General features: G+C 42.0%; 2 protein-coding genes across 3 annotated transcripts; both read right to left on the reverse strand.

The window, feature by feature from the left end:
- Positions 1–39,428: 39,428 nt before the first annotated feature.
- LOC139367337 (transmembrane protein 26-like) lies at positions 39,429–42,670 on the reverse strand. The gene is made up of 3 exons (XM_071105543.1): positions 42,477–42,670; positions 40,801–40,948; positions 39,429–40,340 (listed from the first exon to the last, which is right to left on the reverse strand). The coding sequence occupies exons 1-3, from the start codon at positions 42,668–42,670 to the stop codon at positions 39,429–39,431; spliced, it is 1,254 nt and encodes a 417-aa protein (XP_070961644.1).
- Positions 42,671–44,223: 1,553 nt separating this feature from the next.
- Positions 44,224–60,365, reverse strand: LOC139368641 (gamma-aminobutyric acid receptor subunit delta-like). 2 transcript variants are annotated; one of them, XM_071107763.1, is made up of 9 exons: positions 60,071–60,365; positions 54,625–54,740; positions 53,148–53,215; positions 52,408–52,628; positions 51,991–52,073; positions 50,081–50,218; positions 49,436–49,591; positions 48,331–48,542; positions 44,224–48,031 (listed from the first exon to the last, which is right to left on the reverse strand). In XM_071107763.1, the coding sequence occupies exons 1-9, from the start codon at positions 60,136–60,138 to the stop codon at positions 47,705–47,707; spliced, it is 1,389 nt and encodes a 462-aa protein (XP_070963864.1). In that variant the 5' UTR covers positions 60,139–60,365; the 3' UTR covers positions 44,224–47,704. The 2 variants fall into 2 exon arrangements, with proteins under 2 accessions (XP_070963864.1, XP_070963865.1); XM_071107764.1 differs by lacking the exon at positions 54,625–54,740 and having other exon boundaries at positions 46,867–48,031; positions 60,071–60,181.
- Positions 60,366–60,948: the final 583 nt, after the last annotated feature.

Consider the following 60,948-nt stretch of genomic DNA (forward strand, 5'->3'; position numbering starts at 1 on the left):
TTCAGCTGTCTGAGACAATTGTTGTTTCTGGGCCTTTACCGAGAACAAAATTAATTTAACTTTGCTCCCCAAGTAAAACACCTCCTTGTAAAATCAGTTTATATGGTGATATAAACAGTGCACTGCGAATTTTAGCACAAATTGAACATTTGGAACTAACAGTTACATTTTGGTTTCCTAGAGAAGATGCATTTATCCAGCTGGGGAAAGCAGCCACACTTCCGTTACCTATTGTGAGCCTCTGGTCAGAGAGTCTATGGCCGGGTTCTAGAGCATCAATTGTGCTCACTCACTGATTGATCTACAACTAATAATGAGCTGTACGATGCACAGCAATGTACTTTGTTTGGGTTATGTATATATTGCATATACAGTAAGGCCCATAATTAGTGGCACCCTTGATAAATATGAGCAAAAAATACTGTATAAAATATATAATACAAATACTGAGTTAAAGTGCATTTGGAAAGTATTCAGACCCCTTTACTTTTTCAAAATGTACCCACACACAATACCCCACAATGACAAAGCGAAAACAGATTATTAGAAATACCTTATTTAAATAAGTATTCAGACCCAGGATTTTTTATTTTTATTTAATCCATTTTAGAATAAGACTGTAACGTAACAAAATGTGGAAAAGGGGAAGGGGTCTGAATGCTTTCCGAATGCACTGTATATGGCTGGTGTGTGAGAGTGAGTGGTCAATAGTGACTTAATTGAACTGACAGGCTTAGCTGAGCAAAATGCTCATCGATTTATTGACACTGGTTGTGAAGAAAAGACTGAGTAATGTATAGAGGGGTGGCGTACCTCAAGGTAAACGTGTCTGAGTATAGTATATCGGATGGGCACACTGTAATCAGTTTTGATTAACTGAGCTGGCCAGACAATGACACAAGTAGTAGAAAAGTGACCGATACAAGCATCCCAGTGGAGGAAGACATAGTCCATACTCATTATTGACGTATGCATACTACACAATGAATAGGAGGACGGGTTGTTAAACTGGGCTATTATTCTGGATTTCAGTCAGCTGACTCCAATCTAGTAATGGCACTTGATAGGAAGCGTTAAAACTAGTGAGCTGTGAGACATCTATATGAATGTGGTATAAAAGTGTTTACAAAGGAAATAATAATTTTCAATATGCTGATGAATTAAAGTAAAATGTCAAACAAAATGTGCCAGTTTCTCTGTTTTGTCTTAAAGGAATTGTTAGAGATTTTGGCAATAAGGCCCTTTATCTACTACTCAGAGGATCTTGTGGATACTATTTTTATGTCTCTGTGTCTAGTGTGAAGGAAGTTAGAGGTAGTTTTGCAAGCCAATGCTAACAAGTGTTAGCACAATGACTGCTATTAGATACCCATAGTCATTGTGCTAAAAATGGTATCAAATAAGTTCATCTGACTCTGGGGAAGAAGATAAAGGGCCTCATTCCCATAGTCCCGAAGTATCCATTTAAATAAGGACAGTCCTTGCTTCATTTTACTTTCTTGGAAGAGAAAATGACTACTGAGCAACTCTGTCACGCCCTGACCTTAGATATCTCTGTTTTTCTATATATTTTGGTTAGGTCAGGGTGTGACTAGGGTGGGTACTCTAGTTTTTGTATGTCTAGGGTTTTTGTATGTCTAGGGGTTTTTGTATGTCTATGTTGGCCTGATATTGTTCCCAATCAGAGACAGCTGTTTATCGTTGTCTCTGATTGGGGATCATATTCAGGTTGCCATTTTCCTCATTTGTGTTGTGGGATCTTGACTATGTTTAGTTGCCTGTCTGCACAAATTTGTATAGCTTCACGTTTCGTGCGTTGGTTTTGTTGTTTTGTTAAGTGTTTCATTCATTAAAAGGAGAATGTATGCATACCCCGCTGCGCCTTGGTCTCAGTCATACCACGATCAGGAAGATCCCACCACCAATGGACCAAGTAGCGTGTTCAAGAGAAGCAGGGATCCCGGGCCCGGGAGAAAAGTGAGTGGAGGACATCCTGGACCTGGGAGGAGGCAATGGCAGGGGACAAGACCCTGCCATGGAAGCCGGCGGAGGCAGCCAAAGAGGAACGGCGATGATACGAGGGGACACGGCTAGCAGGGAAGCCCGAGAGGCAGCTCCAATAAAAAAATTGGGGGTGGCACACGGGGAGATTGGCGGAGGTAGGGTTCAGACCTTAGCCAACTCCCCATGCTTACCGTCGGGAGCGTGTGACTGGTCAGGCACCGTGTTATGCAGTGATGCGCACGGTGTCTCCAGTGCGCATTCATAGCCCGGTGCGCTCTATTCCAGCTCCCCGCATTTGCCACGCTAGAGTGGGCATTCAGCCAGGACTGGTTGTGCCGGCTCAGCGCTCCTGGTCTCCAGTACACCTCTTCGGACCAGGATATCCTGCGCCGGCTCTACGTACTGTATCGCCAGTACGCCTTCACAGCCCAGTGCCTCCTCCCCGCACTCGCCCTAAGGTGCGTGTCATCAGCCCGGTGCCACCTGTACCGGTCCCACGCATCAGGTCTCCAGTGCGCCTCCACAGTCCAGTAAGTCCTGTGCCTCCTCTCCGCACTCGCCCTGAGGTGCTTGTCGTCGGCCGGTGCCACCTGACCCGGTCCCACACATCAGGTCTCTAGTGTGCATCCACAGTCCAGTACGTCCTGTGCCTCTTCCCCGCACTCACCCTGAGGTGCGTGTCATCAGCCCGGTGCCACCTGTACCGGTCCCACGCATCAGACCTCCAGTGCGCCTCCACAGTCCAGAGCTTCCGGCGACAGTTCCCAATCCAGAGCTTCTGGCGACAGTTTCCAGTCCGGAACCTCCAACGACGGTCCACAGTCCGGAACCTCCAGCGACAGTCCACAGTCCGGAACCTCCAGCGACGGTCCACAGTCCGGAGCCTCCAGTGACGGTCCCCAGTCCGGAGCCTCCAGCGACGGTCTCCAGTCCGGAGCCTCCAGCGACGGTCCGTAGTCCGGGGTCTCCAGCGATGGTCCCCAGTCCGGGGTCTTCAGCGACGGTCCCCAGTCCGGGGCCTCCAGCGATGATCCACGGTCCGGTTCCACAAAAGCGGAGCGATTAGCTTAAGGGGGGGGGACTGCGTCCAGACCCGGAGCCGCCACCGAGGGTAGATGCCCACCCGGACCCCCCCCCTATAGGTTCAGGTTTGCGGCCAGGTTTGCGGCCGCACCTTTGGGGGGGGGGGGGGGGGGGGGGTACTGTCACGCCCTGACCGAGAAAATGACTACTGAGCAACTCTGTCACGCCCTGACCTTAGATATCTCTGTTTTTCTATATATTTTGGTTAGGTCAGGGTGTGACTAGGGTGGGTACTCTAGTTTTTGTATTTCTAGGGGTATTTCTAGGGGTTTTGTATGTCTATGTTGGTCTGATATGGTTCTCAATCAAAGACAGCTGTTTATCGTTGTCTCTGATTGGGGATTATATTTGGGTAGCCATTTGCCTCATTTGTGTTGTGGGGATCTTGACTTTGTTTAGTTGCCTGTCTGCACAAATTTGTATAGCTTCACGTTTCGTGCGTTGGTTTTGTTGTTTTGTTAAGTGTTTCATTCATTAAAAGGAGAATGTATGCATACCCCGCTGCGCCTTGGTCTCACTCATACGACGATCATGACAAACTCATGTAATGTCACGATAGAACATTGGACTGTTTGAGATATTATAAATATTGAGTTGTCAAATTGGTTTTGCCATCGGTGATGAAACATGTATTTTTCTGTTTTGATAAGATAAGATAAAAACATTATGTGAAGGAAGTGAAGGAACGTTATCAATTAATCAGATACAATCAAATTTCACCAAGCACATTTGCCCCTAAGAAATATTTTTGAAACAAAACTTGCATCTCCAGTCACTTTTACATCCCTACATTTCAGAAAAATGATTTCCTTTCAAGAATAAGACACAAAGTATTACCACTGAATCCTTACATTTCCACAGCAAATAACACCAACAGCATCCTCGCCATACACTTCAGCTGCTCTCAGATCTGCATTTGCAATTAGTTTCAATCTCAATTGTCAACTATCAATTGTATGTGGTGTGCAGGATTTTTTTTGCTTTTGGTTTACATAATTACATTATGTAGGACACAGGCAGCCAGAAGCAATTTTTCTCTTTGGAACACTTGAGAGAGTGAATGGAGCAGATCTATTTAAAGAAGTGGGTTAATGGTGAGGGGAAGAGGCTTGATTCAGATAATAAACACATTTTTTACACATTAGGATGTTGGTTATTTCGCCATGATGCCCCCAGAGTCTCTGTTTAGTAGATTGCTGGAGCATCCCTACTGTGAGGCATACAGTACAACAACATAAAGGGCCTTTCCACTTCACAGAAATGTCTCATTGTAATAATACGAATGCATAGTGTATGCGTATCTTTCTATATAATGAAAGGGTGCATGGAAACTTCTGTTGCTTGTGGCAGTTTTTTTTGCCCAAAAGGTTACAATTGTGTTTTTCCTAGGTACTCAGTCCAATTTGTAAAAAATGTCCAGTTCTCACTCTGATCTTGGGATATCAATAGCTGTTTTGCACAAAGATTCAACATCAATGAGCAATTCTAAAGTACAAAAAAAAAATGTAAACTTCAAGCTAATTTGCCTAACCAGACCCAGCAACCATCAAAGCCATTAACACCAGTCTCAATAGTGCTGCAAGAAAGGTTGGAATATACTTATCAAAACAGTCTGAAACAGTCTTACAGTCTGAAACAAACTGCGCTGCATATTGATATTTAACCATGCTTTCTCGCTCTGGTGCAAGAATATTATTTTGGAATTGTCCCTGAAACCTAGATACTGCTTTGGATTGAATGCAACCTACTTCTACACACCTCTCAAAGCACTTCCATGGATTTACTGTAGGAGCTGATTTCCATTTCTATTGGCAGATAAAAGAAAATCTCAAATAAACCAAAATGACACGCTAATGGTTGTGCAGACTCAAGTGCTATTTGTACCGATTTCTTAGCATGACATGAAAGTGGTTAAATACGGTTTACTTTTAACCAGTTGAGGTACTACTGTACTGCTGCACTGGTTAAGTAAAATTAGTATATGCTCCCAAATTATAATTGATAGATTCACTTTGAAGTACCTTGGCACAGGTATGTGGCAAAAAAATCCTTTGAAGGCAGATTCTCCAACATTCCTCCTGTGTGAGCTTGCCAAAAATAGAAGTCAGAAAAATGAAGGAACTGTGAGAGGTACTGATAAAGTAGTTCCAAGTTGTCCAAGACGTACAGCTAGATAGAGGATACACATGGTATACACCTTTCAACGAAATGCTTACTTGCAGGTTCCTTCTCGACAATGCAACAACAATAAGAAATAATACAAGATAAAAACAGGAACATAAAGTAAATGGCTCAGTAGAATAGAATAAACATTTTAGCATACTGTAAGTATAATAGAGGAAGACACAATTTACAGTCCAATATTTACATGTATTTTTGGGAAGGGTTTATTGGGGGGCAAGGATTTAAATTGTGCAGTATTTAAATCAATTATTTTCCACCATAATTTGCAAATAAATTCATTTACAAATCCTACAATGTGATTTTCTGGATTGTTTTTCTCATTTTGTCTGTCATAGTTGAAGTGTACCTATGATGAAAATTACAGGCCTCTCTCATCTTTTTAAGTGGAAGAACTTGCACAATTGGTGGCTGACTAAATACTTTTTTGCCCCACTGTATCTAGCTGATGTTATTGAGGCTGTAGCGAAATGTTTGTGTTCCTAGCTCCAACAGTATCTAACAATTCACAACAATACACACAAATCTCAAAGTAAAATAATGGAATTAGGAAATATATAAATATTAGGACAAGCAATGTCGGAGTAGAATACAGCATATACAGTCCCATAGGAAAGTATTCAGACCTCTTTACCTTTTCCACATTTTTGTTAGGTTACAGCCTTATTCTAAAATTGGAAATATCACATGTACATACGTTTTCAGACCCTTTACTCAGTACTTTGCTGAAGCACCTTTGGAAGTGATTACAGCCTCGAGTATTCTTGGGTATGACGCTACAAGCTTGGCACACCTGTATTTGGGGAGTTTCTCCCATTCTTCTCTGCAAATCCTCTCAGGTTCTGTGAGGTTGGATGCAGAGCGTTGCTGGACAGCTTTTTTCAGGTCTCTCCAGAGATGTTCCATCGGGTTCAAGTCCGGGCTCTGGCTGGGCCACTCAAGGACATTTAGAGACATGTCCCAAAGCCACTCCTGCATTGTCTTGGCTGTGTGCTTAGGGTCGCTGTCCTGTTGGAAGGTGACGCTTCACCCCAGTCTGATGTCCTGAGCGCTCTGGAGCAGGTTTTCATCAAGTGTCTGGTGTCTGGTTAGACTGTAAACTCTCCTTCCAGACTCACATTAAACATCTCCAATCCAAAATTAAATCTAGAATTGGCTTCCTATTTCGCAACAAAGCATCCTTCACTCATGCTGCCAAACATACCCTCGTAAAACGGACCATCCTACCGATCCTCGACTTCGGCGATGTCATTTACAAAATAGCCTCCAATACCCTACTCAATAAATTGGATGCAGTCTATCACAGTGCTGTCAGTTTTGTCACCAAAGCCCCATATACTACCCACCACTCTGACCTGTACACTCTCGTTGGCTGGCCCTCGCTTCATACTCGTCGCCAAACCCACTGGCTCCAGGTCATCTACAAGACTCTGCTAGGTAAAGTCCCCCCTTATCTCAGCTCGCTGGTCACCATAGCAACACCCACCTGTAGCATGAGCTCCAGCTGGTACAGTGCCTTGCGAAAGTATTCGGCCCCCTTGAACTTTGCGACCTTTTGCCACATTTCAGGCTTCAAACATAAAGATATAAAACTGTATTTTTTTGTGAAGAATCAACAACAAGTGGGACACAATCATGAAGTGGAACGACATTTATTGGATATTTCAAACTTTTTTAACAAATCAAAAACTGAAAAATTGGGCGTGCAAAATTATTCAGCCCCCTTAAGTTAATACTTTGTAGCGCCACCTTTTGCTGCGATTACAGCTGTAAGTCACTTGGGGTATGTCTCTATCAGTTTTGCACATCGAGAGACTGACATTTTTTCCCATTCCTCCTTGCAAAACAGCTCGAGCTCAGTGAGGTTGGATGGAGAGCATTTGTGAACAGCAGTTTTCAGTTCTTTCCACAGATTCTCGATTGGATTCAGGTCTGGACTTTGACTTGGCCATTCTAACACCTGGATATGTTTATTTTTGAACCATTCCATTGTAGATTTTGCTTTATGTTTTGGATCATTGTCTTGTTGGAAGACAAATCTCCATCCCAGTCTCAGGTCTTTTGCAGACTCCATCAGGTTTTCTTCCAGAATGGTCCTGTATTTGGCTCCATCCATCTTCCCATCAATTTTAACCATCTTCCCTGTCCCTGCTGAAGAAAAGCAGGCCCAAACCATGATGCTGCCACCACCATGTTTGACAGTGGGGATGGTGTGTTCAGGGTGTTGCTTTTACGCCAAACATAACGTTTTGCATTGTTGCCAAAAAGTTCAATTTTGGTTTCATCTGACCAGAGCACCTTCTTCCACATGTTTGGTGTGTCTCCCAGGTGGCTTGTGGCAAACTTTAAACTACACTTTTTATGGATATCTTTAAGAAATGGCTTTCTTCTTGCCACTCTTCCATAAAGGCCAGATTTGTGCAATATACGACTGATTGTTGTCCTATGGACAGAGTCTCCCACCTCAGCTGTAGATCTCTGCAGTTCATCCAGAGTGATCATGGGCCTCTTGGCTGCATCTCTGATCAGTCTTCTCCTTGTATGAGCTGAAAGTTTAGAGGGACGGCCAGGTCTTGGTAGATTTGCAGTGGTCTGATACTCCTTCCATTTCAATATTATCGCTTGCACAGTGCTCCTTGGGATGTTTAAAGCTTGGGAAATATTTTTGTATCCAAATCCGGCTTTAAACTTCTTCACAACAGTATCTTGGACCTGCCTGGTGTGTTCCTTGTTCTTCATGATGCTCTCTGCGCTTTTAACGGACCTCTGAGACTATCACAGTGCAGGTGCATTTATACAGAGACTGGATTACACACAGGTGGATTGTATTTATCATCATTAGTCATTTAGGTCAACATTGGATCATTCAGAGATCCTCACTGAACTTCTGGAGAGAGTTTGCTGCACTGAAAGTAAAGGGGCTTAATAATTTTGCACGCCCAATTTTTCAGTTTTTGATTTGTTAAAAAAGTTTGAAATATCCAATAAATGTCGTTCCACTTCATGATTGTGTCCCACTTGTTGTTGATTCTTCACAAAAAAATACAGTTTTATATCTTTATGTTTGAAGCCTGAAATGTGGCAAAAGGTCGCAAAGTTCAAGGGGGCCGAATACTTTCGCAAGGCACTGTATATCTCTCTGGTCACCCCCAAAACCAATTCCTCTTTGGTTGCCAATGACTGGAACGAACTACAAAAATCTCTGAAACTGGAAACACTTATCTCCCTCACTAGCTTTAAGCACCAGCTGTCAGAGCAGCTCACAGATTACTGCACCTGTACATAGCCCATCTATAATTTAGCCCAAACAACTACCTCTTCCCCTACTGTATTTATTTATTTATTTTGCTCCTTTGCACCCCATTATTTCTACTTTGCACATTCTTCCACTGCAAATCTACCTTTCCAGTGTTTTACTTGCTATATTGTATTTACTTCTCCACCATGGCCTTTTTTTTGTTGCCTTTACCTCCCTTATCTCACCTCATTTGCTCACATTGTATATATACTTATTTTTCTATTGTATAATTGACTGTATGTTTGTTTTACTCCATGTGTAACTCTGTGTTGTTGTATGTGTCGAACTGCTTTGCTTTATCTTGGCCAGGTCGCAATTGTAAATGAGAACTTGTTCTCAACTTGTCTACCTGGTTAAATAAAGGATGGAGGATGGAGGATGGAATGAAGGATGGAGGCCATTGTGTTCTTGGGAATCTTCAACTGCAGACATGTTTTGGTACTCTTCCCCAGATCTGTGCCTTGACACAATCCTGTCTCAGAGCTCTACGGACAATTCCTTTTACCTCATGGCTTGGTTTTTGCTCTGACATGCACTAACAATTGTGGGACCTTATATAGACAGGTGTGTGACTTTCCAAATAATGTCCAATCAATTGTATTTACCACAGGTGGACTCCAATCAAGTTGTAGAAACATCTCAAGGATTCTCACCTGAGCTCAATTTCGAGTCTCATAGCAAAGGGACTGATTACTTATGTAAATAAGGTTTTTTGTTTTTTTGTTTTTTTATACATTTGCAAAAATGTCAAAAAAACTGTTTTTGCCTTGTCATTATGAGGTATTCTGTGTAGATTGAAACAAACTATTTAATCCATTTCAGAATAAGGCTATAACCTAATAAAACGTGGAAAACTCAAGGGGTATTCGACGGCACTGTACATAGGAAATTAATAAAACAGTATGTAAACATTATTAAAGTGACAAGTGATTCCCATGTCTATGTACATAGGGCAGCATTCTCTAAGGTACAGGGTTGAGTAACCGGGTGGTTGCCGGCTAGTGATAGGGACTAAGTTCAGGGCAGGGTACTGGGTGGAGGCCATCTAATGATGGTTATTTAACAGTCTGATGGCCTTGAGATAGAAGCTGTTTATCAGTCTCTCGGTCCCAGCTTTGATGCACCTGTACTGACCTCGCCTTCACCGGGGTGAACAGGCTGTGACTCGAGTGGTTGATGTCCTTGATGATATTTTTGGCCTTCCTGTGACATCGGGTGCTGTAGGTGTTCTGAAGAGCAGGCAGTGTGCCCCCAGTGATGCGTTGGGCACATTCCAGGGGGTCCTGCGGTTGTGAGCAGTGCAGTTGACATACCAGGCGGTGATACAGCCCGATAGGATGCTCTCAATGGTGCATCTGTAAAAATGTGTTAAGGTCTTAGGGGGCAAGCCAAATTTCTTCAGCCTCCTGAGGTTGAAGAGGCGCTGATGCGCCTTCTTCAGCACACTGTCTGTGTGGGTGGACCATTTCAGATCGTCAGTGATATGTACGCAGAGGAACTTGAAGCTTTTCATCTTCTCCACTGCAGTCTCATCTATGTGGATGGGGGCGTGCTCCCTCTCCTGAAGTCCACGATCAGCTCCTTCGTTTTGTTGACGTTGAGCAATATGTATGCAGTATGCCATGCAGAAGGGTCCATCCCCTCTTCAGCCCTCAGCTGATCCTGGTTCAGCTTCCATCTGTCACTGTCAGCACTGGCCCAGGGGAATCCAATATGGACACTAACCCCAGGGACAGTCAATGCACTTTGCTCAAGCACTTTGAGTTGCATCATGGCCCCGTTTGTTGTACATTTCTGTCCACACATTTTAGTACAGTTTATAAGTGTACATGCATATATTCATCGGGATATTTAGATTAGAATATAGTTGTATAGCAGGGCCATGATCTAATGGAATACTTGTGTTTGACTACACATGCACATATTTCCTTGTAGGAGGTGGTAACATATTTGTCCATGAGCATAACTGACATATTGCTTGATCAATAACAGGATCATTTTTGCTGAGCTTTTGTTTTGAACAAATAATGTTTTTTTTCCGCTCACGCCTTAGGGATAGAGGGAGAAGAGAAGATGGAAAAGGAGGGAAACATTAATACAAATGCAGAACAAACGGATAAATCAATATCATTGGTGGTGTTTGTTTTTGCTCACTCAGATGTTCAATCAATAGTCACCATGGAAGGAAAGGAAAAAGGAGTTCATCAAGATTAACAGTAGCAGTCCAGTTAATTGAATCTGTTTTTAACAGAAGAGAATAGGAAAACCCACTGCTGAACTATCAGTAACAAGCAGCTATAGAATTTAATGTATAGAGTATTTTGTAGTGCGTAGTGCGTACACAGTGCATAAGTGAAACAGGGAGTTTTGTCATTCATTTGATGTAAAGGCATCAGACTTCAGACACGAACATGATGTTACAGGTAAATTCCATGACAAAGTGAGTGATTGGACCAAGAGTTTTGGCAGGTTTCAAGACAGCATTATGGTGCCATACAGATACACCGTAAGATGTAGCGACGTAAAAAAAAATAAGAGCCACACAAGGTGCCGTGCAGGAAACTGGGTTAGTTACGGTTGATTATACAATTTATTATTATCCCACTGGGCACAGACGTCATTTCAAAGTCTAGTTTTGATTTACATTTGATTGAGTTGTAAAATAACTTTAATTCAATGTGAAATCAACAACAAAAAATTCACCATGTCATTGGATTTAGGTTAAACATTGGATGAAAAGAATACAAAATTCCCTTACATTGATGACTTTTTGCAAATCCAATCTGTTTTCCACGTTGATTCACGCCATCACATTAATTGTTATTGTGGAAATGACGTGGTAACAATGTTGATTCAGCCAGATTTTCCCAGTGGGATGTAATGCTGTGCATTATTCATGTTACACCTTTAAAATTAAAAGGCATCCTAGACCTCTACTGTCACTGAGGAAATGTCATATAATGAAGCGATGAACACCACTTCAGAAACATCATACATTTAGAGGTGATTGCCACGTGTAGGGCAGCTTTTGAGGCCTGATTTGGAGAGGCAGGATTTGTTGAGCGAGGAGAGACATCAATGTTTGATGAGAGATTTGTTTCCAACATGCTTTTCACATCACCTAGTTTCTCGTCGCTCCAGTGAGCTCGTCTGCTCCCTTGGTATCCGATCCACTGAAAGTGTGGAAGTCGGCCACTGGTTTTATAACCACATTCATCATTGTCCTTTCCTCCTGTCGAAGTATACTCTTCTCTGCCCACTTTTAGGAGGAGCTGGTGGTTCCTCTTGTCAATGCGTACATTTGAGACGAGGCCACAGGCATGTCCCCATTCTATTGAATGACTTCCTTTCCTCGTCTATTTTCCTTCATCTCCACTAATGTGAATGGAAGTGATTTGTTGTCACAATATTGTAAATCATCCTTTCCTCGATTTAAAATCCTCAAAAGATCAGTGCTAATGAAGGAAAGGGAAGTTAAGGAAGTAATCTTACATGCTGTCCAGACCGGACACGTCGCGTGTGCGTCGTGTTGCAAAATAAATGTACACATACATGTTATTCAATCATTGGACCCACACTGCTCGCGCGTTTTAGCTAGCGTCTGCTTAGCCAGGCGCTAAAATAGAACTTGTGGACTTGTGACACACGACGCCTGCAAGTCCTTCCTCTTCCATCTCCTAATAGGTTTTAGGAGCATATACCCACGTGGGTGATTGAAAGATGAACTGAGGTCCACACTGTGGTTATATACCTAAAAGTATATTAAAGTCATATACAGTCCAAAGAAGAAGAAGAAGCCTGATGGAAGGAGGAGGGATGACTAGAAACAAATTCGGTTTAATGTTTTATCTGTGGATTAATTGTAGGAGTAGAGGACCTTTCAGGTAAAATAACAACCCAATGTTAAGATCCCAGGATAAATTAGCTAGCAACAGCAAGCTATCTAGCTAAATTGCCATAAATGCTTAATGCTTTTCGACCTGCGTGTCCTGATCATGTCTGGTGTGGGGGGTGATAGTGCACCAGACTCACATGCGCATGCGGTCTGGTCAGCATGTTAGACTACTAGGAAAAACATTCATCCTCAGGGAGTTTCCTGTAAGTCCTTACACTCTCGTGGACATCTCTTTCCTGGAACCCTTTTCCCAGAGGAGTTGTACGTTCCACAGACCCTGGAAGAGATAGCTGTGTCTCCATGCAGACAGCCCTGGAGGAAGAGGGGGAGGGGGAAAGAGCGTAAAGACCAGAGTTCAATGGCAATGGCTCTGACAGGCCTGAGAGTGCAGCACACAGATAACACTTTTCTCTTCCTCTCTCTTTCTTTCTTTTTGTCTCTCTCTCACTATCTCATTCTGTCTTCTTCTTTTTCCCTCTCGCTCTCTCTGTCTCTCTCTCTGTTTCTTTCTCTGTTGGAGCAGAACCAGAGACATCCCGCGTGGGACAACCCAAAGTGGATCTGTTGTTGCTCCTACAATGCAAAGAGTGAAGTGAATCCCACAACCACGACAAGACAGCTCTTCTCTCACAAGACACACCGAGATAGGAGACAGAGGGATGTGTCTGCGACTGGAGCTCTGACTACCATCGTCCTGACTGACACCTCATTTATTCTGCCTATTAAGGGGAGGTGGCTCGTGGGGAACAGGGAGCGAGAGCCGCTCTGATATGGATCCAATGTGACATGGCTGCCTCATTCCTCACTCTGCAGTGTTGTTAGAGGCTGCCAGTCCCCCAGCTTTGTGAACCGCCCAGAGATGATCTTGAAATGAAGGGGAATTAAGTCAATCAAAAGTTACCGCTGCGTTCTAGTTGGACGGAGTTCCTTATTCAAAAAATTCGCTCTGCCCTTCTTTTGTTGTGGGTGCTAAGCTCCTTTAAACTGGGTCAAATAGTGGGCTAAATTAAGCAAATTTATTGGGACGTCAAGTTTGCAAAGGCAGGGTAGTCAAAATGTTAAAACGCTTGCTATCTAGAGTGAAATGTACTTCACGGCCCAGTTACAATTATGATAAGGCTCTGTGGCACATTTTATCACTCCCAGTCAGTTAGAGCCAATTATATGCATGTCCAATGACTGATTTGATACACAAAACCAACAGGTTAATATTGATGTATGATGGATTCCACCAACCCTATAGCAACAACACTTCACTAACATTTTTGCATGATTACTTTGCAAATCATTGTCTCAAGAGAATGCACTTATCACATTGTCCAATCAGCCAGACCATTTTAATCAGGAAATCCAAACCACATGCACACCTGGGAGAATCCATGCTAAGTAAAGAGAGCTTGATTTGATTTACAAAACAAATCACATCCACACCAGTCACAAACATTAATTCATATGTTGGCTAATAGTATGGAGAGAAAGTCACCCTTCAGAAGAGTGACTTTCAAAACAAGTAATAAAGAAAGACTACAAAAAGTTCAAAACACGAATACAAACAAATACAGTACAACATGCCTGAAAAAAGAGAGAGGATGCAGTGAAATGACATGGGAGGCTTATAGTAACGTAGTTCCTTTGTGGATGAAAATGGGAAGTCTCAATATTGCCATTATATTGGAAAACTCAACTCATGAAGCACACAGACTGTCTCCTACCACCAAGTAACTGTTACCAATTAGAGAGAAACTTATCACTGGGCAAAGACTAGTTCAATCAACTTTGTTTCCATGTCATTTCAACCCAAAATATCTATGTGATGAAGTAATCAACGTAAGGGCATTTAGTATTTTTTTCACCCAACTTGACGCACACACTGCTGGAGAACTATCCACTGTAGAGCTAAACAGCTGCTATGATACATCCACACACACACACACACACACACGCTCTCTCTCTCTCTCTCTCTTGCTCTCTCATAGGAGGGAGAAGAGGTCCGAGTGCAGTCCCAATCACTCACTCAGGGATCCCACCTTGCAGTCCCCGGCGTCTACGTCCCCGAGAGGATCCAAGCTTACCCAAGTCCCTTCAAGAGCCTCCGGGGACTGCCGATTCACCTCTTCCCGAGCCGATGCAGCTCGGCAGGGCTAGAATGTCTAGCCGAACATGTATGCAGACTTGAGACCCAGAGTTGTCTGTATTACAGTACTGCCGGTCATTTTGTGTCTACCTGTCCCTTCAAGAGAGCTAGCTCAGTTGTTGGAGTGAGTGCACTGGTGGGTCTGAAAGATAATTGTTCTTCTCTCCTTACTCGCCCCCCTCTCCATGCCACCATGCTGTGGGGCGACCAGTCCAAGTCTCTCCAGGTACTCATCGACTCAGGGGCCGATGTGAGTCTCATGGACATTAACCTGGCGTCCGAGCTGGGCATCCCCACTCCACCCCTCTCCATTCCCATGGGTGTTAGAGCGCTGGACGGGCGCTCTATAGGCCGGTGTGTTGGGGAACCACAGTGAAACTATCCAATTCCTGCTGGTTGAGTCTCTGCAGGTTCCCGCGGTATTGGGATTCTCTTGGCTCTAGCGTCACAATCCCTCCATTGTCTGGGCTACTGGTGCCATCGTGGGCTGGAGCCCGTCCTGCCACACTCATTGCCTGAAGTCAGCTCTGCCTGCCCTGGGACATCTTCCTGGGCTTGGAAATTGCCCCTGACCTCTCCGCCAGCTCCACAGAGTACCAGGACCTCAGAGAGGGGTTCAGTAAGGCCTGGGTCACTTCGCTTCCGCAGCACCGACCGGCATCCAAGAAGGTTAAGCCTGAGGCGCTGGCACGTAGCTATAGGGCTGCGGCTACACCCCCGGAAGCCGAGACCTGTCCCCCCCGCTCCAAGATTATTAGCCCCTCTGCTGTTCATCCTCTGTTGCCCCGTACCCTCTGTATTTTTCCTACCATTACCATGTCTGACTGCCCCTTGTCTTCTGTTTCTAGGCCCATCCCTCCCCGTGTCATCAATGGCCAGCCAGCGTACAAAGTGAGACCTCCTGAGGGTTCAACCACAGGGCAGGGTTTTTCCAGTATCTGGTTGACTGGGAGGGTTATGGGACAGAGGAGAGGTGCTGGGTTCCCGCTAAAGACATCTTGGACCTGGCCCTCATCGCCGACTTTCACCATCTGCATCCCAGTCTCCCAGGTATCCGTCCAGGTGGAATGCCAGGTGGGGTCCCTAGAGGGGGTGGGGGGTACTGTCACGCCCTGATCTGTTTCTTCTGCCCTTGTGCTTTTCTCCAACCCCCTCCAGGTTTCACCCATCTTCCAAATGATCCCCTGTGTATTTATACCTGTTTTCTCTGTCTGTTTATTGCCAGTTCGTCTTGTTTGTTCAAGCTTACCAACGTTTTTGCTGTCAGCTCCTATCCTTTTCCTTTCGTTCTCGTCCTCCTTGTTTTTGACCTTTGCCTGTCCTGACCCTGTACCCACCCACCTGACCTCTCTGCCTGTCCCTGAGCCTGCTTGCCATCCTGTACCTTTGCTCCACCTCAGGATTACTGTACTCTGCCTGTCCCTGACCCTGAGTCTGCCTGCAGTCCTGTACCGTTGCCTTACCCTGGATTATCGACCCCTGCCTGCCTTGACCTGTCTTTGCCTGCCCCTGTTGCTACAATAAATATTGTTACTTTGACAGTCTGCATCTGGGTCTTACCTTGATTCCTGATGGAGCAGAATACTACAGGTGTAGATCTTACAGTAAAATGCTTACTTACAAGCCCTTAACCAACAGTTCTAAGAAAATACCCCCAAAAAAGATAAGAGATAAGAATAAAACATAATTAAAGAGCAGCAATAAATAACAATAGCGGGGCTATATACAGGGGGTACCGGTGTCGAGGTAATTGAAGTAATATGTACATGTAGTTAGAGTTATTAAAGTAACTATGCATAGATAATAACCTAGAGTAGCAGCAGGATAGAAGTGGGGCAGTGCAAATAGTCTGGGTAGCCATTTGATTAGCTGTTCAGGAGTCTTATGGCTTCGGGGTAGAAGCTGTTTAGAAGCCTCTATGACCTAGACTTGGCGCTCCGGTACCGCTGGCTGGAGACTTTGATAAATTTTAGGGCTTTGACACCGCCTGGTATAGAGGTCCTGGATGACAGGAAGCTTGGCCCGTTGATGTACTGGGCCGTACGCACCGTCCTCTGTAATGCCTTGCGGTCCGAGGCCGAGCAGTTGCCATACCAGGCAGGGATGCAACCCATCAGAAGGCTCTCGATGGTGCAGCTTTAAAACATTTTGAGGATCTGAGGACCCATGCCAAATCCTGAAGGGGAATAGGTTTTGTCGTGCCCTCTTCACGACTGTCTTGGCGTGCTTGGACCATGTTAGTTTGTTGGTGTTGTGGACACCAAGGAACTTGAGGCTCTCAACCTGCTCTACTACAGCCCCGTCGATGAGAATGGGGGCATGCTCGGTCCTCCTTTTCCTGTAGTCCACAATCATCTCCATTGAGGGAGAGGTTGTTGTCCTTGCACCACACGGTCTGTTCTCTGACATCCTCCCTATATGCTGTCTCATCGTTGTTGGTGATCAGACCTACCACTGTTGTGTCATCAACTAACTTAATGATGGTGTTGGAGTCGTATCTGGCCATGCAGTCATGAGTGAACAGGGAATACAGGAGGGGACTGAGTACGCAACCCTGAAGTTTGAGAAATTGAGAATCAGCGTGGCGGATGTGTTGTTACCTACCCTTACCACCTGGGGGCGGCCTGTCAGCTAGTTCAGGATCCAGTTGCAGAGGGAGGTGTTTAGTCACAGGGTCCTAAGCTTAGTGATGAGCTTTGAGGGTGGTGTTGAACACCATGGTGTTGAACGCTGAGCTGTAGTCAATGAATAGCATTCTCACATACACTACCGTTCAAAGGTTTGGGGTCACTTAGAAATGCTCCTTTTTTGTCCATTAAAATAACATCAAATTGATCAGAAATACAGTGTCGACATTGTTAATGTTGTAAATGACTACTGTAGCTGGAAACGGCAGATTTTTTATGGAATATCTACATAGGCGTACAGAGGCCCATTATCAGCAACCATCACTCCTGTGTTTCAATGGCACGTTGTGTTAGCTAATCCAAGTTTACCATTTTAAGATACCAATGGATCATTGGAACTTTTGCAATTATGTTAGCACAGCTGAAAACTGTTGTTCTGATTAAAGAAGCAATAAAACTTCTTTAGACTATCTGGAGTATCTGGAGCGTCAGCATTTTTGGGTTCAATTACAGGTTAAAAATGGCCACAACTTTCTTATTAAACTTGTCAGTCTATTTTTGTTCTAAGAAAAGAAGGTTATTCCATGCGAGAAATTGCCAAGAAACTGAAGATCTTGTACAACGCTGTGTACTACTCCCTTCACAGAACAGCACAAACTGGATCTAACCAGAATAGAAAGAGGAGTGGGAGGCCCCGGTGCACAACTGAGCAACAGGACAAGTACATTAGAGAGTCTAGTTTGAGAAACAGTCCTCAACTGGCAGCTTCATTAAATAGTACCTGCAAAACACCAGTCGCAACGTCAACAATGAAGAGGCGACTCCGGGATGCTGGCCTTCTGTAGTTTAGCATCTGCTTCATCTAGTCACTAGTGCTTCCTCCTTTAATTTTTGCTTGTAAGCAGGAATCAGGAGGATGGAGTTATGATCAGACTTGCCAAATGGAGGGTGAGGGAGAGCTTTGTACGCGTCTCTGTGTGTGGATTAAATGTGGTATAGAATGTTTTTTCCTCTAGTTGCACATTTAACGTGCTAGTAATTAGAAATTAGGTCAAACTGATTTAAGTTTATCTGTATTAAAGTCCCAGGCCACTAGGAGCTCCACCTCTGGATGAACGTTTTCCTGTTTGCTCATAGTGGAATAAATCTCATTGAGTGCCAGCCTCTGTCTGTGGTGGTATGTAGACAGCTATGAAAAATACAGATGAAAACTCTCTAGGTAGATAGTGTGGTCTACAGCTTATCATGAGATACTCTACCTCAAGCAGGCAAAACCTTGAGACTTCCTTAGATATCGTGCACCAGCTATTGTTTAGAAATATGAATCGGCCCCCGCCCCGTGTCTTACAAGAGGCTGCTGTTCTGTCCTGCCGATAGTGTATAGCCCGCCAGTTGTATGTTCTTAATGTCGTCGTTCAGCCACTACCCTGTGAAATATTAGATATTACAGCTTTTAATGTCCTGTTGGTAGGATATACATGCTTTCAGTTTGTCCCATTTATTTTCCAGCGATTGAACGTTAGCGAGCAGGATGGAAGGCAAGGGCAGATTTGCCACTTGTCCTGATCCTCACAAGGCACCATGATCTCTTTCCGTGAAACCATTTCCTTTTCCAGCGAATCACAGAGATCTGGGCCTGGTCGGGTGTCTGTAGTAGTATATCCCTCCCGTCCGACTCATTGAAGAAGAACTCTTCGTCCAATTTGAGGTGAGTAATCTCAGTTCTGATGTCCAGAAGCTCTTTTTGGTCATAAGGTACGGTAGCAGCAACATCATGTACAAAACAAGTTACGAACAACGCGAAAAAACAAACAAAATAGCATGGTTGGTTGAGAGCGGATAAAAAGGCAGCCCTCCCCTCCGGCGTCATGTTAAAATGAACAGGGAGTTTATGGGAGTTTATCAAAATTGGATTTGTTTTCGATTTCTTTGTTGGTCTGTGTAATCTGAGGGAAATATGTGTCTCTATGGTCATACATTTTACAGGAGGTTAGGAAGTGCAGCTCAGTCTCCACCTCATTTTGTGGGCAGTGTGCACATAGCCTGTCTTCTCTTGAAAGCCAGGTCTGCCTTCGGCGGACTTTCTCAATAGTAAGGCTATGCTTACTGAGTCTGTACATAGTCAAACATTTCTTTAATTTTGGGTCAATCACAGTGGTCAAGTATTCTGCCATTGTGTACTCTCTGTTATGAGGCCAAATAGCATTCTAGTTTTCTCTGGGTTTTTAAAAATTATTTCCAATGTGTCAAGTAATTATCTTTTTATTTTCTCATGATTTGTTTGGGTCTAATTGTGTTGCTGTCTTGGGGCTCTGTGGGGTCTGTTTGGGTTTGTGAACAGAGCCCCAAGGACCAGTGTAACGCTCTGTGCGAAGTAAGGCGCAGGAAGCAGAGAGTACAGGATAGTGCTTTTAATTGCACACACGGCGAACATAAGCCACCCCACGAAACACAGGGTGCACACAAAACAAATGCCTGAAACACGGGGACACATACAGTCCGGAGAAAAGCCCACGAACGAAAACACGTCAACCTCAAAGGTGCACAGTAGCAACACAAAACAATCCCGCACAAAGAGCAGGTGGGCCTACTGGCTAACATAGCCCGACTAATCAGCCTACATACAAAACAGGTGAAACCAATAAACAGAAAGGGGAAAAGGGATCAGTGGCAGCTAGTAGGCCGGTGACGACGACCGCCGAGCGCCACCCGAACAGGAAGGGGACCACCTTCGGTAGGAGTTGTGACAACCAGCTTGCTTGGGTGGCTCTTCTCCAGGTTAATTTCTCTGTAGGTGATGTGTTTGTTATGGAAGGTTTAAGGAATCGCTTCCTTTTAGGTGGTTGTAGAATTTATCAGCTATTTTCTGGATTTTTATAATTAGCGGGTATCAGCCTAATTCTGCTCTTGGTGTTTTACGTTGTACATTGAGGATATTTTTTTATAATTCTGCGTGCATAGTCTCAATTTGGTGTTTATCCCATTTAGTGAATTCTCGGTTGGTGAGCGGACCCCAGGCCTCACAACCATAAAGGGCAATGGGTTCTATAACTGATTCCAGTATTTTTAGCCAGATCCTAATTGGTATATCAAATTTTATGTTCCTTTTGATAGCATAGAAGGCCCTTCTTGCCTTGTCTCTCAGATCGTTTACTGCTTTGTGGAAGTTACCTATAGCGCTGATGTTTTGTCAGAGGAATGTATAGTTTTTTGTGTGCTCTAGGGCAACAGTGACTAGATGTAATTTGTATTCGTGGTCCTGACAACTAAACCTTTTTTGGAAAACGATAATATTTGGCTTACTGAGGTTGACTGTCAGCGTCCAGAACTGACATAATCTATGCAGAAGATCTAGGTGCTGCTGTAGGTCCTCCTTAGTTGGGGACAGGAGAACCAGATCATCAGCATACAATAGACATTTGACTTCAGATTCTAGTAGGATGAGGCCGGGTGCTGCAGACTGTTCTATTTGTTCTATTGCCCTCGCCAATTCGTTGATATATATGTTGAGGAGGGTGGGGCTTAAACTGCATCCCTGTCTCACCCCCTGTGGAAAGAAATGTATATGTATATATCTGTCTCTCTTTCTCTCCCTCTCTCTCTCTGCCCGAGAGCACAATACAGAGCTCTTATTACATGTTCCTTTGTCAGAAGTCACATTCATCAGAATAGATGTTAACTCAGCAAGTTCACAACTTCTCCCATAATCGTGATTCATCCCTTTACATTAGACTACAATCCGAAGTCACTCCCATATTATTTGGTAGCCTAGAGTTTAAGAGCAATGGGCCAGTAACCCACGAGCTGACTAGATTAAACATCTGTTGATGTGCCCTAGAGCAAGGCACTTAACCCTAATTGCTCCTGTAATTCACTCTGGATAAGAACGTCTGCTAAATGACTCAAATGTAAACAATTTGTTGCGTCCCAAATGGTACCCTATTCCTAATATAGTGCACTACTTTTGACCAGAGCCCTATGGGAAATAGGGTGCCATCTGGGATGCAGCTATAGTCTCTCAGTGAAACTGCATTACCTACAGTGTGGTAAACACCTGACACCTCCACTGATGACTTTCATTGGTGTGACGTTCAATTGAAGTCTTTTCCAGGTTTCATCCTTTGAGCGCTGAAGCATGCTCAATTTGTCATCAAGAGGGTTAGAGAGTCCCTTTCAAGCATTGCAATGTTCCATTATGTTTTTTAGTGAAGTAGAGTGGAATGGATGCAGAACTGTAAAAGAAAAGTCGAAAAATGTTAAAACGGTATGTGCCGAAGCTGAATGCAAACAGTGGCACAACATGCAGTGGCACTCGGAATGTATTCCATTGAAGTGATAAGCACAATGTGGCTTCATATAGGCAACTTCTAAATACCAACAGCCAGCAGATAAACTGTCTATAGGCCTGTGAAGTGCAAACATGCTATTTGCTTTACAGGTTAGTTGGTGCCTGAGGTGGTTCTGTTTCTAAAGCTGGTTCATGCGATCAGTGATTTGAGAAGTGCTACAGTGTGTTTTTTTTACTATTTAAGAGTTAAAAAGCTTTCTGAGAGTTCATGGTTTGTGTTCAAATTACTTCCCCCTTTCATCCTCTCTGTGTAATTTCAATTTGGTGGGTTTCTCGCTCGCATGGTGCACAAACACACAATTTATGTATTTATTCACTTCCTCCACAGCTTGTTCAAAGAATTTCAAGCATCACCCTTTCTGACGAGTGAAGCTGAGGTTTTTAATTATTAATTGTGGCATATCTAAAGGATATTTTTTTAATCACTTTTATGTTTCCAACCCTGCACTCTACTCCGAGTAGAGCCTGAAATATTAGTTTATGTAGTTATATTTGAGCGATCGAATGACACCAGAGCTGTGACATCATACACTGCTCAAAAAAATAAAGGGAACACATAAACAACACAATGTAACTCCAAGTCAATCACACTTTTGTGAAATCAAACTGTCCACTTAGGAAGCAACACTGATTGACAATAAATGTCACATGCTGTTGTGCAAATGGAATAGACAACAGGTGGAAATTATAGGCAATTAGCAAGACACCCCCAATAAAGGAGTGGTTCTGCAGGTGATAACCACAGACCACTTATCAGTTCCTATGCTTCCTGGCTGATGTTTTGGTCACTTTTGAATGCTGGCGGAGCTTTCACTCTAGTGGTAGCATGAGACGGAGTCTACAACCCACACAAGTGGCTCAGGTAGTGCAGCTCATCCAGGATGGCACATGGCGAGCTGTGGCAAAAAGGTTTGCTGTGTCTGTCAGCATAGTGTCTAGAGCATGGAGGCGCTACCAGGAGACAGGCCAGTACATCAGGAGACATGGAGGAGGCCGTAGGAGGGCAACAACCCACCAACCCACCGCTACCTCCGCTTTTGTGCAAGGAGGAGCAGGAGGAGCACTGCCAGAGCCCTGCAAAATGACCTCCAGCAGGCCACAAATGTGCATGTGTCAAACGTGCTCAAACGGTCAGAAACAGACTCCATGAGGGTGGTATGAGGGCCCGACGTCCACAGGTGGGGGTTGGGCTTACAGCCCAACATCGTGCAGGACGTTTGGCATTTGCCAGAGAACACCAAGATTGGCAAATTCGCCACTGGCGCCTTGTGCTCTTCACAGATGAAAGCAGGTTCACACTGAGCACATGTGACAGACGTGACGTTCTGCTGCCTGCAACATCCTCCAGCATGACCGGTTTGGTGGTGGGTCAGTCATGGTGTGGAGTGGCATTTCTTTGGGGGGGGGGGCGCACAGCCCTCCATGTGCTCGCCAGAGGTAGCCTGACTGCCATTAGGTACCGAGATGAGATCCTCAGACCCCTTGTGAGACCATATGCTGGTGCGGTTGGCCCTGGGTTCCTCCTAATGCAAGACAATGCTAGACCTCATGTGGCTGGAGTGTGTCAGCAGTTCCTGCAAGAGGAAGGCATTGATGCTATGGACTGGCCCGCCCGTTCCCCAGACCTGAATCCAATTGAGCACATCTGGGACATCATGTCTCGCTCCATCCACCAACGCCACGTTGCACCACAGACTGTCCAGGAGTTGGCGGATGCTTTAGTCCAGGTCTGGGAGGAGATCCCTCAGGAGACCATCCGCCACCTCATCAGGAGCATGCCCAGGCGTTGTAGGGAGGTCATACAGGCACGTGGAGGCCACACACACTACTGAGCCTCATTTTGACTTGTTTTAAGGACATTACATCAAAGTTGGATCAGCCTGTAGTGTGGTTTTCCACTTTAATTTTGAGTGTGACTCCAAATCCAGACCTCCATGGGTTGATAAATTTGATTTCCATTGATAATTTTGTTGTCAGCACATTCAACTATGTAAAGAAAAAAGTATTTAATAAGAATATTTCATTCATTCAGATCTAGGATGTGTTATTTTAGTGTTCCCTTAATTTTTTTGAGCAGTGTATTTGGGCGTAATGGTTGCTGATCCGTTATCACAGGTACTCTTTCCGTAAAAAAAGCCGTATTGACATGGGAGAAAATCAGTCTCTCGCTACCATACAAACCTCGACAGGATGAAATTTGCTTTGATTGGTTTGTGTGTGACGTGTGTGTGATGTTTGTTTTACACAAGACCTGGCAAGCTCTGTTACTAGCCTTGTTTGAGAAATACCTTTCATTGACAAATTAGAATATGCAAAGAAGACATAGTTGAAACAAACAAGTTCCAGTGACCAAGTCATGGGAAGTTGATGCTCTAGTCTAGTTCACCCAGGTAACACAGATGTTTGTAATAACGTTCCTGATTTGTTATTCTTTGGTCATTTGACATTATAACTTTCCCAGAACGTTCTGGGAAGCAACATGTGTTAGCTGGGCAGTGTTTTTCCATTCTGGTTCTGGAGAGCCAAAAGGTACTAACACACCTACAGTCAGGTCCATAATTATTGGCACCCTTGATAAAGAGCAAAAAAGACTGTATAAAATAAACAATACAAATGCTGATCTATGTTGTATGCTTAAAAGGAAATTATATTAATTTATACTAATATAATTGCTCAGAGAAAGGGATTTTGTTTAACAAGTAATACAAAAATGTGAAAAAAAGATTACAGTATTGGCACCCCTGCACCTTCCGATTGCAAGAATAATGACACTGAGTCTGTTTCTAAATAGTTTTATGAGATTGGAGAACACGTTGGAGACCATTCCTCTGTACAGAATGTTTCCAGATCATTGATATCCTTTGTCTGCTCTTAATGACTACCCTCTTCAAATTAAACCACGTTTAAAATGGGGTTCAAGTCCGGAGACTGATTTTGCGGTCAATTTACAATTTCTTTGTGGATTTTGATGAGTGATTGGGGTTAATGTCTTGTTGGAAGATCCACTTGCGGCCAACTGTCAGCCCCCTGGCAGAGACAACCAGGTTTTTGGCTTAAATGTCCTGGTACTTGGTAAAGTTTGTGATGCCATTGACCTTATCAAGCGCCAAAGGACCAGTGGAAGCAAAATAGCCCCATAACATCAAATATGCACCACCATATTTTACCATAGATATGAGGTACTTTTCTGCATATGCTTCCGTTTTTCGACGCAAAACTGGTGTGTGTGGCCAAAGAGCTCTATTTTTATGTCATCTGACTATAGCACCGCCTGGAGTTTGATAAATGGCATTGGCATTTGGATTGGAAGCGGTGCAACATGTACTGTAAACATTTATGTACACCCCCCTCATATAATTTACTCAAAAATATTTTTTACCACCGTCAATAACAATAACTGTAGCAAACCTGTGTTTATAAGCGTGGATATCGACTTTACCACTTCAGCATGGTTTTGTTGCACAGTCATTGCCACACAGGGCTAATTGGCCAGAAGGTTGAGGGTTTGCCGACCACCACTGACGAGCTCACTCTCCCTGCCTGTCTCATTACACTACTATCAGAGCCGACTGGAGACAATGATCAGCTAGGGGGAAATCAAATGTTCAACATTTTGATGCTATATTTATAATTGTATAAAATATATGCAACAGATTTTCCACCAACACAATTCTATGCCAATGCACAACACACAACCAATAAGCAACGTATAACTGCATACCGAATACTGACTTTGAGCACTTATCATCATGGTTTGCATTTTCAACACCACGATCAAGTGAACTATGACAATCTCAAAAACCTTTTTATTTTTTATTTTATTTTTTACTTCAGCTTTTAGTAAATACTTTCTTAACATTTTTTTCTTAAAACTGCGTTGTTGGTTAAGGGCTTGTAAGTAATTTCACTGTAAGGTCTACTACACCTGTTGTATTCGGCGCATGTGACAAATAACATTTGATTTGATTTGATTATGATTTGGTTTGACAATCTCCAAATGTCATTAAACCTTTGGCCATTGCGCCATTTGGATGCTGGAATTATATTAGAGTGGAGTGGACGAACATGCACAGGTAGCCTACAGGAGACTTTTGAACTAGCCTAATCCAGCAGAGTCTTGCCCATTAGGGCATAAGGGGCGGCAAGATTTCATATAATAAATTGTAACAGCACAAAGTAAATGAACCGTCCTGGGGCACTCAAATGTGCATCTGTTCAGTCACAGAACTTCTAGGTCTGCTCTAGTCTCCTCCTCCCAATGAGTCGCTCACGCCAGACAGCTTACTTCCGCACATGACTAGATCTGCTTTGTCGGGTACAGATAGCACTAAAACAAAACGCTAATTGTAAATAACTTGTAAATAAACAATCATAGCAGTCATAGGAGCCTGGGACCTGATAAACCGGTCAACTACATCCAACAAGAGTCGAAGGACAGAAACAATTTATAAACTCATATCTAACTAACTCTGAAATATTGAAGATATTTCAGAATGAACAGTAACTGGCTAGCGCATCAGGCTTTGTGACATTATTCTAGCTAGCTATCTCCTGATAGATCATGTGTTTTCACTTATTGCATCTGCGTGCTTGTTGTGTTGTCCCTGGTGCACTTGTTTGTTCGTGAGCTGGCTGCTTGTTCTAAATAGTATTATCTAATCTGTTCTAAACAGTGGCGGCATGTGCAGCAGTGGTCACTTGGTTTTTGACATTCAAAGGTGAAATAGGTGTTTATGCTGTTATTGAAATGCACACATCGCACATATCTTCTCAAAGAAACTACCGGTAGTTTGAAAACATGACATCATATTTCTGTCATGAGGCTTTGTTGGCAATCAGTGTCCATGTTTATTCCACACAAAAGTTTATTCATTTTAAAAGTGAAATTATAAATATTTAGGCTATATTGAAGCGATACGTTCTTGGTCGAGGAATAGCTGCTCAGATCGGAAAGGAGGCAGAACACGTGTTAAACTTTCCTGAATAACTGGGCCTGCTGGGAGCATAGGCCTATGTGGCCATAGGACAACTTAAGAGAATGATGATCGGCAAAAGACAGCGCATCAGTATCAGAAGTAAAAATACAGCCAGACTGGCCTGCTACTGTGCCCTTCTATAATCTGTCAACGGTAGACCCACAACTGATCCAAATGGAATGAAACATTCAAATAACAGGAATGGTCAAAAAAACTACAAGATTATGTTATAAAACTGTTTATGCATCGAATAAGGTCTCAGTACTCTCTCATCTGTGTCTGTGAGACTGAGTTGGGGCTCTGGGGTTTGGCGCTAGCAATTTATATATGATGGGTTGGTGATAGAACCTACAGAACCTACAGCATTCCATTGAATGATTTGTGTCTGACATGCTGGCCTCTCTGCCATGGCCAGGTGAACCCTCCCTCCAGTTTCTCTCTCACATGCAGATGAACACTGGACTTGTTGCATTAGTATCTGTGTGTTAAGGAGTGCGAAACTGAGAAGATAGCCCTGCATGAACAAGCAGTAAATGACCTGGAGAAACCTGACGCAATGTAAATATTGCTGTCTGTTGCTTGATAGCACAATGTACCTTTGTATAATTCCACACATCTGTTGTTTGTCATGAACATTCAGGAGGATATACTTTGCAAAAAAGAGCTGTAACCCAAACCTGCTCATTGGGCTCTCAGCGATCACCAGCTTCATTATTGCAGTTCTTAATCGATAATAAAGATTGATTGTTGGAAGAAATAACAAAGTCTCTCTCACTTGGTTAGAATTTCCACCACACAAGGCTTTTGCGCCATTATTCAAATGACATTTTCACTGCACTTTACAGCCTAGAGTAGAATTATACTCAATTGTACTCACTTGAAAACAATAATGCAATTATTAATTTGATTGTGGTGTTGTAGGCTAGTCTACAATGCGTTCAGAAAGTATTCATACCACATGACTTCTTTCAATTTATTTTGTGTTACAGCCTGAATTCAAAATGGATTAAATATTTATTTTTTTCACCCATCTACACAGAATACCCCATAATGACAAAGTGAAACATGTTTTTAGAATTCTTTGCAAATGTATTGAAAATGAAATACAGAAATATCTCATTTATAAAAGTATTCACACCCCTGTGAATACTTTGTAGAAGCACCTTTGGCAGAAAGTACAGCTGTGATTCTTTCTGAGTAAATCTCTAAGAGCTTTCCACATTGGTATTTTGCAACATTTGTTCATTATTCTTTTCAAGAATTCTTCAAGCTCTGTCAAATTGGTTGTTGATCATTGCTAGACAACCATTTTCAGGTCTTGCCTTAGACTGTCACGTAGATTTAAGTCAAATCTGTAACTCGGTCACTCAGAAACATTCACTGTCTTCTTGGTAAGCAACTCCAATGTAGATTTGTCCTTGAGTTTTAGGTAATTTTCCCACTGAAAGGTATATTCATCTCCCAGTGTCTTTTGGAAAGCAGACTGAACAAGGTTTTCCTCCGGGATTTTGCCTGTGCTTAGCGCCATTCCGTTTCTTTGTTATCCTGAAAATGATTACAAGCATACCCATAACATGATGCAGCCACCATTATGCTCGAAAATATGTAGAGTGATACTCAGTAATGTGTTGTATTGGATTTGCCTCAAACTAAATACTTTGTATTCAGAACAAAAGGTGAATTGATTTGCCACATTTTTTGCAGTATTATTTAGTGCTTTGTTGCATAAAGGGATGTTCATTTTGGAATATTTGTATTCTGTACAGGCTTCCTTCTTTTCACTCTGTCAATTAGCTTAGTATTGTGGAGTAACTACAATATTGTTGATCCATCCTCAGTTTTCTCCAATCACAGCCATTAAACTTTGTAACCATTTTAAAGTTACCATTGGCCTCATGTTGAAATCCATGAGCGGTTTCCTTCTTTTCCGGCAACTGAGTTAGGACAGACACCTGTATCTTTGTAGTGACTGGGTGTATCGATACACCATCCAAAATATAATTAATAACGTCACCATGCTCAAAGGGATATTAAATTATTTTTACCCATCTACCAATAGCTACCCCTCTTTGGTCTTTGTGGTTGAATCTGTGTTTGAAATTCACTGCTCGACTGAGGGACCTTACAAATCATTTTACGTGTGGGGTACAGAGATGAGGTGGTCATTCAAAAATCGTGTTAAACACTATTATTGCACACAGAGTGAGTCCATTAAACTTATTATGGGAAAGCTAATTTTTACTCCTGAACTTATTTAAATCTTATCTAAATCTGATGAATTCTAGCGTGCTGATATACTGTGCATTATAGGGAAATAATCAAGCCAATCAGAAACGAGTATTCAACAATGACATTGTATAAGAGGTAATACAGTGAATCAGAGTGTTAGTGCTACAAGAGTTGAATAAGACTTGACTTATTAAGTCAGTGCATGCTCTGGTCTAGTCTGTGGGTACGATAGTAAATGCTATGGACAACTGAATCATTGAATTACATGTGAGGTAGTATATGGTAGAGTTGGTAGCTCATAGCAATTATTACTGTACAATTTATGTTAATGAGGTTTAATTACTATATAACCATTATCACTAAATGATGAGAATCCTTATTAGTAAAACATGAATATGTTAGATGTCATTACTCCTTTTGTTAGCCATAGTGAACCCATTGTTATGTATACAATATAATTAATGTATTTATTAATCTATTCTGAAGCCTGTCTATAGCCAATGCTCAGTGACTGCATAAAGGAGTGTTACATATTTCATAACAAATGTCTGGATTTTGACCCATGTTATTCATCTTAATAACGTTGATAATCCTTTGGGCCCACGCATGTAGAACACACAACCGCTATGACTCAGCCTTGGGCACGTGTACACAGGGAGGTGTCAGCGGTGCCCTAGAGTGCCGCCAACCCAATTTATTTTTCTATTAAAAAGCTGTGCTTTCTACCTCTTATTTCACAATTATAAGACAATTCTAAGTTATATTTTTCACAAATAAATATGCATATTGATTTAAATGACCATTCGACAACAAGGAAGCACAGGGCACAGTTCAGGTGGGTCGGGCAAAAGTCCAGAAGTGGGCGCAAGACAAGGTCTCACGAGAGCTACCGTCAAAGCAGAAAATGTCATAGGTTCATCGCAAATGATTGAGCTTTATACTGTATTTGTTTTGCATGTTAAAATTGTAAAATGGTTGAGGGGGTAAATTTGACCTTCCCAGTTCCAACCTCAATGTCTATGTACGGCCCTGCACTGGGTGTTGGGTGAAGTTGCCACTAGACGCTGATTTTGGGCCAATTTTGTATTTTCCCCACTAATGGTTAAGGTTAAGATTAGAGGAGGGGAAGCTGATCCTAGATCTGTACCTTCAGGAAACTTCACCCCGGAACCTTCACAGTCCTCTCTTGTTCTCTTCAACATAATTTTCCTTGCCGAGGTAGGTAACCAGCATGCTGGAGGACAAGCTGACATCCTCAATCGACTACCAATAAAATGTAGCTAATTATCCTGCCAACTCGAGTGGATGATGCTGTAGTAAAAGTATGCCAGTAGGCAGAAGTTCTCAAGTTCATTTGAAGTTTGCCATCGTTCTCTCCTCTCTTTCCTGGATATGGAATGTTTAGCTATAGGGTTTCCAACTGATTATTATGCACACGGTTGCATGTTTGCCCCTTCATGATTCTTTGAGACGAGAGAGGAAATCTCAGCAAGTGATGTTTTAGCACCTGTTTTGTTTGAGGGAGTATGTGTGTGTGTGTGTGTGTGTGTGTGTGTGTGTGTGTGTGTGTGTGTGTGTGTGTGTGTGTGTGTGTGTGTGTGTGTGTGTGTGTGTGTGTGCGTGCGAATCTCCGTCTGTCTATGTCTGTCTGTGGTTTGAGAGGTAGAGGGCTGATTTCATTTTCCCATGCACACTGGCTTGCAGTTGTCTCTTTTCTCCTCACTCTCTCTCTCTCTCTCTATCTATCTAGGGCAGCCCATGGTTTAACGAACAGCGATCAGCTGGCAGTCCCATCCTCCCATGTGCCCACACAATCTTGTTAAAGCATGCAGCTAATCTGTGGAGGAAATGGACTCTTCTCAGGCAAGCAGGTCTTTCATCATGCCATTGTCTGCCTTGATCACGCTCCCTCTCATACAAATACATATAGGTGCATAAGAAGAAGCCAGTTAGACTTAAAGAAGTTCATCGCACATTAGCTTGTCACCTGATTCCTTTGACAGTCAGGAGAGTGGGTTGACATATTGGCCAATCTGTATCTGACATTTAAGTGAGAGCTGCATTTGGAGCAGAGCTGACTTCTCTGTACGTTTTGTTCTTTATTTGTACAGACGTATCTTAATTTGATCATCCAGTTGTTGCAGGAATTTCCCTGCACGGCAAGAAATGCAACCTTGTAGTGTATTCAAGGTTTAAGCATCTTAAGTTTGTAATTTACACTTAAAAATGTCAGACTTGATTTGCACTAATGAAAAATGTATCAACCCATATAATAAATGTCCATTAGTTATAATCCATCATAGATATTCACATTTCCTGTTGCTGCAGGATTATTTTCCTGCTGTGTGAAATTGGCTCAAATTAAGATACAGTATATGTATCTCTCAAGTGAAAGTTGGTCCTCCATGGATAATTGAAACCAATGTGACATAAAGTAGAAACACAGAGAATACAGCTCTCTAACTGTTCCTCTAGAGGCTATCTGGTTTCCACTCCATCTCTCCCTCCTCCCAATGGGCACACCACATCATTTCAATGTGGATAATTGGGTTGATCAAGCGTCGATCAATGAGATTACAACCTATATTTACCCACTCAAAAAGACAGACAAAAGTTTGTTGAATTTCCAATATGTTATCACTATTCTTTCAACCATCTAAAAGCATAAGCAAATTCTAATGGAACACAATGTCAGAAATGTTGTCGGATATTATTTTTTTTATCACTGTGCTTCATCTAATAGCAGAACCAAATGGCCTGGAAGGAAGTTACATTAATACATTAAAAGTACAAGGTGCAAATGAGCAATTCCGTTCGAAATTCTGCACAGATTATTAGAGCAATTGTGAAGATCTCCACAGACCTGCGATGACCTATGTATGCTATCTTGAACATGCACGCTTTTTTTGATTACATAACAAGAAATTTATAGTTTCAGTAACCTCAAAATGTGGCAATGGATGTGTTACTAATTTTAAGGTTGAATGTTACATTAGTTAACTTTAGGCTATTTACTGTGAATTAATATTGAGTTGTGTTTGGTTGATAACGCATCCAAATATCAACATTTTAATGAGATGTATCTTCTGCTTGGATAGTTCCATCTGCTAGGATAGTTCCACTGACTTAGTCTGGCTTTAATTCCATTTTGTCTACAAATGAATAATTAATATTTTATTTTTTATTTCACCTTTATTTAACCAGGTAGGCTAGTTGAGAACAAGTTCTCATTTACAACTGAGACCTGGCCAAGATAAAGCATAGCAGTGTGAACAGACAGCAACACAGAGTTACACATGGAGTAAACAATAAACAAGTCAATAACACAGTAGAAAAAACATAGAAAAAAGAGAGTCTATATACATTGTGTGCAAAAGGCATGAGGAGGTAGGCAAATAATTACAATTTAGCAGATTAACACTGGAGTGATAAATGATCAGTTGATCATGTGCAAGTAGAGATACTGGTGTGCAAAAGAGCAGAAAAGTAAATCAATAAAAACAGTATGGGGATGAGGTAGGTAAATTGGGTGGGCTATTTACAGATGGACTATGGACATGTATATGTTGGATTCACATCTCCATCTCAGCCCAAAATCTAAGTTAAATAAATCATAAAATAAAACTTGAAATGCACTTTAACATAGATTTTTGGTTGAGGTGAAGACGTGAATCCTAGATATCAATTATTAATTTGTAGACAAACTGGAATTGTGTTTGGTTGCGTTGACTACCAAACACAATTCAATGTTAATAAATATCCTTACATTTGAATTCAACCAGAGCTTAAATCCCTTGGCCTATTGTATTATCTAGGTTTAGTTGAATTCTGGGTTATATTGAAACAATATTATAATTTTTTATTTTATTTCACCTTTATTTAACCAGGTAGGCAAGTTGAGAACAAGTTCTCATTTACAATTGAGACCTGGCCAAGATAAAGCATAGCAGTTCGACACATACAACGACACAGAGTTACACATGGAGTAAAACAAACATACAGTCAATAATACAGTAGAAACAAGTATATATACGATGTGAGCAAATGAGGTGAGATAAGGGAGGTAAAGGCAAAAAAGGCCATGGTGACAAAGTAAATACAATATAGCAAGTAAAACACTGGAATGGTAGATTTGCAGTGGAAGAATGTGCAAAGTAGAAATAAAAATAATGGGGTGCAAAGGAGCAAAATAAATAAATAAATAAAATAAATAAATACAGTAGGGAAAGAGGTAGTTGTTTGGGCTAAATTATAGGTGGGCTATGTACAGGTGAAGTAATCTGTGAGCTGCTCTGACAGCTGGTTCTTAAAGCTAGTGAGGGAGATAAGTGTTTATAGCTCTTGATGACTTTGAACATGCTATATCAGCCTAAATAAAGTAGCATCATTGATGATATATGAGTGGTAAAGTATGGTCATATTTAAATTGCTCTGTTAAACCTAACCGTTGGAATGACTTCAATAGGTACAGTGAATGTATTTCATGTTTAAGTGGAGATCTCACAACAATCATTCAGTGACAAATATCATAGCTGGTGAATGTGGCAATACAACATCTGAAATGTTTGTTGTTGTTTTTCTCTGATAGTGGCTATAACATTGAAGATCTGACCAACATGTTTTACATAAGTATTCAGACCCTTTGCTATGAGACCCGAAATTAAGCTCAGGTGCATCCTGTTTCCATTGATCATCCTTGAGATGTTTCTACAACTTGATTGGAATCCACCTGTGGTAAATTCAATTGATTGGACATGATTTGGAAAGGCACACACCTGTCTATATAAGGTCCCACTGTTGACAGTGCATGTCAGAGCAAAAACCAAGCCATGAGGTCAAAGGAATTGTCCATGGAGCTCCGAGACAGGATTGTGTCGAGGCACAGATCTGGGAAAGGGTACCAAAAAATGTCTGCAGTATTGAAGGTCCCCAAGAACACAGTGGTCTCCTTCATTCTTAAATGGAAGAAGTTTGGAACCACCAAGACTCTTCCTAGAGATGTTTTCATGTTTTCACTTTAGGTATGCCATAACAAAGGGGTTGAATTCTTATTGACTCAAGACATTTCAGCTTTTAATTTTTTATTAATTTGTAAAAATACCGTCCACTTTGACGGTATTGTGTGTAGGCCAGTGACAAAAGAAATCTCAATTTAATACTTCCCAAAGCCTGTCTGTTAAATGTGGTCAGGTCGCTTATACTGACACGGTTTAAATTGGTGACCAAATATATGTAGCCCCTTAAAGCCCTTTCTCATGTTTAAATCTTAAAGTGCTGTAAAAACAGTGGCAGGAGATGAGCAGCAGGTGTTCTCGACAAGGGATTTGAGTTAAATTCACTCCTATTACAGCCCTCTGTGTCTGTTGGCCGTCAAGTACAGCGGAGGAGAGCAACAGCCGCTGCCTGCACTAGAAGGCAGTGTTTTGGTTCCAGTAGGCTGCCTGAATCGGTGGAAAGATGACAAGATAGAGAGAGAGGCAGACAGGGAGAGGGGTAAGGAGAGGGAGACCGAGAGATGGACAGAAAGAGGCACAAACTGGTTAAATTAATGTTGTTTCAACAGAATTTATCAACGTATTGTGACGTGGAATCTACGTGGGAAAAAAGTAATCTGTTGTTGTGAGGCTAAAATTTCAACCACAAGATTATGTCATCATGGTAACCAAATTTTCAAATAGTCAAACCTTGTGTAAATAAGGTATATTTGTTTTTTATTTGCAAACATTTCTAAAAACCTGTTTTCACTTTGTGGAATAAGGCTGAAGATAACAAAGTGTGGAAAAAGTCAAGGGGTCTATACTTTCGGAAGGCACTGTACATTGACTTCAATACAATACAATACAATCTCACCCAATCTCACAATCTCATGAATCTAGTACTGAAAGCTTAAGTTACAGCTAGCTAGCACTGCAATTCATAAAATGTAGTTGAGTAGTTGACTCAAAGAGAGAGAAAGACAATAGTTGAACAGTTTTGAACAAATGTATTTCTTTCTAAATGAAGGACAAGCAAGAGAGAGATGGAGAGTCCATTTTTTTTCACTTTCAGTTTCACTTACTTAGCTAGCAAATGCAGCTAGCTAGTTTAGCCTACTCAAACACCCTGCAAAAAACAGAGGGAGGCTATGTTAGCTAACTGGCTATGACTATCCAACATAACACTGGAACTCTTCCAAGTCAAGGTAAGCTTTTGGTTTTACAAATGTATTTCCACCAGGAGCCGCCAGTGTTAGTGCTAAACTGCTTACTGACTGTACACTGTAACGTTACTGCATGATTGTAGTGGGTTTACTAATGCATACGCGTTAGTTCTATTAGTTATGTTGACTATGGAGTTACTTTAGCTAATATAGTAACAACGATGTTGGCTGTGTGTAGCACTTATGATATGGTTTGGCTTTTTTTTTTTTGCCTGTTCACATACAGCTGATGTGTTGTGCATTGAAGTCCACAAGCGAATGGAAAAGGTGAGAGGAGGAGAGCGCATAGATGCAAGAAGGAATACAATGTGGCTGCTATGAAAGTGAACTGTGTTTACGCGTGATCATTGGTGTATTCATTCTGTCGATTCTGTTGAAAAATGTTTCTTAAACAGAAGCAAATGGAACGAAACGGGGATAAACATACCTGAATTTGTCCCATAGAAACTCTCCTTCGCAAATGTTGGCAAGAGTGTGCAAGACAGTGTTGGATGTGTCAATATCTGTACATGTGTCACTGTCTGTCACCTCAAAATGTTCCTCTCCACCTGTGTGCACCTACGTTGTAAACTTTCATTCATAGGTTAGGCTGTAGCAAACTTATGATGGGTATAAGGAACATGTGAGTATCATGTAGTAGCCTAAACCTATCTCTGTTACAGTGAACTGTGTGAATGTAAAAAATGAATGACAGTCATCCAATATGCTGTAATAGAAATAAGGCCATGCTCATTAAAACATAAACGTCCTCCCTCATCTTAAATGGCACTGACCGCCACTGCTATGGTGTTCTGCTACTATACGTCCTCCAATTCATATGATATTGTACAAATGTAATTCCATTTGTAACGTAACATTACTTATTATTCTAAACGGAGGGAAAGAAATGTACATCCTAAATCGTACAAATTGCCCTGAGGCTAGGTTAATAAGGAGTTAGATTTGGTGTCAATGCAAAGGCTTGGTTCTCATAGAATGAGAAAGACATTTAGGAGTTTCAAGGATTGCCATACAAGTTGTTTTACATCGTTTTTGCTGGGTTTCATTTTGTTTCCTTTTATGAGAACGATTCATCATTCCTTGAGAGCAGAGAGACCGTTGACAGTTGAGACTGTGTGAATTGAGCCCAGCAGAGCGAAGTGGGCTGCCACCTGCAAGATCCTCACCCAAGCCCCAGGAATAGCCACATCCCAAATATTTGGTTGTTTTCCTTTGAGTACTGTTGTTGGATTATTTCAGTCTATGTACACAACAATTCAGCATTTAGCTTTATACGTGTAAATCAAAATAATTATTATAATAATATCACTTTGACGAGTTCGGCATCGGAGATGGTGACTGGCCTCCCGGCAGGGTGAGCCCACAGCTGTGAACAAACTTGCAGTACGGCCTGTTAAGCACATTTTGTTTGTGCATGCCGCCACCTACTGCGCGGTAGCGTGTCGTCAATCACGTTACATTTATGATACAAATAAAATCGAATAATATTCATTAAAAAAAACTTCCAACTAACCCTACACATTAAAAACACACTACCCCATTCCACTACTTTGACCCTCTGCTCCTGTACCATTGCAACGACCTATTAGGAAGGGACACCCCGACTCAACACGCCCTGTAACTCTTCTGATGTCAAAACTCATATGCCCAAATACTTCTCTGCAGCTGCCACCACAACATCTATTTTATGTGATTAAGTTCCATTTCTGCAGTACAGTTGTTAACCATTGCTAAGTATGAACACTAAGAATCAAACCTTGCTGAAGGATATATCACTCGTTGGCCAGTCACTCTGTGCTGGTTCAGATCTACTACTCACAGGGATCCTCTCCAGATCACTCACCTTTGACACATCCTCCTCTACTTTCTTCACTGCCTCAACATACTGTACAACACCCTCTGCAGTACCCTGACTCTGGCCACCTCAACCTGTCTTCAGAGCAACATGGGCACCCCTACAGTTAACACATCATTTTATCTACTGGAACTACACAATCCTCTGTCCCATGCCCTCCTGCACACTTCCCACATATTGCAATCTCCCTCCTCCATACTGCTGCAACATGACCATAAACGTTGCACCTGAAACAGCACAGTGGATTCGGTACAAAAGCTCTAACAGGATAACTGACATATTCTACCAAGATTTTGTCAGGTAAAAACTCAAAAGGACTGACAGTGACTCCTCTGTTTCACCACACTCACCACTGGGTCTACGTCGAACCAAACAGCGGGCGTCTCAAACACCAGGAATTTCATCTTCAATTGCTCCACCTCCACACTTAACACTACCCCAGAAATGACTCCTTACAATCGTGCCCTATTCCTAAGAGCAAAGCAAGAAACAGATCTTGACCCAAGTTGCATGACATGGAGCGCCTACTCCCTCTGGGCAGAAGAAACAAACAAATATCCACTACAGGTTACTTTCACTGATTCAACAGCACACAACTGCTTTCTCACCCACCCTGAAACCACAAATGGATTCGCCAAAAGGAAAGGATCCACTTTCCCCAAAAATGTCACTCCTACTGGACCAGCCTCTTCTTTATCATGTCCGTCGATGTCAGGCTCGGGCTCCGAACTCTTCACCACACCTTCCACCTCACTTAACTTGCCCCCGTTCAATTCCATTTCACCTCCAGAACTCCGTCTGGTGCACGGCTCACTCTGTTTGCACTTGATATCAATCTTCTTTTACACTATCTCAATTTTTTTCGCCATCTTCCTCAAATTCAACTCCACCCTCTGGTCTCATCATTCACTTCTTACACTTCCATTCCTCCTCAGAAATCCATGTTTCTGTGTACCTGTCCCAATATTCCTCTTCTTGTTCGTCCACCATCTTCCTTCCTCTTTCCTATCCCGACGCTGTACAAAGGAGTGAAGATGGATGCCGTTTAAATACTATGAGGGTGATTGATTAAGTAAGGGTATTCAGGTGAGTGAAGAAGGTTTGTGGCTAATGAAGATTGGATGCGGGTGAACAGATTGGCATGGTCACAGCTCTATGTCCATATGGAGTTCCTTGCTAATAAGTCACATTCCAATATAGGTGTCTGGGACCATATATAGAGTTCCTGCTCTAAGGCTGCATTCCAATACGGAAGACAGTGTCCATATATGGAGTTCATGCTGTGGATTAAATGTGTCCTCTGAAACTTAAAGCTCTCTTCCCGAAACTGTGTTATAAACTACACATTTCCGCAGATGAATCCAAAAGCTGTAATGTCTGACAATGGCCCCAAGTTGATCCTACTGTAAAAGTAACAATATAGTAGGCACATCACCAAATCCAATATATCAGAGGGGGGGGGGGGGGGGCAAACTATTAACGGCATTAACATTTGAATTGCTTAATGACACAGTCCAATCTCATCATAAGATCTGTGGAAGGGAGAGCATGTCAAATAATGGAAATGGTCAAGTACACCACCACTGTGAATATTGTTAATATTGTGAATCGTGTTACTTTGAAGGGAACGTTGTGCTTGGAATGCTCTGTCTCATTGGTATGTATCTTTTAATTTGATAAACAGCTGAGCTGTGGTTTGTTTGACTTGGTAACACTGCCATCACATGGTAGAAAATGAAAGGACAACCAACCAAGAGCTTTTTTTCCATGTATTTTTCAATACAGAAAGCTTAAAAGCATTTTCTGAAACAATGTCGATTTTCAAAACAGACACAGATCTCTCAAATCATTACCGTCACCACAATCATCATCATAATCCTCATTACGATCCAAACCAAAAGATCATGTCTCAATGTATAATGTTACAAAATGATGTTACAAAATGATAACATTTCCAAATAAGACATACAAAATCAGATGTTTCCTAAGAATACATAAAATCAAAGGCACAATAATACATTGCTACTGACTGATCTGGTGTTAGCTAAGTAATGCACGTTACTTTAGGGTTTCCCAAACTCGGTCTTGGGGTCCCCCTGGGTGCACATTTTGTTTTCTGCCCTAACACTACACAGCTGATTCAAATAATCAACTCATAATCAAGCGTTGATTATTTGAATCAGCTGTGTAGTGCTAGGGCAGAAAACTAAATATGCAGCCAGCGGGGACCTCAGGAACGAGTTTGGGAAACGCTGCATTAGTTAGTTACCTATAATACACATCGCATTTTGTACTATATAAAGAGAGTCACAGAGAGATTCACAGATGTGACTTGGGTTGTAGTCATCTTGGTTGTATGTCACGTGATAGTGTTCATGGAAAGTACATCTCTCTCCCTCTTTTATCATAGATTTATCATGGGAATTACATAATATATATGATAACATTTTCAGGGACTCCACTTGCTCAGTGTCTACTACCCTACTCCTTGGCCTCCAGAGACCAGAGTCTCTTCATAATATACTTTTTAACTGGAGGTTATAGAGTTGGCAGGCTCTTGGTGTGTGAAGGAGATTCTGCCTAAGGGTCGAGTCATGTATCATGGCATCGTAGGCTCTACACCTGGCAACCCCTCTGATCTGATTCTTTGTCTCTCCCCCTCCACCTCCACCTCTGTCTGGCAGCTCTGTTCTCCACTTTCCTTTCCTCCCTCATCCTCCTCCCCTTCCCCGCTACCCTCCCGCTTCCCCTCCCCCTCCCTCTCCTCGTCCCCCTCCACCACCTCCCTCCCCTCCTCTCTCTGGCAGTTCTGTTCTCCACTATCCTGTCGTCTTCCCTCCACCTCCTCCTCCTGGGCTTGTTGGCACCAGGGCATTGCACACATCTCCAGCCCCCCTAGGCAGCCCTCCCCCTGCTGCTCACACTGCACCACAAAGATCCTGTAGAACTCCAGCAGGACGACAAGGATGTTTTTACAGGTGAAAAAGATCATTAGCTGGTTGAGAACGTTCTCCCTGATCATGAGGTAGAGGCGGTAGATGAGGAACGGCCCGTCCTGGAGCCCCACAGTCAACAGCAGACTCCACACTTCACTGGAGCAGCACGGTGTATAGCAGGAGGGGGGAGCTCCAGGCAGTCCCTCCACTACAGCCACGCTTCCCTCCTGAGATAGGCCCCGCTGGGGGAAGCCGGGCTGGGACAAACAGGGCTGTAGATGGGCCTTGGGGGGACTGGTCTGGGTCAGAACCAAGGGGAACTGCATGAGGGCCCAGGAAAAGAGGGCAAGGCCCATAATGATAACGGCCCGGTTGGTCTTGACCTCGGGCTCCTTGAAGGTGTCAAATATGTCCAGGATGTCAGCGCCCAGGCCCACGTAGACCATGAGGAGCTGGGAGAGCTGGTCACGGGACATGTCTCCTTTGGGCATAAGCCAGCGGCCCAGCACCAGTACGATGAGCATGGTCTGCTCCAGCCCTGCCGCCCAGTTCTCTGGGTCCAGCTGCAAGATGTCCTGTGTCAGTCAACACAACACACAATGAAATTAGATGATACTTTGTCTTCTAAGAAAGTTACTATGTATCTTAAAAAATGCTTCTTAACCAGAAGATAAAATGTACACATTAGAGCCTTGAAGAGGGAATTTATCCTGACTCAATTGTCATTATCTTGTGCTCCAAGATTCAAATAAATTCCGTCCCCAAACTTCAAAAGTAGCCATGAGGCAAAAAATTCCACAAAAAAAATCCCATAAAACAGAAATAGCCCCAAAATTATCATCACAGAAATATCTGAGAGTATCTTCAAGTAAGTCTAATCCAGACTTCTCAATCAATCACATCTCAATCAATGTGTCAATTACATTTCCCTCGTCCTCCCTTATAATGTATTAATCCCTAGAGATTCACATCTTATCTGTGATCAGGTATCAGTTAATTGTTGCTGTGGGGAGGGGGTTGTAGTGTGATACCTACCGCTGAGATGGGGATGTGAGCCAGCAGCTCTTCTAGCTCGGGGCCAGAGGAGATGTTGACAGGGAGCTTGTACTGCAGCAGGCTGAGCTCCAGGAACCAAATGGAGGGGATGACGGTACTGAGGTAGAGAAAAACCATGGGGGAGAACCTAAAAGCAAAGCGACGAGGAGGGAAGGGGGAAGCTATTTTTAGCAACACACACACATTTTTTTGGCCAGTCAGTATAAGAAGTAAGCCTTACAGAAGTGTCCCATTTCAGACGGCCAATTATTCTCATCATATATGCAAATCCCACTTGACAGTGCAAAGCCTTCTCCATGAGGAAAGAACTTCAAAGTGAGAGGGAGAGAGGGGCCTGGAGTAAGTTACCGTCTCAGCATGCTCCTCCGCACATGGAGGAAATATGAAGGCTGGCTTCTGCAGTATCATTAGGATTGATGGAGGAATCATTCCTCTGTTGCGTTAGAATCGGCAATGGCATAATTTCCTGTCATCCCTTTGAAGGGTGTGGAGCAGAGGTCATCCAGTGTTTATGTTCATTCAGTTCAGGGCCCTGAGCCATGCAGGAGACGACGGTTTGAAAAGGAGTAAGAGTTGCATAAATAGACTGGCTTTTCATGGAAAATGACAGTTAATCCAGCAAGCGAGATAGTCAGAGTGTTGTTGAAGGACATATCATATTTTTAGGGAGATATACTGTATACATAGAGATGGAGAGCTATACATGGAGAGAGAGAGAGGAAAGATATTTTGGATGCATACAATAAGTGGCTCACTATAGCTGCAGCTCACCACCTCGTAAAAGAGTTCCACCAGTACAGTGGTGAGGTCAATATCCCAATAGAAAAAGGTTAATGTGGAGACGACTACAACCCTTCAATCCCAATTCCACCCTTGTAAAAAAAAAAACAGGCAGAACTGTGTAGACTGTGAAGACAGCCAGGCCAACGGGTTTATTTGCTAATGTCTTTCTATCTAACATTTCCATTTATCGCAACATGAACAGGAGAGGATTTTTTTTATCCTTGCATGAAATTAATGAGTTCATTTGTGTGGTTAATCATTATTACAATTGCTGTGTAACCCTGGGGCTGTTTGATTGTTTTTCATTAGGTTTTCCACTTGGGCTACGACTCCCGAGACAGGAATAGATAATAAAGATTGTGCAAAAATGGATGTGCCACTGTAAGTCTTACATTGTGTATTGTGTGCGTGTGTGTGTGGGTGTGCGTGTGGGTGTGTGGGTGTGCGTGTGCATGTGGGTGTGAGTGTGTGCACTGTGAAAATGATGGAGAATAGATTGAGGAGGACGCTTTATCGAGATCATGCACTATAATGGAGCAGAGGGCTTCTAAATGAGTTGATGATGTGAGTGTGTATATGAATTGGAAGTAAGTGTAGTATGAGTGGCTGATGTTAGAGGGACAAGTTACTGCCTTGTGGCTTTATACAGGGCAAAAGGAGGAAGCACTGGCAAATTCATATGTGTTCATTCTTACATAACATTGGTACCAGAAACAGTTTGGCTAATACTTTTCTTTGCCAACAGGAATAATGCATTTTAATGCAGTCATTATAAGACTTAATTGTGTATGATAGGTAATGATTATCATTATTAGCTTTGTGTCATTGCTGTAGAAGGCACTGTAAGGCGATAGATGTTATATAGACGTTACCATTTCCACTCTGCATTGCGGGTACACTTGATGGTGACTGCCATCTCCACCCCCAGCAGAGCCACGCCCATCAGCAGCAGCCAATAGAGGGGCTCCCCTTTGACGGCGACCACACGCCACACGGTCACCACCCCATGCACAGCAAACAGGAAACGGCTCAGCAGAGCCAGCAGGAAGTTGATGATGCGACACATCCTGTCTGAGAGAGGAGTCCCACAAGCCCCAGTTGAGGAGGATGAAGTGTCCGTTAAGACACTGACCTAAGGTCAGTTTGGCCCTAATGGTTAAGGTTAGGATCAAATGAGGTGTCCGGTCCCAGATCTGCTTCAGTCAACTCCTTAGATTATCATTGTTATGTCATACATGAATAGTCAGAGGAGTTGGCTAAAACATAAACAGATGGAGCCAGACAATGAAGGAGGTAAGCTCATCCTAGAGCTGTTCTATCTGGAACCTACTACAGTATGTGTGGTATCACCCAGGAGGTTAGTGAGTGTCAGTGATATAATAGTAAGAATATTTTTTAACACTTTTTTGCAAAGAACTGAGTCTAAAAGCCTCTTATATTCGAGTCATCATCGCACTTTAACCAAGTCAGCTCGGACTGACTCTTGATGAATTAGGTTACCATACCATAATGTATGGCTAATAGCTTTATCAACCCATACATTCAGTATTAGCCCATCTGTGACCAAACCAAACAGTTGAATTGGCATTAGACAATGAGTAGCCTCCCTAACTGATCTAGGTCAGCCAGATACTAGTCTGTAGGATGAAACAAGCCAACACTGATTAAGAACTGTGCGAGGAGCCAAAGTGTGACTTTGAGAGTGATAAGTGAGTGTGTATTACAAAACTGTCAACTGAGCTCCGCCAGTCAACTTCAAAGGACTGTACGGAGACATAAAAAGAAAAATCATGTTTTTAAGGTGAATCATTTTATATTGGATCATTTAGGATCATCTGCTGTATGATCGTGATGACTAGGAGTGGTCCCTGGCCAATGCACTGTCCATGTTTGTCACATCTACTGTTGGTTACAATTTCAGCTGGTTAAAATCTCTTAAGCTGACAGTCCCTGAAATCGGGCACTAAAATTAATTTAAAAAAAATATGTATATGTTTACATAACTTATTTTATTGATTTCCCACCGTTTTATTAGTCAGAAGACAGCCATTCAGACCTTCCTAGGACCATGTCAACATCCTCTGTTGAATAAACATGTATTTGCATCATTACATCCATTTATATCACTTCACAGCAACTTTATGTCAAAGGGGCGGTCCTTAGAAAAACATTTATCCAGCTCGACTGCTTCATGGCACAGGCATGGCAAAACAATCGCTGAATTTATCTCAAGCAGGCGGATCTAAATACATAACTGTCATTGCTCTACGATAAAAAAATGTGATCTACACACTTCTTTAAACCTAAAAGAAGTAAAGTCATTTTGTGTGAAAGTCAGACATTTGTTTTACATCAGAGGCAGATACATTGCATATGCTAAGAACTACACAATCGAGCCCTTTACATAGTCCTTCTCCCCTTGTCTATAGGAGAGACGCACACTGTTTAAATGGCCCAAATGTTGATTAAACATTCACAAATCATTTTGACTATCACTAATGTTTGGTAAAGTAATAAAGAAGGTGAAATATGTTCCTAAAACTGATTATAACTATATATGTACAGTGTATTATAAAGTATGAAAAGGCTTATTCATTCATACTATCATATTTGTATATGTTTTATTATACTTTTATTGTGTAGTAAATCATATGGATTGACAAGTGTTTTTTTTTTCTCAGACATAAATTAAACAATTCCAGGTGAAAGCCAAAGGTCAAAGCTTTCTAAAGGGGGAAGGAACACTACTACATTAATAAAATATTGCCCTCTTGCTAGATTGAGGAGTAAAATCATAGCGAAACAGTGCAAAACGGCTGTCAGGTCAACTGGTTAAATTCTAACTGAAAATGTGCTCGTCACTGAATATCAATGCAAGTCAATTAGAAATATGTAATTATATACTGTGAGTTGCATCTTTTGAGTACTTAAGCAACCATAATACTTAGAATACTTAAATAACTAAGTAACTAAGCTATAAGTAGCTAACTAACTAAACTTCTAACTTTTGTACAAAAAGTACAAAACTATTATTGTGATAATCAAAATGTGTTGTCAGTCTATTTTCTTCATACAATATACATGTATACACTATATGGTCATACTTACAGAGTGAAAAGTCCAGATTAAATTAAATCTTTCTTGAGAGTGGTTTAAATGTAGCTCCAATATTTCTTCAAGTCTAAGAGGCTTTTGTTTTCGTGAGTAGATACACGCCTATAGTGTGCAGTCCCTCACTTCTATATGACATGGCTAAGTTGTGCCACTGTGTCTGCTTTTTAAACACCTCCCACCCTAAATACACACACCACCACCACCCCCCCTGGCTCCCAACACAGACCATGTCTGACAGAGGTAGCCTCACTGGATGAGTCAGCACAGGAGATAAGAGATCACTAAATCTCTGGATGAGTCGGCACAGGAGATATGAGATCACTAAATCTCTGGATGAGTCGGCACAGGAGATAAGAAATCACTAAATCTCTGGATGAGAAGGCACAGGAGATATGAGATCACTAAATCTCTGGATGAGTCAGCACAGGAGATATGAGATCACTAAATCTCTGGATGAGTCAGCACAGGAGATATGAGATCACTAAATCTCTGGATGAGTCGGCACAGGAGATATGAGATCACTAAATCACTGGATGAGTCGGCACAGGAGATATGAGATCACTAAATCACTGGATGAGTCGGCACAGGAGATATGAGATCACTAAATCACTGGATGAGTTGGCACAGGAGATATGAGATCACTAAATCACTGGATGAGTTGGCACAGGAGATAAGAGATCACTAAATCTCTGGGTAACATTTGATTTCAAAGGGGCATTCCTAACATCTTTATAAAACCAGTCATAACACCTTCATGAGTGTTGCAGTATCATTCATCCAATATTATTAGATATCTTAATTTGGCAGAATGCCACTGGGTAAACAGCTCTTGGAATTGTCTTATGGAATAACTTTTCATTGACAACATCTGGGAGAAAGTGGATCTGCAGTTCACCATGAGTTCTGGCCTGGAGCACCAATCGTAAATATTATGTAAGGCCTAGTGTGTGTGTGTGTGTGTGTGTGTGTGTGTGTGTGTGTGTGTGTGTGTGTGTGTGTGTGTGTGTGTGTGTGTGTGTGTGTGTGTCCACTAGATGGCATTGTTAGTGAAGGGCAGCAGATAACACTTCCCATCTCTGCACCGACATCTTCATCGCCATCCTTCATGATGTCATCTCTCTGAGCCCAGAACAAAGTTATCTACACTGGAGGAGACAGCCTGCCATGGGCACCCAGCCCTGCCCTTTCCCACCCAGGGGTGGCCCCTGGTCGGTTCAGCACTGCTGGGCCTGATAACAGCCTTACTCACGCCCCCCAGCCAGGCTCCACACAGAGAAAACGTGGACCAAAAACAGACTCCCGAGATATCAGAGCCTGGTTCGTCTCTAGGTTTCTTCCTAGGCTCCTGCCTTTCTAGGGAGTTTTTCCTAGCCACCATGCTTCTACATCAGCATTGCTTGTGGTTTAGGTTTATAGGCTGGGTTTCTGTATAAGCACTTTATGACATCTGCTGATGTAAAAAGGGCTTTATAAATAAATCTAATTTGATTTGATCACTAAGGGAATATAGCTAGGAGGTTACAATAGTTTGTATGGTACTTCCTAACCATACAGACAACAACCAGTAGAAGAACTAGTAAGCAGTAATAACAGGTAATAAGCAGTAATAACCGTACTGCAAATAAACCACTATCTTATTCCTGGTTAGAGATGCAACTTAGTATTTACTTCATCATGTACATCATGCACACCTGATTCTGCAATGACTTCTAGGGGACCACAGTGTTCATTATTTTATAACCAGTATGTTATACCCACATGAGGTTCCAGTTCTACTGTTACATACACAAAGGGACATGCTGCCTGAGATCATCTGAATTATAAATACTGCACATATTTCAAAGTGCATAATCTGGATTTCGGATTAAATTATTCACCATGCCTCAAATTAGTCTATTCCTCAAACTTGAGTTGATTTCATAAAGGGGATCACTGAATATGAAATGTATTGTAGCTAAAAAGACGTGGAAGCTTCTTGGTGCTCTTAGTGAATCCATTACACCTGCAATGAGGCTATTTGGACATTTGGATTATCGAGAAAAAGGCAGATATTCTAGAGACAATCATGAGAAACAACTGTTCCAAAACTTTAAGCCGAGGCATTAGAACTCCAAAGTGAACATTTCCAGTGTGGAGATACACAGGTAGTGGAGGAAATCCTTTAATAATAATAATAATAATAATAATCAGGAAACAGGAAACAGGAAGACCTGGCAGGAGGAGATAAGATGCTCTGAAGCCCAAATCAAACTGGAGAGGAAAAACGGGTGGAGGAATTATAGGAGAAAAAAGAGGAGTGGGGGAAGGCAGTGGGATGGTGGAGGGGAAGAGGGGCGGTGGGGAGAATAAGCCCTGCAGCCAAATAGACTACACCGCATCTTATCATCATGAAGTCTGGACATGTTTTTGTTTTCAACAGTTAGTCCATCACATGAGATGTGTTTGTGAGTTAAGCGAACAACAATTGTTGTGCACATTAGTTTTCAGCAATGACACATTAGTGTGCTGTGTATGTTGCTGGTGTGAGCAGAGTTCATACATGTACAGTAAAAGGACATAGCTGAACGTCAGTCCATTGCTATGGCTTAGTGGGCAGCAATCAGTATCTAAGGGGATTGCAGCAGTAGAGTTTGGGTGGCTAGTGAAGGTTTTTGGAGATAAAAGTCAGCAGCTGGGCTATCATACAGTGAGCCTCACTGAGGATAAGACATCGACTACCCCTCAAGGCTCCCTTGTACATAACTTGTACTTCAGAACATATCCATATACCTGATCTGATTTTGTTCGTCCATTCACTGTACTTTATCTGCTATTTACCAGGTCCCTACTTCATCATATTATACGTAAATCCAGTTCTTCTTAAGGAAGCCTTGTTTACATCGGTGCCCCTATATAAGTCCCAGGATTCAAAGCGGCATGATTTTCCTCTATGTACAGTACTCCCGTCCTTGGTGGTGCCAGCCTGTCCATCCATAGTCCTCCCAACTCACATGGTGTACGCCACCCAGTAGATCACATTGACGATGGCGAAGGTGGCGGGGAACACAGCCCTGGCGTAGACATCTATGGTGTCAGCTTGGAGGGGCTTGCAAGCACAACAGCACTTGGAACAACAACTACAGCACTTCTTATCCTCTTCTCTCTCCTCTGACGCTGTGGTCCCCCGCACCCTCCTGGGCTCCACGTCCTCCTCCTCTGCGGTCTCGGCGCCGGAGCGCTGCGGACGGCGGCTGGACACCATCAGGCCCTGGTTCATTCCAGCCACGGACAGGGAGAAGAGCACCATGGCCTGTTTCCCATTCTTTACGACTGACTGGAGAAGCAGAGAGAGAGATATGTCAATAGAGAAAGGCTACAACAGTCAATTCCTTTGTGAAGTATCTTTACCTCACACCGAAGGAAGCCAAAGGAAATTGTGCATGTTCAAAATGCAAGTGCTTGTAGGTTCCTACTCACATTGTTTGCACCTATTGTGTCAACCCAATAATGTCCCTTGAACACTATGTGAACATTGAATGAATGTTGTGGTATAAATGGGTCAAATGAAGAACGGGCCTACCACTAAACCTTGGGGAACACCACAGTTGGGCAAGTGTTGTCCTCCCTTCTTACCTCGGAGCTCATCTTGTTGGCCTTGCTCTTGGCCTTCTCTTTGAGCCTGTAGTCGGCGTTGTAGTGAGCGAAGGCATACTCTATGAGCGCGGCGAACACAAACACATAGCAGATCCAGAAGTAGACATCCAGCGCTTTGATGGCCGAGGCTCGAGGGAGAGATGAGCGGGCGCTCACCATTAGAGTCGTCATGGTGAGCACAGTGGTGATCCCTTTACCAAAATATATATGGAAATTACATATTTGTTTTGAATAGAAAAGAGGAAGGTCCACACTCAGTCGTTGATGTGAAATAAAGTTAAATAAAAAAGTGAAAGTGAAATAAATTAAAAGTGAATGTGAAAAAAATAATATTTTGTTTAAAGCAGCAATCAGCAGTAGAAATAATCATCGTAATCCCCTCCCTACTTCAGTAAAAAGCTGAGGGACAGGCCTGGAAAAATGACATAGACAGTGCTATGGATGCAAGGACTGACCATCTATGATATCAAAAGTATAGTTTTAACCATGTTTTGGAGGCCATAGAGTGTTTGTTTACATTTACATTGTTCACAAACATTGGCGTGAAACAAACTTTTTATTTCGGGTTCTGATGGGGTACGACAGTTTAACTAAGCTCATGAGGCATGCATAAGTTATATTATTCAATAGGTAAATATTATTAATTTATAAGTCCAAAAACTGATGTAGCAACTGCTGATTGCACCTTTAAGATGGAAACATTTTCTTCCTCTATTTTATATTTATTGAGGATTGTTTTTGGTTTACACAACACAAACAACCTAAGATAAGAATCTACAACTTGAACTGTGATGAGGGTTTCACCTTTTTCATTAATCAAATATAATTTGTCATCATGCATATCACATAACTATGAATATACTTCTCAATGATAATGCACTTTATTTTCTTCAAATTCTAGGTCAATGTACAAGTAGACACATTCAGTTCACTTTGAATTCTTGCTGTCTCATTGAATCTGTGTTTTCCCTGTCATTTCTCTACTAACATACTCACAGCAAGCTAATAGCCGTATTCCAGGCCGACTAGATTGCAGACTACGCCCCCAATATCACTAACAGAATACTCTTAACATGATACTAACCCAGGGATACCCGAGCCGGGACTGCTGTTTGGCTGATCCAGAAGGACACCCAGGACATGGCAACCAATAGGATGGAGGGCATGTAGGACTGAATGATGTAGACGCCTCGGTTACGTCTCAGCTGGAAGCGAAGGCTGAGCCGCGGGAAACGTCCGGCTTGGCGTGAAAAAGTAGACCAGCATTAGCTTTTCAATCAGTCAATCAATCAAAATTATTTATAAAGTGCTTTTTATATTAACAATTGTCAAAGTCCTACAGTAACCCGACCAAGACCGCAAAGAGCAAATTACAAGGAAAATGTCCCAAGAAGGAATACATCTTTAGAGGAACCCGACTCAGAGGAGGGGGCACATCCTCTCTGAATAACATGAGCCATTCTGTCTGTGCATAGAACATACCCACAAAGGTGTCTGAGTTCAAAACATATTAGTTAAAAAGACCTGGGGTCTCTCTTACACAAGAGGCATGGTAAGACAACGTTCAAAAGCATGACTCAAAATGGAGAGTTGTGTACAGTGAAAGAGGTGAAAGAAGTGAAAGAAGTGCTCTGTATAGAAATGAAGAGACATTTCATGAACATCCCACTGGCTGTTAAGTAGCGTAACCATGGTGATAGCAAAATGAGGATACGTGGGGGAAGCTCACCGGATTTGAAGTTCAGCGTCTCCGTGACAAATTTGTAGTCGATGATGGTGAACTGGGAGAGCTCCAGTTTGTCCAGTCCATGGATGTGTATCTGACTCTCAGACCAGTGGTACACAATGTCCTCTGAGGAGTAGCCATCTGGAACAGTCAAACAAACAAGCAGTCAACAAACAAACAGTCAACAAACAAGCAGTCAACCAATATTCGTCCCAACAACAATGGAGCATCATTGGAATATTAAATGTATGTGTAAGGCATTGACCCTAGCCTTGCTTCTGGTACTCGTGGTACACAATTTCCCTTTATATTATGGCCTACATGCAGCTCTACAGACACTGGGAGTAGTCTAAAGTGTTTTCCTGTCCTCTTCTGTATTCTCAGTAGAGCCGGCCAGAGCCGGCAGGTTGATCCCTTAAGTTTAATAAGAGACTGTTTCAGGTGTGGGATTTATCTGTCCAATCAATGAGATGAATTGATCAATGAACTACTGTACCAGGAAGAAAATAAAACCACCTTTACTTCGAATTGGGAAATCAATAATCATGTTGTAAAGCAGGGGAACCACTTTGACCCGGGGGCCGCAATCGACCTTCTGGAAGGCCGTACTGAAAATTGGTTATATTTCCTCGGTGATCCTCTATCCATCGTTTTGGGATTTTACAATTCTCCCTGACTGTCTAGCTTTATTTTGGTGATTATTAGCAAGATGGACAGTCAAGAAACTGTATGAATGTAGGTCCATTATCCTATCTACACCGTTTCGATTTGAGTCTCCCACCCCCCGCCCAAAATAAAACTGTTCTAACAAAAAATTTGAAAAAAGGTAAAAACTCCAACCACCCACGGCCTGGATTAGACCCCCTAGCGGGATGATTTGTATGTTTGACACCCCTGCTGTAGACTATTGAGAGCCATCCATTAACCTTTTCACTTGTGAGTTCCAAATATCTCTAAAGGTCACCGCAGCCTGAGTTTTTTTATGCTGTGATGTCAGAATGCACTCACAGGACAGTTAACCCACGCTGCCCTCAAACCAAGGCATGCTGCCTGCTAATTATCTATAGGCTATGTTTCAACTTGTCAATTTCAAATCATTTTCTAACAAGTTTTATTTTCTAACAACTTTTAAGACAACAGGGAACACGTAAAAATACGAGGCCAAATCATGACGCTAGACAGTAGGCTTGTATTTGGGGTGATAACATTTGATTTGCTTTGTGATCTGTCAAAAACGGTAAACAACTTGTCAAATCATGTGCTCCGGTTATTGTATACACTGTAACAAGTACATCAAATATTTGTAATATGCTTAAAAGTGGCCAAACTAAGTTCATATTTTTCAGGCAATGGGCTCAGCCATCTTTGACTTTGTTCATTTGCGTTCTATAGTGAATGGCATTCTAGGATTAAGGAGTTAACATAAACATACATGGCTGCCATTATAAAGAATTTAGCTGCTGTTAGCTTAGCTGACACGCATCTCTTTTCTAAACAATATTACATTTATCCCTTGTGCTCACCAGAGATGTGGTACATCGTAAACAAGTCTAGCTGTTATGGAAAGAGTTTGGCTATGGATGTGTTCCGTGTGATGTTTGGATGAGGAAGTTTGCATTTATCTTTTACAGGAGGAATAAAGTTGTGTAGACCTTTATTACCCATCAGTACAACACATTGTTTAGATGCTTTTCAGACAACAATGCTGTTTAGACGCATTTGTTGCATCATACGTTCTGTTGCTACTGTTCCAATCACATATTTGCGATGGTACGCTGCAGGGACCACTCAACAATGATCACAAATATGTGATCGTAATGGTCAATTAAGAGTGGTAGGGAACATGACAGACTACCGGTATTGAGATCATATAAAGAGATACAAGTCTATGTAAGTAATATAAGTCAACCCACAGCTTTCTAGGTCCAGCATACACTCCTGCTCATCCATGGGGTATTTGGTCAGGTCCATGTCACACGCCACAGTCGAGGTGATCCTAAGAGGAGAACAAGTCATTTAGTAAACACCCACTTCAACCACAATAGTAACTTGACCCGTAACGGTAGGCCCTAGTCATTCTCACTTTGACATTATCATTAGGCATTATATAGCCTTAACTTCAGGCCACGGTAAATCAATCATTAAAGGGCCTCTCCAGCCCACACCCTTTTCTCCAGCCCACACCCTTTTCGTCCATCTCTCCTACCCCTTTCCTCCTTCTCCTCCTTCTTTCCTACTCGATCTATGCTCCTACTCCTCACACATTATATCCACCTCTCTCCTCCCCATTCCCCTCATTCCTCTCCCCTCCCCACTCTCCCACTCCTCACCGGCTGCTGTAAAGGATGACCCCATCAGGCTGCAGGCGAATCAGCTTGTTCTCCACGGTGACGTCATGGAACCAGGCGGACTTGGCGTTGACAATGAATGTGTCGGGCAGCCAGAGTTTATCCACGAAGCGGCTATCCAGCCCCAGGGTCTTGTTGGTGTGGTTGTAGGACAGGCGGTCGTCCCGCCAGCTCTGACGCAGGAAAATGGTCATGGTGTACTCCTGCCAAGCAGTCACACACGGTAACAACAAGAGTAGGCATATACATACGCGCAGACACATGCACACACAGACAGACAGACAGACACACACAGGGACAAAGCTGCGCCAAGGGCATTGCCAACTCTGGTACGAGACTGAGTGGTGGATTACGTTGAGACTTAGGGCAGTACTGTAGCTAGGAGAATAGGAGATGGATAAAGGTCTGTTTCAATACTTTTCAAATGTCTCCTTTAATAGTTTCCCTAGGGTAATCACTGATCTGAACGCTATTAGTTAAGAGAAATATAGGTTACAAGACTATTGCTTTTCACCAATCCAACCTGGTTGAATCTGTTGAATACCTCAAGGGAGGAAGGAAGGATACCTTTCATAACATGCATGCTCTGTCTGAATCCCTATTGGCTGATGTGGATGACACATAAGTGGTAGTTTCACATTTAGTTTTACTGCAACAGAACAGTAGCAGTGAAATATGGCAACCATTTTGTATAAAGGCCTGCAGGTGAATTTATACATTACCATGTTGGCTTCAGAGATGTGGTCAATACTGGCTACTTCAATAGCCATGGCAACATTCACAGGTGGGCCTGTGGGAAAAGAAGTGAGAAAAGAAAACAATCGCTCCCTCCCTCCCTCCACCCCAAAGACACCCCTAGATAAGGATCAATGGCCACCCTACTTAACATTTCTCTACTGGAAGTGACAAAGCACTATGTACATTCATACACATGACATTGGGGGTCTCATGGGCTTGTGCAGTGGTGTTGTATTTAGAAGTGCATACATAGCTAGCATTCTTTTGTAGTTTGCTCGATGATAAGCATGATTTGTGCTGCTGAGATCGTGGACACTTGAAGGAAATCTAAAGGGAGGGAGATCAGGATCACCGAAGCGGAACTGAAAGGCTATTTATTCCAAACATTAAGGAATCATACATTACCATTCTCCACCATTCAGCACTTATCCCATAACCATTTACGTCAAATTGTATTCTATAGCCATTATCCTACCCACCATAGAGATAGCAGTCATCAGCATTGACAAGTGGGAGGACAGTCAAAGTCAATGAAACTCATTTTGGAGGATTTTAAAACTAATTGTAATCCATAATCCCTTAGCCTGTCACTAAAACCTAGCTCATTTTGACTAGTGACCCTTTGGGAGAGGCTCAGTGTTACACTTCTTTGTTTAGATTCTAGACACCTATCATAGCACCACTTTCCTTCTAATTTGAAATGGTGAAGGGATGTGAATTGAATACACAGAGTAAGACCACACCAACTGATGTGCATGATTCTTCAATGGCCTTAGATAGCCCATCAGTAGGGCTTTATGGTAGCTGTCTTAGCACTTAAATAATATATGAGGGAGATGTTATCTCATCTTATTTATGAGAGGAAGTAAGGAGGGAGTGGGACTATTGATCATTGTTGAGCATAATGTTGAGCTACAGGTATGTAGTGGCCTTGTAGTGGCCTTGTTGCTGGTTCACTAGGCCTGACATTGTGGTGGTTCTTATATCGACAAAGCTTTTTCACCTCTGCTTAGCTGAGTTAAGCTGTGAGGTTGAGAAATCTAATGCTGTGGACATTGGATGTTTCACATTTGGCAGGCATTCTCCAGCAACGCTCCTTTCTTTTCTCTCGCAACACTACGCACGTCTTCCATTTCCAAAGCATCATTTAAATAATCCCTTCTGCAAACTCATTCCAACGCTTAATTGCTTTTGTTTGTAATCTTTTGCGTCACGTTCAAACACAAATGCTTTTAATAGATTCAAACCTCTTATTTACATAGGGGTAAATATTTATTTCAAATAGGATCTAAAAAATGACAAAATGGGGACAGGAGAATTTAATACGAGTCAAAATCATTTGAGTGTGATTTTCAAAACGCTTAGGTCCTATATACCTGGTTCTTGCTATGCTAAGAATGACTGTAAATGTGAGGGGGTGAAATGCAACCCAATGCCACGAGCAGTAGATCTCATACTCACCTCCTATCCCAGGGCGAAAATTTCGCGCATAGCCCTTCATTAACTCATCCAGATTAGGCAACCAGGAAATTTGTATGTCTGAACCTATATAGTCCCCAATGTCACTCAGCATGGCCCTATAGGGAACAAACACAGCACACTTGAGCACTCTGCGTCCACAGCACTAGAGAAGCCCTGAAGGAAGAAAGCTAGAGAGGCAAAGGCAGTATTAGCATTTTCATGTTGAACATAGATTTGCGATCAAGATCGGTGGGCATGCAATTATCCTTGGAGGATATGAAAGAAAAGAGCAAACTTATTACAATAATACATTATTACAAAGTGCCTATTATCCATTAGGGATTTTGGAATAATGGACAAAACTATCTCACTTGAGAGCTTCATATTCCACACATTTCTGGGCTAAGTTGCAGTTCATAAACCCTTGACTTGTGTTCTCAGCTTCAAGACACATACTCATTAAGCGTCTCAGAGTAGTAGTGCAGATCTAGGATCATTCCCTATTTATGTAATCTCGTCTTGTCTATGAAATATTATTAATTATAATATAAAGGCTAAACTGATAATAGATCAGCACTCCTGACCCCAATCTTATATGTGCTGCTTCTGACTGGACACAGTGCACACAGAAACTGACCACCAGAAGGCAGTGTTAGTTACTATGAGGGCTCATTCTGTGGACTCTTGGATGAGACAAAGGGCCAATTGTCTTACTCTGACTCTGATCTAACTTACTATGTGTTGTATTTAGTGATGTAAAATGTTCAAACCGCTGCAAATAGAAATTCCTTATTCTACCTGACTGAAAATCATAGTGATATCTTCTAAATGCATGTCTATTTGAATAAAGTTTAGTAACATTGCACCCTCCTGAACAGACCACTGGTTTCAAAAGGGACAAGAGAGAGTATTGTAAGAGGACAGACAGCACTCAGGACATGCAGAGGTGTTTCCCCGGACAATATTCGAACGAATAAAGCCCTTTTGACATGTTACCCCTTTGTTCATAGTCGTTACATAGTAGCTAAAACATACTCTTAAAATGTACCAGACATTTTTTTTTATTTTGTCTTTTAAAACCATGGAATGTTTTTTTGCGCTTGTATTCTGAGGTTTTAATCACATCCTATGACATAAATAGATGAGAACATTGACTGAATTAATACATCAAATGAACTGTCTCCATGTGATCGACAGCTGTAGTCTATTACTAGCCTAATTAGCAGCTTCTATATTCAGAGGTAGCTGTAGGGTCGTTCCTTTTGATTTGAACGAAACCTTCCATACATATTTGCCAATGATGGAAGTGGTCAGAAAGTAACTTTTTGGACCTGAATGCCAAAACGTTCAGATAGAGGTGCTCAAAGTTCACTAATTTTGCATATTTTTTTTAGCAAATTCTTTTGTGCAATTTTTCACAAATGCTGTAGCTTTTTTACATCATCTGAGGTGTTTGTGTTGTGCCCGTCATCGGTTGTGACACAGTTGAGACACAGCATACTCTTGAATAATTTACATTAAAACCTCAAAAAAAAGGACACTTTTTTGACAACCCTGTTTGTAAGCTTTCACATTATATAAAACTCAACCGTTTATCTTTTTCAGTGATGAACACATTTATGTCTCATGGTAGAGTGGGGTATGCAAAAATGGGTCAACTTTGAGCATTTCTATCTCCTGAATGTTTTGGCATTCAGGTCCAAAAAGTCACTTTCTGACCACTTCTACCATGGGCAAACATGTACGGAAGGTTTCGTTCAAATCAAAAAGGGGTGCAGTTAGAAAGTGATTGAAATCATATCTTCAGAAACTCCCAATGTGCTGAACCTGTGAGGTCAAATAGAAATGTGACTGTGCAGAACATATACCACCTAAACAAAATCCAAAGAGTTTAACAAAGTTTGTTACAGTACTCCGGATTTTGGTTTTGTTGGTCCTGTAAAGATATAGGCAAATGAGCAAAAATAAAAACAGCCTGACTAAGTTCCAATATCCACAGTAGGATACCACTTATTTAGAGTGCATGCCGAATACATTTCTTCATTCCAACTGGTATGCTATTGATATTGGAATATCCCATAGGTGCCTCCATTTGTGGCCTTCCTCTTTGACAACTAGGTGTTCTAACTTAATAACCTAACTGATAAAGTGATGGGACCTGTTTAAATTGGTGCTGTCTCAGCTAATGGCTACATACTGACTTCCTCTTGTAGGTCTACCTATAGTAACTTCAGTGCAGTGTATAGCATCACACCACAGGCTACACATTATGCCCTCAGCAAAGGAAATGTGATGTCATGAAATGCTAATGGAACTGAGCATTTGATTAGTCTCAAGGGGGTTTCTGTAAACGTGCAAGGCCCGCTCTCTCACCCCTTCACTCTCTGTTCAAACAGTTCAAAGTCAATTTCCCGTCGATGTTGTTCCTCTTAGTCTTTAATTTCAGTTCATTAGCAGGATCTCCCGAGGCCCTGCTTCGCTAACCATCTGTTTACCAGCTATAACAAACTGGGTATGTCCGAAATGGCAGCCTATTCCCTATAATATAGTGCACTACTTTTTGACATTGTTAGTGCACAAGAAAGAGAATAGGGTGCCATTTCAGATACAGCCACTGAGAGCTGAGGTGAAGAAGACTAAACACAAAAGAAACAGACTTTCTTGCCTCGGATAGAAATATAAAAGCCTTGTAATGTAGCCCCAGCAGTAACAAGCTTAATTTGCTTCATACAATGACATCAATTTGTACCTGAGAACAGAGAGGGAGATTTGCACTAGTCATCCTTGCATTTTTTGTTTATGTTGTAAATCCTGAATGTTGACAGGATGTAAAGCTGGCTAATTAAATCTGCAGCCTTTTGAATGCCAATCAGTAGAGAAACTGTACAGACATGAAATGGTGGCATTGCATAGATATGGCACATTCAAGCTCTGTCATTTCCAACCTTGATTAGCCAAATTCATTCTATAGCTTCTCTAAGCTGAAAGCTCTCTCTACGTACTGTGGCCTTTCCACCACAAACCCAATGTAGTGTAACTGTGCTTTGTTCCACTGCTGATCCCGCAGCCATTTGGCTAGAGCATATCTGGACCCCTCAGCGATAGCATCTGCCTGATTTGCACATATGGAGCATCCATTAAGGACATACTAAGGGTATGTAGCCTATGGTGCCACCATGTCTTCCAGTAGGGCATAAGAGAATGCCAAGACAAGGCAAAAGGTCACTAACTATGCCACTGCTACCCCAGTAAACCAACAAGAATGAATTCATTCTCACATTTGAATATTTGTGATGTTTTTCCCTGAACCTCTTTCAACTTTGCATTTCTGGACTACTTCCAGTAGTACTGCAACAACCACCAGTTTTCCTTTAAATGCAGATATTTAATAATGGGGCGGCAGGTAGCCTAGTGGTTAGAGCATTGGGCCAGAAACTGAAAGGTTGCTTGATCGACTCCCCGAGCTGACAAGGTCTGCCCCTGAACAAGGCTGTTAACCAACTGTTCCTAGGCCGTCACTGTAAATAAGAAGTTGTTCTTAACTGACTTGCCTATTTAAATAAAGGTAAAAAAAAAAATAGAAATAAAAGGCTTACATTTTACTAGGCCTAGGACTTGTGTGAGTAAAATAAACTCCACTACAGGACACACTATATGAAACATTCATTCTAAATGTTAAATATTTTAAAATGACAAAAATGTGACAAAAAAAAGTGAGATCACATTGCAGTGAAAACTGTCTGCCATTTAAACATTTGCCCTCAATAGGCTGTGTTAACACAGGTAGCCTGTTCCAATCTTTTTCCTCTAATTGGTCTTTAGACAAAAAAATGTTTACCTTTATTTTAACAAGGCAAGTCAGTTAAGAACAAATTCTTATTTTCAATGACGTGTATATGCAGCCTTACATTGAAGAGGATTTATCCAGAAGAGGGGTAACTTCTAAGGATTATCACAACCAAGGGTATGGTGCATGTCACCTGAATCCATTTAAGGACAGCTGTGACTGACACCAAAGGTGAAATATTTTGCCAGACCCGATTCTGACTTTAAATTGTATTATTTTTTAAACACATCGTCAAGTAGCCATGTTCAAGAAAATGGTTTTAATTTTGTTTCTAAAAGGTTTGGAAATGAGAGATGAGGCACTGTCAGATTGCTACTCCAAAACACTCACAAATTAAAATGTGGGGGATCGTATAGTGGCAAATAAAAATGCTAATGCATCAAGTTCACGAAGCGAGGATAATATATCTTCAATTTGACACACACATCTCAGAAAAACCTGCGAAAGATCACATTCTAATAACAATTACACCCTCTGCTGGTATGTGTTGTCAGGAGTGGCAGGACGCTACCATAATTCACAACCTTGTACAACCTTTTGAACTGGGACAGTTTGCAACACTTGTGTAACTGAACATACCTCAACAGTTTACAGTTTAGAGACTGTTGCAATGACACGACCAGGATGGATGTGTGTCATTCTGATGTCAAGAGGCAACTTGCAATAATGGATGTATATGGACTATTACAATAACCTTGTGGAGGTAGTAATCGCAAAGTATTTGCATTGTCACTGCATCGTTATTATGGGGTAGACTGTTTTTTGTAAGTATAAGAGTGTATATAGAAACTGTTCCTCATTCCACTTGTGTTATAACAAAGACCACTCAATTGCATTACAATGCTATGAAAAATCAATTATAAAATGACTACGTAACAACATGCTGTTGTTATAATCATCTCATTACTAGCAACAACTAATTTTAAGTTATGGTGTGACATTGTACACAAATATGTCACACATGATAGAATGTAACATTATTTACCACATATCCACTTCCGATTGCCTCTATCTCGTTATCTTTACTATGAACGTATGATCAGCATGGGTGTCTATGTTGATGATGGGCCCCACAGCACTTAAGCTGTAACTAACTGCTCAAATGCTACATACAGTACGTGGCCATTGAGTAGGCTATTCCTCTGCTATTGCAGAGAAGTCATCAGGTTTTAGAATTCATTTGTAATCAGCTCATTTCACGCAAATTGGACAAATCAAAAAAAGGTAGGTTAGGAATTAGTTTCCATCAAAACATTATCTAGGCTACATCAGAAACATATGTTATAGCCTCAATGTGCTTATTGTGTTGTAAATATAATTCGAAATCTGAAAACACTTACAGAAATTGACTAAAAGCTTTGAGAGTCATCTAAACGGTCAGTAGGCTATATATGTTAGGATAAATCAGAACATAGCAACAGCTGACCTACAAAATAAGGGCAAAGTATGCTATTATTTAATCAAAAAATTGTCCCAAATGTAATAATATAGGCTATTCCAAAATAACAAAATTCTATTAAATCCTTAGTGAAGCTTCTGGGAAAGTCTCCTCCGTAACCCTAGTCAAAAGAGCCGTAGCCTATAATAGGGTTATCTTACCTGGTGAAAATGTTGTCCCTGATATTCAGGAGGGCAAGGCTCGCCAACATGAAAGTTATCATGTCCATTTCAACAGCTGGCCAAAGTTCCCACAACAAGAAACGATCAAATAACCGAAGGGGATCGCACAAACTGTGTTCCTACGGTCCCATAATGTGGAGAAAGATCATGATTAAGTAAACTGTTGTGATGACTCATGATCTGCTCACACACGCGCGCCTCTTCTTGTCCCTGTCCCAGCCCAGTGTACAGAACGCACGGAGTCAACTCTTTGCTCAGACGACAACAGCAGTCTAGTTAACTGGAGCGTACTCTTGCGCTCCCCTTTTGCAGCACTTGCTCGAGAGAGAGGACCACACTAAACTGTCTCTCACTGCGTTGCCTGCTCGCTGAGCAACGTCAGATTAAATCGTCCACGCATGAAAACGCGTCTCCACTGTAAACTCGAGGCAAGAAAAAATACAACAGATATAATCGATTTTATAAACTTTCAGTATTATTGTCATCTGCCCAAGCCTATTCGTTTTGTTCAATCAAAACTAACAATAGATTCATTAATATTACGCATGCAACAATAGTCACTGTACCCATATTTTGGCCTAGAAAATGCCTTTAGAAATCTGTTTTTACTATGTGGTAAGAACCAAGTATACATACAAGTTCACTCCAGTTTATTCAAAATAGACCTTTATGATGTAGGCTAAAAAATTGTATGTATTTTTATGCTAACATTTTTATGTAGTAAATAATTTGTGGTAAATAAACAATTCCATTTTCAGATATCACATTTCCCCCATTTTGTGACGAAAGTATTTTCATAACAATGCACCTGCCCTGGTTTCATTTGCTCCACCCAAGGGAAGCAGGAAGTGATTCAG

The sequence above is a fragment of the Oncorhynchus clarkii genome, chromosome 16 (genome assembly GCF_045791955.1).
Source record: "Oncorhynchus clarkii lewisi isolate Uvic-CL-2024 chromosome 16, UVic_Ocla_1.0, whole genome shotgun sequence".
Lineage (NCBI taxonomy): Eukaryota > Metazoa > Chordata > Actinopteri > Salmoniformes > Salmonidae > Oncorhynchus > Oncorhynchus clarkii.

Coding starts and splice junctions, on each gene's coding strand:
- LOC139368641 (XM_071107763.1), bottom strand. CDS start 60,138: ATGGACATGATAACTTTCATGTTGGCGAGCCTTGCCCTCCTGAATATC. Junction 48,543..49,435: donor CCCGGCTCGGGTATCCCTGG/GTTAGTATCATG, acceptor ATTTTGGTAAAG/GGATCACCACTGTGCTCACC. Junction 48,032..48,330: donor CCAACAAGATGAGCTCCGAG/GTAAGAAGGGAG, acceptor CTGCTTCTCCAG/TCAGTCGTAAAGAATGGGAA.
- LOC139367337 (XM_071105543.1), bottom strand. CDS start 42,670: ATGTGTCGCATCATCAACTTCCTGCTGGCTCTGCTGAGCCGTTTCCTG. Junction 40,949..42,476: donor CGCAATGCAGAGTGGAAATG/GTAACGTCTATA, acceptor CTTTGCTTTTAG/GTTCTCCCCCATGGTTTTTC. Junction 40,341..40,800: donor CTCACATCCCCATCTCAGCG/GTAGGTATCACA, acceptor TGACTGACACAG/GACATCTTGCAGCTGGACCC.